Genomic DNA, 60,948 nt, shown 5'->3' with positions numbered 1-60,948 from the left:
GACTCTGACTCATCTGATTCCATGGGTAGCAATATCTTTCATTATGTTACTACCACATGCTGTAGATTATTAATATTTACACTACTCTCCCTTCTATTAGAATGGGAGCTTCTGGGGACAACAATTTCTCTTTGCATTTCACATCTTTATTGCCTTTTATATCTATATCTTTGTGTTTCTATGTCACACATAATAGGTGTTTAATAAATATGAGTTAATTGAATTAAACCATCTACTCATCATGAAGCCAGTGCATGAAGTGTTAGAAATGCTTTAAACAGCTCCCACCTTTGCTTACTCGAAGCTTAAATTTAGAGGAGCTTAGATATGCAGATGACACCACTCTTATGGCAGAAAGTGAAGAAGAACTAAAGAGCCTTTTGATGAAAGTGAAAGAGGAGAGTGAAAAAGCTGGCTTAAAGCTCAACATTCAGAAAACTAAGATCATGGCATCCAGTCCCATCACTTCATGGAAAATAGATGGGGAAACAGGGGAAACAGTTTCAGACTTTTATTTTCCTGGGCTCCAAAATCACTGCAGATGGTGATTGCAGCCATGAAATTAAAAGACATTTACTCCCCGGAAGGAAAGTTATGACCAACCTAGACAGCATATTAAAAAGCAGAGACATTACTTTGTCAACAAAGGTGTGTCTAGTCAAGGCTATGGTTTTTCCAGTGGTCATGTATGGATGCGAGAGTTGGACTATAAAGAAAGCTGAGCACTGAAGAATTGATACTTTTGAACTGTGGTGTTGGAGAAGACTCTTGAGAGTCCCGTGGACTGCAAGGAGATCCAACCAGTCCATTCTGAAGGAGATCAGTCCTGCGTGTTCATTGGAAGGACTGATGTTGAAGCTGAAACTGCAATCCTTTGGCCACCTGATGTGAAGAGCTGACTCATTTGAAAAGACCCTGATGCTGGGAAAGATTGAGGGCAGGAGGAGAAGGGGATGACCGAGGATGAGATGGTTGGATGGTATCATTGACTCAATGGACATGGGTTTGGGTGGACTCCGGGAGTTGGTGATGGACAGGGAGCCCTGGCGTGCTGTGATTCATGGGTCGCAAAGAGTCAGACATGACTGAGCAACTAAACTGAACTGAAAATGGAGATTAAAAAGCACCAAGTCCAACCAACACATTATACATGACGGTTCTGAGAGGCGGAGAGGTAAACCATGTTACCTAAGGCCACAGCTCTGACCCATAGCAGAGGCAGGACTGGCATCAGCTGTCTGATTCTCCCTTCAGTATTTTCAGTTGGTACGTAATAATACATCATTTTAGAACCAGAAAACCCTTTTTCTCAGTGTCCTTGTTTCTGTTGGTTGCCCATGGCAACTAAGATTTCAGTGGGATTTCATCTCGTTTGTGGGTATCCACGGGATGAGTGCCCTAATCTCCCCATCCCATTCCTTAAAGTCCTCCCTTTGGTGTTCCAGAAGGAAAATAAAAATTCTCCCTGAGGATCCCATTCTGATTTTCCACTTGAACTTTCACTTTCTTTTTGTCAAAATCAATTGATAACAAATTTAAGCTAATGTTGTTTTTTCCTCTTTTTTGGATAAATTTCTCTCAAAATGAGAGCCTTCTCTCCATTGCTTGAATGTATTAAAACAAAATATTTAAACATGTTTGTGATAGATCTTACAAATGAGATGTTTTGGTTGGCATTTCCTAAACTGAAAATGATTTTTATCAACCTTACAAACTGAAAGCATAAATATCATATAAACTGTTATATCAGCTGTACTATGATTTAAATCTTTATACAGAGGTGGCAGGCAAAAATGTCTATTTCTATAGAAATATTCCACAGGGTTTCAGTCTAGAAAGAATTTTTTAATAGGAAAAAAGTCTAAAACAGAAGGTATATCCTCAAAGAATACCACACATAAATTACAAACTTTAAATAGAATTGGCTTATAACAAAATAATAATAACCACCATTTATATTTTGAGCTTATCATGTGTCAGGCATGATAACTGATAACTTTACTTTTATAAACTGACTCAGAGCTTATAACCACCCTATAAAGTGGACAGTATTATGATGTCTTTTATATAATAACTATAATGTCCAGCACATTCACATCTTCTAGGCAACAGCTATATGCCAAAGCCTAATTTAAGCATGTCAGGTACTCTTATTATTTAATTCTTATATTGCCCATAAAAGATTAGCATCATCCCTAAGTGAAAACCTGAGGTTCCATAAAGCTAAGTCATTTATACAAAGCCACGTAGTTAGTGAATGGTAGAGCTGAAAGGCAAACCCATATTCATCTAGTCCAAAGTCCAAGTTCTGTTCACAGGCAGCAGTCCCCCTGAAGTCAGGCAGAGGTTTGTGATTACTTCCCAACCCTGAACCCACGGCATCTCTCCCTGCCGGCCTTCCACTATCTGTAGCCTGAGGTTCATAGGTTGACTTCATTTTGTTTAGCAATTGTATTCACAGTATTTAACAAGCAGAATTACATGGATGCCATCCCATCAGCACCACTGGACATGGTCAGTCAAGGCTTTATTATTATTATTTTACTTTCTGGGCATGCCCCATGGCATGCAAGATCTTAGTTCTCCAACCAGGGATCAAACCTGCACGCCCTGCATTGGAAGTATAGAGTCTAACCACTGGATCACCAGGGAAGTCCCTCAAGGCTTTATTCTTGTGGAGGGTGTGTGTGTGCGTGTGTGTATGTGTGTGTTTGTTGCAAGGGGGAGGCTGATATCCCAAAGGTAGGGCCAAGAAGACTGGAATAATGAAATGGTGCTCAGGAATCTCAGGACAGTGCCTGCTTACCAACTGCCATGGAAATATTTTAATATTTTCAGAAGTGACATTGGCATAAAGCAAATGAATATCCAGTAATAAATTTCACACAAAAAAGAAAAAATACTGGTGACTAATGACAGGAAGTAATGAACAGCAGTATAACGTAGAGATTGACTTGAAGCTTAGTCTCTGGAACCACACCGATTGGACTCAAATCCCTGCTTCCTAGTCATGTGATACTGACAAATTGCTCAGCCTCTGTGCCTCAGTTTTCTCATCTGTTAAACGGGAGCCATGATAATACTTAACTCAAATGCTGTAAGGAGTATTGAGAAAGGTCATCCAAGTAATGCCCTTAGAAGAATATCTAACGCATAGTGTGTATCAGCTATTTTTCTAAGACTCTCTATGTCTTCAGAGGGCATCTCTGTGCCCTCTATTTTATGTAGGGGATTTTAGAAGCCTTTCTTGTAGTAGTTTGCCACCACCAAGCTCTTTCTGCTATTGTAACGTTCACTTATTTAATACTGCCTCTCAGAAAAGTTGTTTTCCTGCATTTTTCAATCTGAAAGTCTTAGGGTTAATAAAACTCTTAATTGGCTACATTAATGAAGAACAATAAAGACATAGATAACCCAGAAAGACAGTTAATGCTGAAGATTATTCCTTCTTGGCTTTTAAAAAACACTTTCTGGAATTTGTTCCTTGAGGATTAACCTTTATGTCAATTCATCAAATATTTATAGAATGCCTATTTTGTGTCTTGTTTTGTGGTATGCAAGGGATACAAAAATTAATAATATAAAGTCCTTGACATTGGGGAAATCAGTCTAGCATGAAAACAGACCTGCAAATAATCTTTTACAATGAAGACTTTTATAAGGTGAATGGAAGCATCCTCTCTGCTTAGGAAATCATGGAAAGTTCCATGGATGGGTCAGTTCAGTTCAGTTCAGTTCAGTCACTCAGTCGTGTCCGACTCTTTGCGACCCCATGAATCACAGCACGCCAGGCCTCCCTGTCCATCACCATCTTCCGGAGTTCACTCAAACTCACGTCCATCGAGTCGATGATGCCATCCAGCCATCTCATCCTCTGTCATCCCCTTTTCCTCTTGCCCCCAATCCCTCCCAGCATCAGAGTCTTTTCCAATGAGTCAACTCTTCGCATGAGGTGGCCAAAGTATTGGAGTTTCAGCTTTAGCATCAGTCCTTCCAAAGAACACCCAGGACTGATCTCCTTTAGAATGGACTGGTTGGATCTCCTTGCAGTCCAAGGGACTCTCAAGAGTCTTCTCCAACAACAAAGGAATACATCAGGGCTGTATATTGTCACCTTGCTTATTTAACTTATATGCAGAGTACATCATGAGAAACACTGGTCTGGAAGAAGCAAAAACTGGAATCAAGACTGCCATAATGGGGAATACATGTATACCTGTGGCGGATTCATGTTGCTATATGGCAAAACCAATAAAATATTGTAAAGTTAAAAAATAAAAGAAAAAGAAAAAAAAGACTGCCAAGGATGGGTAAGTGTCCCCTTTAGGAGGCAGGAAGGAAGGGACATTCTAGCCAGGAGAACACCATGTGCGAAGGAAAAACGTGGAGACCAGAAAATGTGTGACACGTTCAGGGAACAACAAGGACCTCAAGGACTACAGAGAATGTTGTACCTGGGAGCGTGGAGGGGGAGGACCCAGACCAAGAAGGACTTCGTTTGCTCTTCTGGGAGCCTGGACCTAATCCTCTTGATGAAGGGTCTCCTTAGGAGGAGCAGAGATCACAGTGGCAGCAGGGGGCAGGTTGGTTCTGAGGGGACATCAGAAGAAAGTTAACTTTGTCTTTGTGTTCCTCTTGCACTGACTTTGGCGATGCATTGTTCCTTTGCATTGTGACACCAGATGTACCAAGTAGCAGAAGCCAGCTGGACCATAAGCCATAGAGTATGCTGTGGACATATTCTCAATGAGCTAGGCCTGTGCTTCTAGAAAGAGCCTCCCTCAAATAGGGTTTATGTGCCCCTAACTTGCACTCCCACATCATTTGTCACTACTTCTACAGTGCTCTTAGCACACTGAATTCTTCCATTACATGTCTAACTGCCACTCTGGCCACTGGCGTCCCACTTGCTCGGGCCCCAGTGAGGTTTGTAAGGCACTGGGCGTGAATAGGACCGCAGTGTGATCCCCGATATTCAGCTGCACTTTGGATAAAACCCCAACAAGGCCCTTCTTTAGTCCCATGGACAACTTGCACTCCACTAGCTCTTGCCTCCTCAAGACCTACACCACATACACACAAATATGCACACACAAGCACACATGCATATACACACACACTTGGACCTTATCTCAGACTACCCGTGGCTTTGGAGCCATGAGGGCTCAGGCAGCTGTATCCAGCCAAGCAGCCCTGTCACAGAAAGCACGGGCCACAGACACAGACAAATGCTATAGACGCTCATGTCTCTCCCCTCAAATTCCTATGTGGAAACCTAACTCCCAATATGATAGTGTTAAGGGGTCAGGCCTTTGGGAAGTGATCAGGCCACAAGGGCAGAGCCCTCAAAAATGGGATTGGTTTTGTTATAAAAGAGACCCCAGAGAACTCCCTTGCCCTTCTGTCATGTGAGGACATCCATCTGTGAACTGGGAGCTGACACTCACCAGACATCAAATCTGTAGGCACCTTGATCTGGGACTTCCCCAGCTCCAGACTATAAGAAATAAATTTCTATTGTTTATAAGCCTCCCAGTTCATTCTGGAGTGACAGCCTGAATGGATTAAGACAACAGGCTACAGTGGAAGGATGGGAGCAGCCTTGCCCCTGCAGACAAGGAGACCCCCAAGCACCTCTGTAATGTCCTCTGCATTTGGACCAGGGTCCCGGGCTGGCTCGTGAGGCTGTGAACCACTGCAATTGGGCGTTAGTGTTAATTTACTCTCATTTCTATATGTTATTAGAGAAATATAGAAAAGTTCAAAGTTCAAACATAATACTTATATTTCTACCACCTAGAATTAATAACTGTTAACGTTTTGTCATAGTTGCTCTCAGGGTTCTTTAAGAAACAAAAACTTGTAGATAAATCTAAATATCTCTTAAAGATGACTCTCTCATTCCTCATCCCCTTTCCCAGAGGTTATGATCAAAATAAATTTTGCACTACCAAATTAGTTTTCATCATTTTACATATATATAGTAATATCCATATGCTGTCATCTTATTTGTGCTCTTAATTTTATAAAAGTCAGTATATAATTTTACTTTGTTTCACATATTATTATTATTATTTTACATAGATTCTTGATGATTTTAACTGGTCTAGATCATCATATAAATATATCATAATTTATTTTCTTACCTACTGAGAGGCATTAAGGGAGTAGTTAATTTTTTGGTGATACAAAAATATGTTATAATGAACATCTCTCTGTCTCTATGCCTGCCTGCCTGCCTGTCTGTCTCTCTCTCGTCTTAATTTAAGACTTAGATGCATAGAGAAGGTTAAGTTGGGTAGCCAATTTTATGGAATAATGCCTTAAATAAGTTTTCTTTTCAGTGCAAATCAAAACCACAATGAGGCATCACCTCACATTGATCAGAATGGTTATCACCAAAACGTCTACAAATAATTTATGCTGGACAGGGCATGGAGAAAAAGGAACTCTCCTAGAGTGTTGGAAGGAATGTACATTAGTTCAAACACTATGGAAAACAGTGGTTATTTCAAAAACTAAAAATAGATATACTATATGTTCCAGAAATCCTATTCCTGGGTATATATCCAGAAAAGATGAAAGCCCTAATTTGAAAAGATACAAACACTCCAATGTTCACAGCAGCACTATTTACATTAGTCAGGACATGGGAACAACCCAAGTGCCCAGCAACAGATGATTGACTTAAGGAGATGTGGTATATGTATATACAATGGAATATTACTCAGCCATAAAAAGAATGAAATATTGCCTTTTCAGCAACATAGGTGAACCTAGAGAATATAATACTTAGTGAAATAAGTCAGACAAAGAAAAATGAATATTATAGGATATCACTTACATGTGGAATCTAAAAGATAATTAATAGAAATGTACAAAACAGAAACATACAGACATAGAAAACAAACTTATGGTTACCGAAAGGGAAAAGGAGTGGGGAAGGAATAAATTAGGAGCATGGGAATAACAGATACAATAAATAGATAGTAATACATAAAATAGATAAGCAACAGGATTTACTGCATAGCACAGGGAACTATGTTCAATATCTTATAATAACCTATCATGGATAACATCTGAAAAAGAATATATAACTGAATCACTTTGAATTACACCTGGAACTAACACAGTGTTGTAAATCAACTGTATTTCAATAAAAATATAGATTTCCTTCTCTTAGGGTGTCAATATCATAAGGTCCTTTGGCAACTAGTACTCACTCAGTTCATCTTGGTTAAGTGAATGAATGGTGGACATATGATAGGTAAATGAAAGAAGGATCAGTTAGCAAGCTACTTTTAGATTTATTTACCATAAATATCTATTGTATGTATTTATTGTATATCCATGACTAATATTACTGGGAATCCACATCTTTAACAAATAACCTATTGTTACTTTTCTTTAAACTATTATTAAATACTTTTTAATGCATCTGTTTGTAAGTAAATGGATTTTTTCAAAGAGTTGTAAAATAATTGCTTTTAATATTGCTTCTCTGGTGTCGCTGTTTGGAAAATCCTTTTTATCATGAGCAATGACACTTCAGCATACTTTTCTACATAGTCACAAATTTTTAATTAAGAAAGTATTCCTAATTTAAGTTAAGTGTTAGTCAATTAAGTGTTGAACTTAGAAGGACATAATCACAATGTATATGTGTTTTCAAAGATATCTTTATTTCTCCCTGTCCTTTTCACTTAAAATTACAAACACTATTTATGCTCATTGTAACAAACCAAGCAGTATCATTTAATCCAAAAATATTTGTTAAGGCTCACTATTTTCCAAGCAATCTGATAAAGCAGGTAGATATAATAAGATGAACAGGTAGGAAATCAGAGATTCATATCACTCTTTCAACAAATGCTGTTAGATATCAGGGACTAAATCATGTCCTAAGGATACCAAAATGGGTAAGACATCATGATTGGTTTTTAAGAGCTTACTGCCTGGTAAAAACATAAAGAATATACAAGATACTCTCTACTGGAGAAGAATAGAGCATACAGTTTTATGGCATCCCTTGGTGATCTGGGGAATTTTTTGTTGGCTGGAGCTGAGGTAAAATTAAGCCACTGTGCCATGTGGAAAGTCTGATAAAATATTAAGCCCCACAACTGAGAGATAATCAAGGCAAATGAAATAAATAGTAGTTGTAGACTAACATCAAAGGCCTGAGTCAGGTCTAGTTTCTTAGTAACTTTTATTAAGTTACTTAGAAGTTTATAACATAGTGAACGTTTCTTACTCCTTTTCATATAACTTCATTTTGAGGGACAATTTAACTAAATTGAAGAGAATATTAAAACTGTGGCTTGAGAAGTCTTTCTTTCAATTCCTTTAAGGCCAGAAGTATATAACCACATTAAAAGTAAAATTTAGCACAAAGAACACTTTCAAGCTTTTAATAGGGGAATATGTCTGTCCTTACGTTTTCTGATCCAACAATTCTAACAAACTGGAATTGATTTTTACCAAGGCTGTAAGCCTGATAACTGTTTGAATGTGTCTTGTATATTTTGTCATCTTTTATTAGAAAAGAATAACATTGATTTGTATATTCTATCCTATTATACATGTGTTGGTGTGTGTAATTTCTTAGTGATAGATAAAGAAAGAAATAAAATGATACAAGAATAAATTCCAGCTCTTATAACCTGAACTTCAAATCCTAACCTAAAGACCTTTTCTCCTCTACAAAAATAATGGAAATAAGATCAAATGTACTCTCTTAGAAACACAATTTTAAGCAGTCTTTTAAGAAGTCATTCATTTCAGAGTTTGTCCCTGGCTTCAATAAGAAAATAATTTCCTTAATCTTTTCTTTCCTTGAATCTAGTCTCCTTCTCTTTCTAATCTGTTTTGTTTTCCACAAAGTTCTTTTAAAACATGAAATACCCATATGTGTGTTTCTTTCTTCCCTTCAGCAGCTGCATTCTCCACCACATATTTACATAATCTGGTTGACCAGCTCATCAGTCCATCCCTTCATGTGGAAATCACTGGAGTCCACAGGCCTCTCAGGGGTGGCGCTGCACTAATTATCTGTATGACATTGCTAGAGGAGCCATACTTGCTCCGGACTCATTTTGAACTTATCAAGGAAGGATGTGGATGACATCAGGGAAGGATTTTACAAGACTCTGTCTAGACTGCCAAAACAATCTGTGGTGGGAGAAAATTGCGTAAATATGGGCTACCAGGAAACAGTCATTTTTCTTCTCCCCTCCTTGTGGTCTTTTTTTGGTGTGGGACAGAGTGCAGCCTGGGTTGGCAATTCTGTAAATTATACTCTTTGAATCATGTAATAATAACTCAAGGACCAGAATGATTTAATGCCATATGGTAAGTGAATGTGGGAATCATCTCAGACCAAATAAATAAATAGAAGAAGCAAGTGACTCTGAGCTAGTTTTAACTTACATGTTTCTTCCAAATTTCTTAGCTTTATCCCAAGTTTTGTGGGTATTCCAGATAGACAGACACTCTAAGGATAAATAATAGGTGGACAAGTAATGATCCAGAATTTCTCCTTTGTATGGAAGACAGTTTCAACCCAGAGCCAACCCATTGGTATGTATAAGGCAGTCTATGCCTGTACCCTAGCTACTAGGATCTGGTGGAGGGGAGTCCCTGATCAGTTTAATTGGAAAATAAAAAGATAGCCAATGCCCTCTATGTTCCAAATTGTGTTTTTTTCCAGACATACAAAGATCTACTGTCTTAATGTGATTATTTGCTTGGTCCAACTCTTTAAGAGCGTTACTGGGTGAGTTTTCTTCATTGAATCTACTTTTTAATTCTTGCACCCAAAAATCAACACAAAAAAGAAAACAGATGCACTTCTTGAAGTGTTAGGCCCGACAAACCTGTGTTATAGGCAACTTTTTTCTCTATTTTTAACAAAGCCTGACACACAGAAAGGAATCAGAGTTATATAGAACTGAATACAAAATCCTAAAAAAAGATTACTTTTCTTCCTCCATAGTTTCCTTCTCTGGATTCCTATTCCATTTTTGGCCTAAATTCTCTTTACCCTACCTACTAACCACCATTTACCATTATGCCACTTTAGATCATAAAAATCTATTCCAAACTGGCCTATTTGGGGCACAGTTTTTCAGACTAGATAAAAGTTACTGAACATTCAGACTAGGGTATAAGTGACCAACTATGCTGCATAACAAATCATCTAAAAACTTAGTAGCTTAAAATAGCTAATATTTTTGTTATATTTCATGATTCTCTGGATTGGCAAGGACCAGTTTGGTGGCTTCTTTGCCAGTCACACTTGACTTTTCTTATGAGGTTGCAAGCAGATAGCCTCTGGGCTACAGACAGGACATGGTGATTGGCTCCTTGTTGTTTCTCTACAGGCCTTTCATCTTCCAGGGCCTCATCATATGGTCATTCTCTCTATCAGAGTAACCTGGATTTCTTACATGGTAGCTTATGGCTTTAAAGGAATAAACCAAGTTTCCAAGCCTTCTTAATGGGCTTTGAGGTGTCAGCAGATTACTTTCTTCTTAGGCCCAACCTAGATTCATTGAGGAAAGACAAACTCTTGGTGGGAGGGACAGTGTGTACACACACACAGGAACAGAATTAGTTGGGGCCATTTGTAAAGATTAACTGTATACTAGGTATCTATCTATTAGGTAAGAAAGAAAGAGGGGGAGAGAGAGAGAAGGAAGGAAGGAAAAGAAAATGAATGAAAGAAATATACAAAAAGAAAACAAAACGATTTTTACAAAAGTTGATCCTTTCAGGAGTGCACTCCTATTGTTGGGCATCTTGGGCAGCATGCTGCTGCTGCTGCTGCTGCCACTTCAGTCGTGTCCGACTCTGAGTGACCCCATAGACAGCAGCCCACCAGGCTCCTCCGTCCATGGGATTTTCCAGGCAGGAGTACTGGAGTGGGGTGCCATTGCCTTCTCCGTAGGCAGCATGACTAAACTACAAAGGAGATGACTTGAAGCACACTTCCAGGTCAAATTGCACCAGGTGAAGACATTTTACATTGACTTAAGTCAATCTATCCTGGCCATACCTCCACATCTGTCCTGAGAACATAGCTCCTACCTCAACCTTAATTTATGAAGAACTGGGATGACCAGCGAACCTCATTACACAGCACAATCTTCTGCCATACAATGAGAAACCTTGGAGAATCTATGAACTGGATAAGAGGTAGAAGCCAAGTAAGCAAGGGTAAAATGAGTATATATGAAGTCTTTGAGACAGAAAATGTGGCGTGGATGGGCAACAGTGAGCAGCTGAGGTTCAAAGGGAAATTGGCATTAGAAATCCGAGGTTCTGGTCACATTTCTGTCATTTGCTAAGACTGTGACCTCTACCAGATCATTGGAGTTCTTGAACCTACAGTTTCCTCAACTGGACAATGAGGGTATAGAGCTGCCAACTTTGTAGGCTGTAGGGTTGAACCTACATGAGTACAGTAGAAAGAAATGCATGAGTACTATTCTTTTGTAAGCTTTAAAGTGTTTTGCCAATGCAAACTATCAAGAGTATAAGATGAAAGTTAGTAGGAGATTCCGCAATGGCTCAGTGGTAAAGAATCCACCTGCAATGCAGGAGATGGAGGTTCAATCCCTAGGTTGGGAAGATACCCTGGAGAAGGAAATGGCAACTCACTCCAGTATTCTTGTCTGGGAAATCCCATGGACAGAGGAGCCTGATGGGCTACAGTTCATGGAATCACAAAGAGTCGGACACAACTGAGCACTCACAGACACACTCACAGTAGGAAATAAGCTAGAAACATACTGTAGTTTATGACACATTATATGAAGAAAATAATACAAAACTTAAGTGCAGTTTAGCTGGAAGAAATTTAAATGCACATAAGCCACATGGATGGCCTGAATAATAAAGCTGTTCAATCTAAAAATACACTTTATAATGCTCTTTCATTTGAATTTATACTCATGGTTTCTCTGGAAATCATTTAAAAAGTTTTAGTTACCTAGTGTTATTTGCAATGCCTCTACATTTGTATTTAAAGCAGAGATGAACATCAACAGAAGTTATTCCATTATTTAAGTTCCATAGGTGTTTGCCTCTCAAATCCTAGGACAATTAGCAGACTTGCACTAATGCTTACATAAGACCTCATCAAGAACAATGAGTCACAGGGAAAATTGTTTTACACAAAACAGTTAACTCCTTATCCTTGACTCAGAAAAACTGACTGGCTTTTGACCAGATGTAGTAAGGAGAGGAGACAGGGAGACACAAGAGAAAGAGCTTTTTCCTCCTGCTCTTAGCACATGGTTCAAAGGGTGTGTCGACACATAAATTCTAGGAGTAGTACTGACACATGAGTTTTCACACACATGTGGAATGAGGAGTTAGTTAAGGGTGTACTTGCAGCCCTGTGTGGGTTTTCCCTTGTCTCCCTATTGAAAAATAAAGTGCCTCATTTACCTAAAGAGAATGACTCACTTATAGAGCCTCCCTTGAACCCTGAGGCTCCAGGAACCTGTGTGTAGTCTCCAGGAGGACTACAGTGGGTCAGAGCTGAGCAAGCAAGATGGGACACTTGCCAGGAACCAACTGCACGGGATTGAAGATGGCGCAACAGGTCATGATTCAGCACTCAGGAAAGTGGATTCAGGTAGTGGGATGATCTTGCCTTTTCTCTATTTCACTCAAATTGATGTTAATGCCTCTTTGAAGAAGAAGGATGTCAAGATGACTCATTTTCATATTTTATCACCTACTCTTAGAACATAGAGTATCAGTTCTTAGAATTATCTCCTTTCCATGTTTGTAAATCACGAAGATACTACGCCTGAAGAAACAAGCCTGTGAAGGAACCCAAAGAGAAAGATTCACAGGTGTGTGATAGACTGATTCTTCAAGAAAGGACATTCCTTGGCAAATTTGATTCAGGGACACAGAAGTTATGCAGACAGCAAATCCAGATTATTTCTGTGAATGGAGCCACAGATAAAATGTCCTTGAATAATATATCAACCTTAGATTTAAAGAATAGGATACATAACTTGTAAAATCATTCTTTTAAAAAAACTACTTAATTTTGCTTAAATATTTGGAACCCTGAGATGGGAATATCTTTAAATTTAATCATTTGTATAAGAATTCACTGGTACTATGTACATTGTTTGAAGTCAGTTATTGCATAAAAACAAAAGAGGGGCTACATGGTTGTTTGAGGAAATGCCTTTTGAGTTCTTTAATATAAATTATAACCAAATAAACTGAAAGACAGGAGAAAAATGATGTGATGGACAATGGAAGGAGAGGTGAAGGGCTGTTTGATCTCCGGGACCCTGACATAAACTCCATTAAGCCCACCAGGATCCTGGTGGTCTGTGGGATCGTGCTCAACAGACGTAGAGCTGTGCTTTGAAAAAGAAGCAGCGGTTCAATCAGCCACGGTAGCGATTTCCATCAGCAGAGTTCAAACTCATATCGGAAGCCAACCTCCTATCCGTGATGCCAGAGGGCCTCCATCTGAAGGTGACTCACTTGGCACTCTTCAACAGAATGGGGCATCTAATTAATCTTTTTTAAAAAAGTCCTACTGATTTCTCTTTCCTCTTGTGAGGTATCTCAGGATGTACTAAAAACAATAATTTGGTTCTTTTGTTTTCCTTAGTCATCTCAAGAAACCCACCTTAGAGGAGATAGGGAAAAACTGTGTGTATGTGTGTGCATGGGTGTGTGTGGATATATACACACACATATTTAAGAGTGTAAAGCAAAGTAATGACCAGAAAGAGGTATTTTTCTTCTGTCACAGTTTTAATTTGCTCTGTCCATTTTTCAATTTAGACTGTTGGAATAAAACCCAAAGCTCACTTATTTATGTGAATGGTTCTTGGGGATGATTCATCCATATTCTATTTCTGAGCTAGGGTTTTTTAAAGCATTAAAGAGAAATAAGAAATAAACTTTTCTGCTTTAAGACCTAATCTCTGTAGTGAAATAATTTTGAGGTGTTGCAACAGGTACTACATGGGGTAGGCAACATGCTACAGGGAAAAGAGCACCAGAGCTGGGATCAGGAGACCTTGATTCTTGCCCTGATACTAGTTTTACTTAGGTCATACTTATCAAAGTGGTTAACCACTTGGGGTCTAAACTTTCTAAGCTGTAAAATGAAAGGGTTATATTGAGTCATCTTTATGGTCTCTTCCAGCTTTCATATTCTATTATTCTTTTCATAGTATGTAAGTTGAAAATGTAGAAAAGTCACAGATATGAAAAGAGTCAATTCATTGTTTCTAATATCATGATGTGATTTCATACAGAGTTGATCCAACAGCTGGAGGTCTTATTACAAAATATTAAATGTTTGAAAAATATTCAATTGACCAGGAAGTAGATGATTTTAGGTTGAATGTCCTACTAGACTACAAAGAATATAAAAATTTAAAATAGCATAATTAGGATCAGTTTACCTAGTCCAATTTTTCTTTCTCTGATACTAGCTCCAAGGGGGTATTTTTATGATTAAACATCCATGTTGACTTGTGCTAAAGACTTCTAAAACATAGAGATAGCCATTAAATGCCCATAATGTTGCCTTAACAATTAAGTTTACATATTTCAAGTTACATGTATCCTTCTGGCAATTATTTTCAGAAAAAAAGTTTAAATAGTATATGCTTTTCTTAGTAAATTAAGAACAAGACTCCTATGTCCTCTCTAAGATCTCTTTCTAGGCAAGTCCGTCCAATCCCAGAAATATATTATTTTTGTATAAACACCTAAGAACCAAATCCATATTGTCTCTGGAAAAGCCCCCTTGGAAGCCTCTGTGACAATTTAAATCCAATTTCATTGTCTTCCTGCCAAAATCTACTCCTCCTCGTCCTGGGTTTTCCATCTTGGTTGTTGTCTCTGTCTATCAGTCATCCAAGTTAAAACCTGGCAGTCATCTCTACAAATATTTCTAACTCACACACCACATTCAAATGTTTTAAGAACCAGCAAATTAGTGGCAACTCCGTGTGTGTGTTTGTGTGTGTGTGTGTGTGTGTGTGGCTAAAACATTCTCTTATTATTTTCTGTGCAATGATACTGTAATTTCAATGTACCAAAAGACAGTACAGTTAAAGAATCTCACATGAAATTTAATTTTCTGTCAAATGCAATCCTCCCCACTTATCCAAATAACTGGATTTTACCTACATGGCTCTTAGCTTTTGGCTTCAGTGTGGAAACTTCTAATTGTTCAAGTGGTCCTAAGCCTCAAATCAATATGGCTCATTCATGATTGGGGCAAATGACAGAACTCTGTTACAAAAACCTACAAACTGAAACTCAGAAGGGAATTTCCAGGTTACTGCTCCAGCAGGAGGAAAAGGATGGGCTAATCCCTTGATTACTTTTCTCAGAATAGAGATTGAAATACTTTTCCTATTCTCCCCAATGGACTAATCCAATTAGCCTTTATACAGGTGAAAACCACAAGGCCTTAATCAAAGGGACAGGCCTTTATACATATACACCAGTGCTTCTCAAAGTGTAGCCTCTAGACCACAAATTCTTGGGTGCCACCCTAGATCTTTTGAATAAAAATCTCTGGGCACATACACAGGAGTCTATTTTAACAAGCCCTTCCAGTGATTCTGATGCACGCTAGTCTGAGACCACTACTCTCCTAAAGTAAAAACTGCAAGCATTGAATTTAAATATATCTTCATGTCTACTTCAGTTTAGACATGCAGATATTTACTGGAAAGGATATCATGAACTTAGACCTCGCTTGTTAAAAACTAAGTCAACTTTTATAATAGACAACATTATGAATAATCTCTAATCCTCACAAAAAGGAAAAAAAGTTCTTGATGGGGTAGCTCTAAATCTCACAAGTTTTGGTCTCCAAAGAAAGCAGCTTTAATTTGTTTTGAAAATTCTACTGTAGAACCCTTTTTATATCCATTTCCTCAAATCTATTCTTACTATTATGACCTGAATTTATGACCTGACCATAATTATTCACAAAGACTATTTAGTAGTTTCCTAAAAGTTTGGTGGTTTGATTGCTAAGTCATGTCTGACTCTTGCGACTCCATGGACTGTAGCCTGCTGGGCTCCTCTGTCCATGGAATTCTACAGTCAAATCATGTTATTCCATTGCCTCAACATTGCTGTGTAAAAGTGCTTTTCCTATGTTTTAGTTAGATCACAAATTACTCCTCTGTGCTGTGGTTTCAAACCTTCTTTCTATAGTCTCTAGTTTGGTTACATCGGACCATTCACCAAGGCTCAAACATATATTTGCTTCAACAATTGGGCCTTTACTCATTGTCCTGCAAATGAAAAGATCTTACCACATCTTCTATTAAAGTTCTATATCTTCCTGAGATACTTTCTCCAATTCTCACTGGAATTAATTTCATCCTTCCCTAATCCTAGGAAGAATGAAAGGGATGTTCAGTTCAGTTCAGTTCAGTCGCTCAGTCGTGTCCAACTCTATACCTTCTAATTTTGTTGTGTGTTACTATCTGATTTAATCTTTATAACCATATAAAGTAATTCTAATGATTCCAATTTTACAGATGAGAAAGTTGAGGTTTGAAGAGACCAAGAGATTTGGCCAGAATCACACTGATAATAACTGGTAGACAAACAATGCAAATCCAGACCTATTTGTGGCTTAGGGCTGATGACCTCTTGATTTATTATGATGTGTCTCCATCTAACCTTTATTTCAATATTAAAGCACATATATGACTATCTTCCATAAACTGAAGGAAGGTATCATTTGCCTCAGATGCCTGTTGCTGTTACAATATGCTGCATATATAAATGCTTAATAAAAGTTTGTTGTAATAAAATTGAATTGAATCCATTCCGAGTCACTTTTAACTGAGATATTTTTCAAATGCAGTAATGCCGAGGACCAGCCCCAGCTGATCCAGGGTATTCGAAGGAGAGACGGTGTAGGTGAGGGTCAGGAAACAACTGCTTAATTAAACGTTAATTAAGGATATAAAGAGTAATAGAATGAGGATAGCTCAGTAGGAAATTCAGTGGAGAAAAGAGGCTGAGTAGCTTGGTTTACGCGGGAGACCAATAAAACTTCAAGACAAGAAGTTTGCACCACTTACGTAGGCCGCAGGCGTCCTTCTGTTCTCCCAAAGGAGAGGAGACACTGAGGCCTCCCCGGTTGGATCTTAGAAGCCCAGGCATAATTAGCAAGCATGGCGGGTTCCATGCTCCAGATGGAGACTCAGCCAGAATTTGGGAGAGAGAGTGACATGGGGAGACCAAGTTTCAGTGAACAAGGCCCGCACTTTATTTTCCAAAGTAGCTTTTATACCTTAAGTTGTGCATAGAGGATAATGGGGGAAGGGGTGGAGTCATGCAAGGACAGCAGTTCCTGGTCCTAATCGAAGCCAGGCTTTCAAACTTATCATATGCAAAAGTTCAGGTGAATTACATCATCTTCTGGCCCGGAGGCCTGTTAACATTTTAAGAAACTTATTTTTCTCTAAAGGTGATTATTCCAAAGTCAGGCACCAGCCTCCAAAAAAGCATTGGCCAAAGCTGCATTTTACATTTCTATACACCCATTATATCAATCAATACACTGCCAAGGACACAGTAGGTAAGGAGTATGGAGACTTAGCAGCAAACATTGGCTCAATAAGTGAAAAACCCTTCACCAATACAATTTCTAATCAATCTTTTAACTACTCAAAAGAATCTGTGTTTAGACAGTTTAGAACATCTCCTGCCTCTCACAGTTGGGAGGCTCTGAACAATCACATGTGGCCAGAAAAACCTATTCAGGCAGGCTAGAGGACTTCCAAAGGAGTTTGTAGGTTAAACACTGTCACACCCAGGAATTATTAACTGGAGCTGTAAGCTAACTCTTTTTTCAGAGAGAGGTAGTGGGGGACAGCCCCCTGTAAAGTCAGAGGTGTAGGTGAAAGCACAAAGCAGAAAGTAGGCAGACTGGTTTTGGGGGTAGATGCTCGAGAATTTCCAGGGGGACTCCTGAGGCTCGATCCCGCCTTTGTCTATGCCGAGCCTCCTTCCTCATGACCTTTGTCATGGGCGGAGTTCCTCACACTGGCTCCCGGCAGTGATAGAATTCCAGTTGAGCTATTCCAGATCCTGAAAGATGATGCTGTGGAAAGTGCTGCACTCAATATGCAATATGCACTCAATATGCAATATGCCGGCTCCCGGCACAGTAATCTCTCTTTTTAACTCTGATTCTTCGTTAGGGAAATACTCTTCATTAATCTAGTCACTGTGTGAGGGGTGAGTGAATCAGTGCTGACACTGTTAAAATTTTTACTTTTTTACTTTTGCAATGCTGACATTGGTGCTGGTGTGTGACAAACATCTTGGCTCAGCTCAGATTTAATAAGCTAAATTGTTTGTACACACTAATGTAATAGATTCCCCCCATTCTTCTTGCAGAAATTGCAGCTTGATTATTAATTAGGGCTTGATTATGAATTAGGATTATTATTAGGGCTATGTGCATTCTGCAAGCTATAAGCTCTTCCCTGTCTAAGCTTTTTTTTAATTTTCAGAATGAAAAATAAAGGAACCATATTTGCATCAAGAAATTAAATGCAGTAGCAAATCAAGCAATGGTCTTGAGAGTTTAATTACTGTGTTCAATCTGCTTAAAAGTGATTGAAGCCAAATAATTGTCTCAAATGTTTGTTTCACATATTCTTTCTTTTTTTTTTTTGTAATATTCTGACACATAGATATAAAATAGGTTGACCCATCCAGACCAACAAGTTTAGGCCTTAATAGTGGAGCAGCCACTGGCTTGGCTCTAGGCCTGTATAATTCACACCTGGCTTGATCTCCTTCAAGGAACTATGAACATCAGCACATTTCTCCAACTCCCAGCTCCCCAGTTAGCATCTCCCTTTGCCCTGTCTACACAGACTTATCAGATGACTGGAGTCCTGATCGGCTACATCCTGACAAAGCCCTTTTCTCTGGATACCACTTTGCCTTCCTTTTTATTGGTTTTTCTGTCTTTGAACTTACCTGCTCTTTTAAAGAACTCAGCAGCAGGTTGCTTGGCTTCGAAGCAGTTGCAAGGGCTGAAAAGACTCAGCTAATTTATACTCTAAAAGCTAAAGAGACAGAAGGAAGGAAGGAAGAATGAAGACAGTTCTAAGAGGGGCCACTATGGAGTGAACTATTGATCTTTCTGTAGAGATCAAGCACCATCTGTGGCATGGGGGTGGTTCGGGGGAGGTGTAAGGAGAACAAAATTAAGTTGAGTCATTTATCTGTCTTAAGAGGTCCAAACCAAGCAATCAAAGCAAAGAGTTTTACAGAATTTCTTGAACCCCCATTGGTTGCTGTACAGAGAAAAATTCATCTGAAGTCATTAAGACAACCCCTATTCATCTAATTCAACTGAATTGTCACATGTTCATCTACTTTTTGAGCATAGGGGAGGAAATATAAGAATGAGTAACATCCTAGTTGTTTTTACAGCCTTAATTGCTGTTTTACATTTCCAAATGTGATGCATTCCAGAAAGTCATACTCAGATGCATTTCCTGCTTTTCATCTATTTTTTCACCAGTTTCTCTTCCTGACCTTATTCTTCCACTCACCTTTTCCTCTCAACATCTTTTTAAATTTCAAAGAGGCAAACACTGGGGCATAGCCAGGTTTGGGCAACAGGCTTAGGGCAGGAAGGTGTGGTTAGGGTGGAGGTGGTAAGAAGGCATTCTAGTTCTTTTATTTTCTCATTTCGGGTCTGGTTAAAAATGCAGCCTTTGTATGTGTGGGTGTTTTTCTATGATGCACAGGTATGCACAACTCTATTCTCTCAAATGACTAACTATGAGTATGCCTATGTTGGAACAGTCTATGAATTTATATTAGCCACAGGGGAAAGTCTATACTCAGAGGCAAATTTGCATGAGTGCCCAATTTTTCAAATAATGTGTGTGTGTGTGTGTGTGTGCGCGCGCACGCATGTGTTCTTAGTCGCTCAGTCATGTCCAACTTTTCGCAACCCCATGGATTGTAGCTGGCCAGGCTCATCTGTATGTGGGATTTCTCAGGCAAGTATAGTGGAGTGGGTTGCCATTTTCTTCTCCAGGGGATCGTCCTGACTCAGGGATTGAACCTGCGTCTCCTGCATCTCCTGCATTGGCAGGCAGATTCTTCACCACTGAGACACCTGAGACGCCCTTTCGAATGATGCAAACAATCAAATTAGTTCACAAAAAAATAGGGGGATTGATGTTTTTCATTTGGTTTTAATTTTGAGTGGGAATAACCATTTATTAATTAAGGCACATCTTTGAAAGATATCACTCTGAATAGATAAATACCTTCATAGGCATAAGCCGGATTTAATTCACCATTGCTTTGATAACATCAACACTTTGTTGGGAAATTATTAGTAATTTCCCAACAAAGAGGGGATAATTTAATGATTCACAGTGAATTTCTGAGACTATGTGTCCAGAAATATTTACAGAAAGATGTTTTGTGGATGATTGATGATTTGGGGGTTGGATGGTTAGTAATGGATCTCTACAATCAAAGAATATTGAGATGAGAAAAGACCGTGGAGATCACCTGGTACAACCTCTCATTCCATAGAGATTCTGTAGCTCCCAGATGTGTGACTCCAGGTCATCCATTCATTAAAGGCAGAGGTGGGTTTGGCCCGTCTTCACTTTCTTTTAAGCTACACTTGTTTTCATTCTATGGTGCTATGACTGTGAGCAAACTCTATCAGGCTCATACATGTTGAAAGACATAAAACATTCTTGAGTTTTTAATATTTTTAACATAGTGGGGATGACATAAGTGTTGGTTACAACCTTAAATTTGATCAAGTAGAGGTATGTTCTTATATTAATGCCCACATTTTTTTTGTTTCCTACCAAAATAACTATTTAATGGTTATGGCCATCTAAGAAAATCACAGTGTAGTGTAAATAGCTCTGTGTAATATGTGGGTGGCTTCCCTGCTCGCTCAATGGTAAAGAAGCCACCTGCAATGCAGGAGACATGGGTTCAATCCCTGGGTTGGGAAGATATCCTGGAGAAGGAAATGGCAACCCACTCCAGTATTCCTGCCTGGGAAATCCCATGGATAGAAGAGCCTGGTGGGCTATAGTCCACAGGGTCGCAAAAGAGTCAGACACAACTTAGCGACTAAACAACAATATGCAGGGAGCACTATGATTCCCAAATCCATTCTAAATTACACACAAATAATAATAAAAAAAATCCACTTAATTTCAGTTTGTCATTTTTTTCTTATTTAGGAAAGTTCAGTCAATTTTCATTCCAAATAGAAAAGTCAATATTAAAGTTTCTGTGGAAATAGATTTTTAATGGAAGAAGGAAATAGGTGCATCAAGTTGACTCTGAACAAAATTTACAAGGTTGAGTGGAAAAGTTTTTGACTGACTCCTTGGAGAGGATCAATTCCATCTGTATCTTAGTGAATGAAATGAAGTTATCCTAAATAGTCTGAAATTTCAACATTGAAAATGTAACTTTCTTCTGATTTCTTAAAATATTAAATCTACTGTTAGTTGTTTGACCCAGTATCATTTAAGGGGAACAGGAAAGCAAATATGAAGTACATTCAGGGTATTTCCCCAGTCATAATTCTGTCAATTTGTGTGTGTAGATCTACTTAAGTTACATACTCTTTGTAATTTTCTGATGTAATATTAAAAACATTTAATCTTCATTTTGAAATATCTATTTTCTACATTATATCTCATTCTATTTTCATTTTTCCTACTTTTCCCAATGACATCAGAGAAAAAAGAAAAACAGTGAGCAGAGAAAAGGAATATAGACAAAGGTTTTCTGTTTTTGTTTCTGACCAAGGTTAACACCAACAAAGTCAAACTGGTAGCATATCAGTTCAGTTCAGTCGCTCAGTTGTGTCCAACTCTTTGTGACCCCATGAACTGCAGCATGCCAGGCCTCCCTATCCATCATCAACTCCCGGAGTTTACCCAAACTCATGTCCATTGAGTCCGTGATGCCATCCAACCATCTCATCCTCTGTCATCCCCTTCTCCTCCTGTCCTCAATCTTTCCCAGTATCAGGGTCTTTTCCAAGGAGGCAGCTCTTTGCATCAGGTGGCCAAAGTATTGGAGTTTAAGCTTCAAGATCAGTCATTCCAATGAACACCCAGGACTGATCTCCTTTAGGATGGACTGGTTGGACCTCTTTGCAGTCCAAAGGACTCTCAAGAGTCTTCTCCAACACCACAGTTCAAAAGCATCAATTCTTCGGCACTCAGATTTCTTTATAGTCCAACTCTCACATCCATACATGACTACTGGAAAAACCATAGCCTTGACTAGACAGACCTTTGTTGGCAAAGTAATGTCTCTGCTTTTCAATATGCTATCTAGGTTGGTCATAACTTTCCTTCCAAGGAGTAAGAGTCTTTTAATTTCATGGCTGCAATCACCATCTGCAGTGATTTTGGAGCCCCTAACAATAAAGTCAGTCACTGTTTCCACTGTTTCCCCCTCTATTTGCATGAATGATGAGACTGGATGCCTTAATCTTAGTTTTCTGAATGTTGAGTTTTAAGCCTACTTTTTCACTCTCCTCTTTCACTTTCATTAAGAGGCTTTTTAGTTCTTCTTCACTTTCTGCCATAAGGGTGGTGTCATCTGCATATCTGAGGTTATTGATATTTCTCCCAGCAATCTTGATTCCAGCATGTGCTTCTTCCAGCCCAGCGTTTCTCATGATGTACTCTGCATAGAAGTTAAATAGCTGGGTGACAATATACAGCCTTGACGAACTCCTTTTCCTATTTGGAACCAGTCTGTTGTTCCATGTCCAGTTCTAACTATTGCTTCCTGACCTAAATACAGATTTCTCAAGAGGCAAGTCAGGTGATCTGATATTCCCATCTCTTTCAGAATTTTGCCAAATTCAGACTTAAATTGAAGACTGTGGGGAAAACCACTAGACCATTCAGGTATGATCTAAATTAAATTCCTTGTGATTATACAGTTGAAGTGAGAAATAGATATAAGGGACTAGATCTGATAGACAGAGTGCCTGATGAACTATGGATGGAGGTTCATGACATTGTACAGGAGGTAGGGATCAAGACCATCCCCAAGAAAAAGAAATGCAAAAAACCAAAATGGCTGTCTGAGGAGGCCTTACAGATAGCTGTGAAAAGAAGAGAAGTGACAAGCAAAGGAGAAAAGGAAAGATATACCCATTTGAATGCAGAGTTCCAAAGAATAGCAAGGAGAGATAAGAAAGCCTTTCTCAGCAAAGAAGTAGAGGAAAACAATAGAATAGGAAAGAGAAGAGATCTCTTCAAAAAAATTAGAGATACCAAGGGAACATTTCATGAAAAAATGGGCTCAATAAAGGACAGAAATGTTATGGCCCTAACAGAAGCAGAAGATATTAAGAAGGTGGCAAGAATATACAGAAGAACTGTACAAAAAAGATCTTCACGACCCAAATAATCATGATGGTGTGATCACTCACCTAGAGCCAGACATCCTGGAATGCAAAGTCAAGTGGGCATTAGGAAGCATCACTACAAACAAAGCTAGTGGAGGTGATAGAATTCCAGTTGAGCTATTTCAAATCCTAAAAGATGATGCTGTCAAAGTACTGCACTCATATGCCAACAAATTTGGAAAACTCAGCAGTGGCCACAGGACTGGAAAATGTTTTCACTCCAATCCCAAAGAAAGGCAATGCCAAAGAATGCTCAAACTACCACACTACTGCACTCATCTCACTCACAAGTAAAGTTATGCTCAAAATTCTCCAAGCCAGGCTTCAGCAATACGTGAACCGTGAACTTCCAGATGTTCAAGCTGGTTATAGAAAAGGCAGAAGAACCAGAGATCAAATTGCCAACATCTGCTGGATCATTGAAAAAGCAAGAGAGTTCCAGGAAGACACCTATTTCTGCTTTATTGACTATGCCAAAGCCTTTGTGTGGATCACAATAAACTGGTAGCATATACCCTTGATATTGTGTGATTAGAATGGCAATTTACCTCTGTGGTCTTCCCCCCCAAAACAGAAAACCCCAGTTTAATCATAAGAAAACATCAGTCAAATCCCATTTGAAGGGGATTCTACAAAATGTTGACCCATACTCAAAAGTCTGAGAAACTATTAAACTAAGGCTTGGCTAAGGAGACTTGATTGTTAAATGTAATGCAGTATCCTGGATGGAATCCTGAAACAGAGACAAGGATATTAGGGGGGAAATGAGGATACTGAGATAAAATATGGACTTTAGCTAATAATGTATCAACACTGGTTCATCGATTGTAACAAATGTACCCTACAAAGGTAAAATGTTAATAATCAAGGAAATTGAGTATGGGATATATGGAAACTCTTCTATGCTATCTATGCAATAATTCTATATATCTAGAACTGTTCTAAAAAATAAAGTTTTCTGAAGCATATTGGAGTCTCCACAACAGATAAGGGAAGAGGATTGGGGAGGATATTTTAGCAGAAGGTCCATGTGTGCAAAGGCATAGACACCATAACCCACTCTCCTCTTTCTCCTCCAGTTTATTAATACTGCTGAGTGAACCAAGAATTATAAGCCTCAGTATTTTACCTATATAAGATTACTGAATGAACAATAAAGTTGGAGATAGAAATCTGGACATTGTTTTTTCTCCCACTTCCTAGCCATATGACCATGGACCAAGCGCTTAATTTTAAAGCTTATTTTTCTTATTTGTAATGTGGAATTAACAATGCCTATTAATTAATTGTTTTTCAGTTGCTAATTCATGTCTGACTTTTTGCAATCCCATGAATTGCAGCACTCCAGGCTTCCCTGTCCTTCACTATCTCCCTGAGTTTGCTCAAACTCATGTCCATTGAGTCGGTGATGCCATCCAACCATCTCATCCTCTGTCACCCCCTTCTCCTTTTGCCCTCAATCTTTCCCAGCATTAGGGTCTTTTCCAGCGAATTGCTCTTCACATCAGGTGGCCAAAGTATTGGAGCCTCAGCATTGATTCCTGCTAGTGAATATTCAGGCTTGATTTCCTTTAGGATTGGCTGGTTTGATCTACTTGCTGTCCAGTGGACTCTCAAGAGTCTTCTCCAGCACCCCAATTTGAAAGCATCAGTTCTTTGGCACTCAGCCTTCTTTATGGTCCAACTCTCACGTCTGTACTTGACTACTGGAGAAACCATAGCTTTGACTATATGGACTTTGTCGGAAAGTGATGTCTATGCTTTTTAATACGCGGTCTAAATTTGTCACAGCTTTTCTTCCAAGGAGCAAGCGTCTTTTAATTTCATGTCTTCAGTCACCATCCGCAGTGATTTTGTAGCCCAAGAAAATGGAATCTGACACTGTTCCACTTTTTCCCATCTATTTGCCATGAAGTGATGGGAATGGATGCTGTGATCTTTATTTTTTGAATGTTGAGTTTTAAGCCAGCTTTTCCACTCTCCTCTTTCACCTTCATCAAGAGGCTCTTTAGTTCCTTTTCACTTTCTGCCATTAAAGTGGTATCATGTGCATATCTAAGGTTGTCGACATTTCTCTGGGCAATCTTGATTCCAGCTTGTGTGTCATCCAGCCCAGCATTTTGTATGATGTACTCTGCATATAAGTTAAATGAACAGACCAACAACATACAGCCTTAACATACTCCTTTCCCAATTTTGAACCAGTCCATTGTTCCAAGTTTGAATCCAATTTTGAACCAGTCCAAGTTCTAACTGTTCCTTCTTGTCCTGCACAATTTCTCATTAGTAAGACAGTTATAAAGATGAAACAGAAAAAAGAGATGTGAAATAACAAGGAAATATTGGGATTACTTTTTTCTTTGAACATCCTGACTGCTCTGTCCATTCTTCTCAGGCCCTCATGCTAGGTGGCTGGCTCTGTTTCTTCCCTGATCAGACTTTCTGTGGTGCAGCAATAGGTAAAGTAGTAACACTATCAAGTGAAGAACAAGGAGTTTGGTTCTAGACCTCGCTTAACCTGGGAGATGGCTATACTGGAGTGTTTTAATGTAAGCAGAGTGTATGTTGACAGAAAGCCAGGGTTCAAAGTACACATTCTCCACTCTCTGCTGCATCAGTTAATGTCTCTATTACATATTATGGATTATAAATTCCTTCATATTATTAAGCAGTTCTTATTTACAGTTATGCATTCAGTATTTGGTGTGCATGCTCAGTCACTCAGTTGCATTCAACCCTTTGCGACCCCAAGGAATGTAGCCTGCCAGGTTTCTCTGTCCATGGAATTTTTCAGGCAAGAATACTGGAGTGGGATGCCATTTCCTACACTCCAAGTATTTGGTATATGCAAAGAGTCGGACATGACTGAGTGACTGAACTGAACTGAATTGATACGCTAAACAAATGAGCAATAATTGAGGCTGAAATTTCTATGTGCCAGTTTCACAGTTCAGTTCAGTTCAGTTGCTCAGTCATGTCTGACTCTTTGTGACCCCATGGACTGCAGCACACCAGATTCCATGTCCATCACTAACTCCTGGAGCCTGCTCAAACTCATGTCCATCGAGTTGGTGATGCCATCCAACCATCTCATCCTCTGTGGTCCCCTTCTCCTCCTGCCTTCAATCTTCCCCAGCATCAGGGTCTTTTCCAGTGAGTCAGTTCTTCACATCAGGTGGCCAAAGTATCAGAGCTTCAGCTTCAGCATCAGTCCTTCCAATGAATATTCAGGACAGATTACCTTTAGGATTGACTGGTTTGATCTCCTTGCAGTCCAAGGGACTCTGAGAAGTCTTCTCCAATGTCACACTTCAAAAGCATCAATTCTTCAGCACTCAGCTTTCTTTATAGTCCAACTCTCACATCCATACATGACTACTGGAAAAACCATAGTCTGACTAGACAGACTTTTGTCAGTAAAGTAATATCTCTGCTTTTTAATATGCTGTCTAGTTTGGTCATAGCTTTTCTTCCAAGGAGCAAGCGTCTTTTAATTTCATGGCTGCAGTCACCATCTGCAGTGATTTTGGAGCCCAGGAAAATAAAGTCAGCCACTGTTTCCATTGTTTTTCCCATCTATTTGCCATGAAGTGATGGGACTGGATGCCATGATCTTAGTTTTTTGAATGTTAAGTTTTAAGCCAGCTTTTTCACTCTACTCTTTCACTTTCATCAAGAGGCTCTTTAGTTCTTCTTCGCTTTCTGCCATAAGGGTGGTGTCTTCTGCATGTCGGAGATTATTGTTATTTCTCCCGGCAATCTTGATTCCAGCTTGTGCTTCATCCAGCCCAGCGTTTCTCATGATGTACTCTGCATATAAGTTAAATAAGCAGGGTGACAATATACAGCCTTGACATACTCCTTTCCCAATTTGGAACCAGTCTGTTGTTCCATGTCCAGTTCTAACTGTTGCTTCTTAACCTGAATACACATTTATCAGGAGGCAGGTCAGGTAATATGGTACTCTCATCTCTTGAATTATTTTCCACAGTTTGTTGTGATCCACACAGTCAAAGGCTCTGGCATAGTCAATAAAGCAGAAGTAGATGTTTTTCTGGAACTCTCTTGCTTTTTTGATGATCCAATGGATGTTGGCAATTTGATCTCTGTTCTTCTGTCTTTTCCAAATCCAGCTTGAACATCTGGAAGTTCACAGTTCACGTACTGTTAAAGCCTGGCTTGCAGAATTTTTAGCATTACTTTGCTAGCATGTGAGATGAGTGCAGTTGTGTGGTAGTTTGAGTATTCTTTGGCATTGCCTTTCTTTGGGATTGGAATGAAAACATTTTCCAGTCCTGTGGCCACTGCAACTTTTCCAAATTGGTTGGCATATGAGTGCAGCACTTTCACAGCACCATGTTTTAGGATTTGAAATAGCTCAGTTGGAATTCCATCACTTCCACTAGTTTTGTTCATAGCGATGCTTCCTAAGGCCCACTTGACTTCACATTCCAAGATGTCTGGCTCCAGGTGAGTGATCACACCATCATGATTATCTGGGTCGTGAAGATGTTTTTTGTACAGTTCTTCTGTATATTCTTGCCACCTTCTTAATATCTTCTGCTTCTGTTAGGGCCATTCCATTTCTGTCCTTTATTGAGCCTATTTTTGCATGAAATGTTCCTTTGGTATCTTTAATTTTCTTGAAGAGATCTCTAGTCTTTCCCGTTCTATTGTTTTCCTCTATTTCTTTGCATTGATCACTGAGGCAGGCTTTCTTATCTCTCCTTGCTAGTCTTTGGAACTCTGCATTCAAATGCATATATCTTTCCTTTTCTCTCTTCTTTTAACAGCTATCTGTAAGGCCTCCTCAGACAGCCATTTTGTTTTTTTGCATTTCTTTTTCTTGGGGATGGTCTTGATCCCTGCCTCCTGTACAATATCACAGACCTCCATCCATAGTTCATCAGGCACTCTGTCTATCAGATCTAATCCCTTGAATATATTCACTTTTATGACTAAATCCATTGTATCATTAAAACTTTGAAATTGTTATAATAGGAGGAAATTAATATGTTCATTTTACAACTTAGATTCTGAGATGTGACCAAGGATATACTCCCAGGTCCAGGCCTTGGCTTGTGCAAATCTGAATACCTCTGGAAAACTCTTCTTCCTGATGCCATCACATTTACTCTCTTACCTCTTATATGCTTTTTTTTTTTTTTTAAACACAAATACCACTTTCTCCTTGAGGGTTTCTCTAACCATCTTATATAAAATTTCAAGTCTTATTCCTGTCTCTCAACCTTCTCTCCCACAGCCTGATTTATTTTTCCCTATAGCAATAATCACAATTTAATTTCCTAAAGAACCTACTTTTACATTTTATTTATCATTTGCCTTTCTCTTTCCCTTACACACACAGACCATGTTTTTGTCTATTTTGTTTACAGCAGTATTTCCAGAGCCTTAAGGAGTGCCTGGTATACTGAATGAAAGACTGAATAAATGAATGAATGAGGCTTGGTCCTATTTATCTTAGCAGAATGACCTCAGGCAAGATCATATGTCCTTTCTCTGAGTTCTTTTTTTTCTTCACTGGGAGTTGGGGTCTGGTATCCACAGGTTGAATTCAGTTCTACCATTTTTATTATCTACAGTGAATAAGATTTTCAAATAAAGTGATTTTTTTAAATCTTTGTGGAGTTTGTTGATATTGCTGTTATTTTATTTGTTTCAATGTCACTCAGATTCCTTCATTAGAGATTAGGAGTACTGATTGGAATTCAAGAAGGTCTTGGATGTTCCGAATGAAATTTCAGCAGCCCAAGCTATGTAAGAGAGAAAGAATTAATATAAAACCTGGGAAGTTTCTTTACTGTGTCTTTAAAGACTCGCTTGCTTACAATGTTCATTTGTGCTAAGAAAAAAGAACACAGGATGAGAATGGTGGGGGTGGAATAACTTGAAAGTTCAAAACATTAAGTTAATGACAGTAGAGGGTGGTACCTCGAGGCTTGAAGGACAGTTAGAAAAGGAATTATATTCGACGGGATGTTTTTCTTCTTTTGACCCACGTTGGCTTAAGAATTTCAATTTATATAAAAAATGCTTTGGGTTTTCTGTGGTGTGATAGGAATTAATTTTCTTTTAAATTCTAACTTTGTTTGTATGAGTCTTTCTGTATGTGTAAATTGAGAAGGATTTAAAAGAAGTTTAGCACCTAGATCAGTTGTTTTCATATGAAGAATCACATAGGAATCTTGTAAAAACACAGATTTCTGGGTCCTTCTGAAGCCCTGTGAGCCTGTAAACGCCACAAGACTAGGAATTTGTCACTGTTGTTCATCACAGTGTCCTCAGCATCTAGTTTCTGACACATAGTGGGTGCTCAACATATAATGTTGAATGAATGAATGGGAATCTAGGGTGGCAAGTCCTGAGAACCTGCATATTTGAAAGTTCCCTTGCCATTTCTGTGTAGGAAACCCCCCTCCCCAAATCCAACCACAACTGAGAAAGTTTAATCTATACTTTCCAATTATTCACCACTGCACAGCAGTGATGTCATCAAACATTTTTATTGTTAAATATTACACAAATTGAGGAAACGTAAGTGTCAGTTTAATAAACTATTATAAAATAAAGAGCCATGTGACCACTACCCAGGTCAAGAAATAAAAAATCATCACTCTCTAGAAGCTTCCCTTGGATCTCTTCCCAATCATGACATCCTCTTTCTCCCATGAAGAGACTCATAACCCTGATTTTTCTTGAACTCAAAGTCCTTGCTTTTCTTTACTATTTCCCATCAACACGTGCATCCCTAAACACAATAACTTAGTTTAGTTTATAAATAAATAGAACCATACCATATGTTTGTGTCTGACTTCTTTTATTCAGTCTTTGTTTGGGCAATTCACACACACTGCTGGGAAAGTCTGTTCATTTTCTTTCTGTTTGCTCCTCCATGTACAAAAAGGTTCATCTGCAAGACCTTACTGTTATAAGTGGAAGTCAGGCTGTTTCCTGACCTTTTGATCAGCAAGAGAAAATACAGATATAGATACAACAGATGTAGATACAGGTATGCTGATACCCTATGAGTGTCTTATATGTCACATTGTGCTTTAAAAGAGCACACCCAGCAACAAGTAGTATTGATTTTTATCAAGTAACAATTTAATGGATTTGTGTTAACTGAAGTATATAAAACTGCTGCTTCTCAGAGCCTCTGCCTCTTACACTGGAATTTATAGAGCCCAGGGAGAGTGTAGCCAAATGTTGACAAGTAAGGGCTTTGGAGTCAGGCTACTTTGGTTTCATAGCTGCCTCTTCCATTTACTATCTGTGTGGTCTTGGGCTACTTACTTACCCCCCAAACCTCAGTTTTCTTGTCTATAAAGTGGGGGTTTTATAATAATACCTCATATGATCATGGCTGTGATTAAAAACAATAATGTCTGAGAAGCACCTGATTAATATAGGGCACTTACCATGAGCTAGGTATCTGCTAAAGGCCTCTAAAGGCGTGATGGGTAACTAGTTCTTTTAACCTCCTTTGACCTAGAAATCTACCAAGGAACTGTGGGAAATGCAAAGGTATGAAAGGCAAGAGCAACTTGAGATTCGGGTTTCTAGGGACAAATGAACTCTAGTCCAACTCTCCTGCACATTTTAAAATAGCATAGAGTAACCACTAAAAGTGAACCTGGGAAGTTATCTAGAGACATACTTGTGAGGGATGCAATTTTTCAATGCCTTTTCTTTAATGAACTGTGACTCATTTTATAAATAAAATGGCCTCTTTCAGCTGTTTCCTTTGAATAAGGAAGGCTTAGGCTGGCAGAGTTACACTAGATTAAGAGCTTCATTATCTTATTCTGGAAAGTCATACAATATAGGTCTAGAGGAATATATTAATAAAGAAGTAGGTCTCTAGTAAGACATGATAATACAACAAGAGGCTTTAGTTATAATAAGTATTAACATATATTAGTTGCTCATCTTTGTATCATAACACTAGGCACTAAAGTAAGTACATGTCATACATAAGACGGTGTTTTTCTCTGGATGCTTCCCTTTCCTTTCACCTCATTTAATTAAAGTTAAAGCCAAAGGAGAAATGTAGGATGGGGGAGTGGAGTAGGGTAGCTCAGCAATAAACAGTGTGATCCCAAGTATATCCTTCTTCCATCCCCCTCAATCAACTTGCTATTGCATGGTGATCCAGAATTGTGTGTTCGATATGTTAGCATTGTGCCACAAATGCAAAGCAAGCACTTGCAATGTGACCAGTCTGAATTGAAATGCTCTGCAAATGTAAAATACACACCAGGTTTCAATGACAGTATGAAACAGTTAATGTAAAATATCTCATTAATCCATGTTGAAATAATATCTTGGAAATATGGAGTGAAACAGAATGTGTTATTAAAATTAAACTATTGTACTTCTTCTAACTTTTAAAAATATAGCTTCAAGAAATTCTTAAATTACATGTACAACTTGCATTGTATTTCTATTAACAGCTTTGGTCTAGAACCTAGAACAATTCAGTGTAAAGGGTCAATATGTAAAGGTGAACTTTTAAAACAGCCAACAGGTGTAAGAAGTGTTAAACTGAGTTATTAAATTAAAGTTCTATTTCTTACATGCTTGAGTTTTTCTATTGATATTCAAAACTGATGCCTGATCTCATTTAATCCTCACAACAACCCTAAGAAGATATTATCCCTATTTTAAAGCCGAAGAAACTGCAACTGAGAAATGTTAGTGGACTAAGTCCAAACCCCACATCCAGGTTTCTGGATCAAAGGCAAGAAGTCTTCCTCCAGAGCTCCTTTTAAATACTAGACAGACAGCCCTGCCTCTCTAGAACACAAGGGCTGCAGTACAATGACTACTAAAAGCAGTACATTTGACATATCTGATGCACCCTTTCTTCTTCCAAGAACAAATAAAATCTAACCTATCAGCCAGGCTGAATTCCCCAAGATGGTCCAATGCATGTCCCTGCATCTAAAAGACAGAATGAGATTCAAATTCTGAACCAAAAGAGCTGCCTAGATGCTTTCAGGTTCCATTCTTGTGGTATAAAAAAGACCAACATACAGGATAAGCCTTACTTTATGTTTGTGTAGTTTTCCACAGTTTACTAAATAGACACTTTCTCATAAATAATTTATTTAATGACAACTGGGAACCGGGAAGGAGTAAGTGACCTGTACAGGGTCTAACAACTCACAAGGCTGATGCATCCTGGATGAACTCTCTTGCCACTGCATTGTGTTATAATCCACAACGCTCCTTGTAGAAAATAAGCAAAAAAAAAAAAAAAAAAAAAAATCATTTATTTATCCATTTATTCATTTGTTAAATGAGAGTCTACTGCTCACTATTAGGGATCCAGTGATGAACAAAATTTGATATCTTCCCTAAAGAAGAAGTTCTAGTGGCGAGGGAAAGGGAAGTCGCTCAGTCGTGTCCGACTCTTTGTGACCCCATGGACTGCAGCCTACCAGGCTCCTCCATCCGTGGGATTTTCCAAGCAAGAGTACTGGAGTGGGGTGCCATCACCTTCTCCGAGTGGAGAGGAGGGATTTACATATAAATAATGATCATTGGTTATATTTTCTCCAATACAGATGCTGGAGAAAAGGGATGGGAAAAAGACAATGATGACTCCCAGGTTTACAGTTTGGCATTTAAAAGTGTTGGGGAGGTTAGTCATTGATCGATATCAGTACTGCAAAAGGAAAAAAAAAATCACTTTCCACTTTTCAGATGATGATAGTCATTTTCCATCCCCCGCCGCTTTTAGCAAGGAAAAACTCATCATAGCTAGTTATTACAAACTCACATATATATATATTTAGCTCTCTTTCAGCAAGCGGGTTTGATGTCTGCTATATAATTTTCCTCACTATTTGAGCTAATAGAAATAAACAACTGAAAAGGACTTAAGTTCTGGTATAGATAGCCTATTAACTGTACCAAACATTTTCAAGGAAAAAAAAAAACAAACACTATAAAATCCTGGGATGATTGATATCATTAAGTATAGAGAGTATAGAGAGGTTGGGCAGAGAACTTTATGAGATTTTATCACTTCCTAATTATGCTGAGAAGACTCTTGAGAGTCCCTTGGACTGCAAGGAGATCCAACTAGTCCAACCTAAAGGAAATCAGTCCTGAATATTCATTGGAAGGACTGATGCTGAAGCAGAAACTCCAATACTTTGGCCACCTTATGTGAAGAACTGACTCATTGGAAAAGACCCTGATACTGGGAAAGATTGAAGGCAGGAGGAGAAGGGGACAACAGAGGATGAGATGGTTGGATGGCATCACTGACTCAATGGACATAAGTTTGAGTAATCTCTGGGAGTTGGCGATGGACAGGGAGGCCTGGCATGCTACAGGCCATGGGGCTGCGAAGAGTTGAACATGACTGAGTGACTGAACTGAACTGAATTATGCTGAAATTACAGTGGACTCACAGATGTACTGTGGGAGACAAGATGACCAGGGCTTTTGTTTAACCCAATATGTCCAAATCCCATTTTTAAATTGTGCATTTGACTCCTTTTAAAAGATCAAATGCAGAAGTCTTGGAAAACAAGCAAAAAAAAAAAAAATTCTATAGGCTCATCACAGAGAAGTAGCTACTTATGCTTCTGAAAGGAGCTGGGTCAGCACTTCACTTTCTAGAAGGTGAGGTTGTTTGCAGATGTCTCTTTTCTACCTTTCTTTCCTGCTAATGGTTTCTTTTAATGTTATCTTCCCTTTGATGATTTCTCTGTTTGATAGAGACTCCAAAGAAGGTCAATGAGAAAAATGAGATAGTCAAATCCTTCTCAGCTGACTTTAAAAAGATTTGTAGGGCAGCAAAATGTCTATTGCAGCCATGCAACAGTTTAATCATTCTATAGATCCAGGAATATTTTTATTACATGAACTAACTAGCTTTTTCTGTCTTAATACTGTCTGGTAGGATGGGGTTTGTGCAAGTGAGCACATGCAGCCTGAATAAACACAGATCCAGTTAAGGAATTTCTTCAATTTCTTTACAGTATGCCTTCATTTCTGTTAGGAGATAGGTCTCAGATAATCTATAGATGGCATATGAGATGAAAAAGAGTTTGCAACCCATTAGTACTCACGGAACTGGTTTCGAACAGCACCTTATACTGAAGTCTAAAAGTAGAATGGAACCCTAGGTATTCTTGCTTGGGGAATCCTAGGGACAGAGGAGCCTGGCAGGCTACAGTCCATGGAGTCACAAGAGTTGGACATGACTTGGCGACTAAACCACCACAAGAAACCTAAGACAAGTAGAAAGCTGAAATAATCCCCTTATTTATGCCCTTTTGTCTTTTGTAAGTAGTAGGACTCTTAAGACTCCATAGAGGAAGTATGAGAACTACTCAATCAATATGTGGAGTTTATCATGTAAATCATAAATTCACTCATGGAAAATAATGATTGGATTTTGAAGCACTTTTATTCTGAGTATGGTCCTAATTCAAATATTTGGGATTTTTAAAATAATTGGTTCTTAATGTGCATGTTTGATAGACTTACCTTCTGTTCAGTTGGTAAATAATATCTATTAAAATTATTGCTCAAGATACGTGGTCAGGAGTCTGATGGTTTAGCATTTCATAATAAAGTTACTTGGATCCATTCATTTCTGATAATATGATGGATGAGAGATCCTGAAATCTTTCAGATAGAAACCATCTAGCGATAGGAGGAATGGGAATACACACACACACACACACACACACACACCCAAGCACATGAACACTTTTAAATCAGTGGAGGACAATGGAAGAAGATAAGAATCATCCTAGGTGCAGAAGAAACCAATTTACAAAGGAAAATAAGCACTGAAACTTCCCCAAGTGCATGAATAAAGCTCTGTGACTAAGACTTTCCACACAAGGCAGTTCCTATGAAGAAGGGGACTATGATCTAAGCCACAGCATAGTGCAGAGTAGATAGCTTTAGAAAACTCAGCAGTGGCCACAGGACTGGAAAAGATCAGTTTTCATTCCAATCCCAAAGAAAGGCAATGCCAAAGAATGCTCAAACTACTGCACAATTGCACTCATCTCACATGCTAGCAAAGTAATGCTAAAAATTCTCCAAGTCAGGCTTCAACAGTATGTGAACTGTGAACTTCCAGATGTTCAAGCTGGATTTAGAAAAGGCAGAGGAACCAAAGATCAAATTGCCAACATGTGTTGGATCATCAAAAAAGCAAGAGAGTTCCAGAAAAACATCTACTTCTGCTTTATTGACTATGCCAAATCCTTTGACTGTGTGGATCACAACAAACTGTGGAAAATTCTTCAAGAGATGGGAATACCAGACCTCCTGACCTGCCTCCTGATAAATGTGTATTCAGGTTAAGAAGCAACAGTTAGAACTGGACATGGAAAAACAGATTGGTTCCAAATCAGGAAAGGAGTATGTCAAGGCTGTATATATTGTCACCCTGCTTATTTAACTTATATGTACGGCACATCATGAGAAATGCTGGGCTGGATGAAGCACAAGTTGGAATCAAGATTGCCAGGAGAAATATCAGTAACTTCAGATACACAGATGACACCACCCTTATGGCAGAAAGCAAAGAAGAACTAAAAAGCCTCTTGATGAAAGTGAAAGAGTAGAGTGAAAAAGCTGGCTTAAAACTCAACATTCAGAAAAGGAAGATCTTGGTATCTGGTTCCGTTACTTCATGGCAAATAGATGAGGAAACAATGGAAACAGTGGCTGACTTTATTTTGGGGGGCTCCAAAATCATTGCAGATGGTGACTGTAGCCATGAAATTAAAAGATGCTTGCTCCTTGGAAGGAAAGTTATGACCAGCCTAGACAGCATATTAAAAAGCAGAGACATTACTTTGCCAACAAAGGTCCATCTAGTCAAACCTATGGTTTTTCTGGTAGTCATGTATGGATGTGAGAGTTGGACTATAAAGAAAGCTGAGTGCCAACGAATTGATGTTTTTGAACTGTGGTATTGGAGAAGACTCTTGAGAGTCCTTCAGACTGCAAGAAGATCCAACCAGTCAATCCTAAAGGAAATCAGTCCTGAATATTCACTGAAAGGACTGATGCTGAAGCTGAAACTCCAATACTTGGGCCATCTGATGCAAAGAACTGACTCATTGGAAAAGACCCTGATGCTCAGAAAGATTGAAGGCGGGAGGAGAAGGGGACGACAGAGGATGAGATGGTTGGATGGCATCACCAACTCAATGGATGTGAGTTTAAGTAACTATGGGAGTTGATGATGGACAGGGAGGCCTGGCGTTCTGCAGTCCATAGAGTCGAAAAGAGTCAGACATGATTGAGTGACTGAATTGAACTGAGCTGGACAACCCACACAAAACAGAGCATGTGAAGGTTTGCACTGTACTTGATTGCAAGGTCAGTTGTTTCAGGAATTTTGAAAGTTGGTTAACTTCATATTGATGACTTGAAATAAAGCTATGGTGAGAATATTTACACCACAGAAATCCATATAGACTATAAATCAGGGCCTCTTTTTTCTTTCCAGACAGTTATTTGTTTGACATTTACCAGTACATCACTGGTCACTTTACAATAAAAATGCCTGACTGACGCTAAATGAAAATCTCCCCAGAGAGGCAAATAGCAAAGGAAAATATCTGTTTTAGTCTAAGCTCTTCATAGCAGTGGGAAAAAAAAACAATAAAACTTCCTCTGAGATTTCAAGGTCAACTAGAGCTCTCAAAACATTTAGTCCTGAATGCATATAATTATGTGGTTAAAGAAAAAGATTTCTATGGCAAAATTTTTATGATAAAATTTAGGGTTAAATTTTAGGCTACAATCTAGAATTGGTTCAGGGGTTGTATACGATAAGGCTAAAATATCTTATGCCAGAAAGCAAGGAAGTGATCTAAGAATGATAAGGACTCATCAAAATAACATAGGAGCAGTTTGACAGAGCTCCTAGTCAAATCCAGGACAATCTGTATCATATTAACATTATGGCATATTACTTAGCAATAGAAAGAAATAAACTACTGATACAACAGTATGGGCAAATTCTCAAATGCATCACGTTTAATGAGAGAAGGAGACGCTAAGATTACATACCATATAATTCCACTTCCATAAAACATTAGAAAAAGAAAAACTGTAGTGACAGAAGCACATCAGTTGTTGCCAGGGATCGGTATTGAAGGACAGTGGATTAACTCCAAATGGACACATAGGAACTGTTTAGATTATGAAATTGTTATCTATTATGAACGTGGTGGTGACTTCCTCAATGAACCTGATGAAAAGGAAAAAAAAAGAGAGAAAGCTTTTGTCACTATGTTAACATCAAACAAAATAGACTTTAAGGCAGGAAACACTCTATGGGACAAAAAAGGACATTTCATTATGATGAAGGGCTCAGTCTGCCAGGGAAATGGTAGAATTCTAAAGTTGTATGCCTCAAATAATATAGTCTCACTACATGTATAAAGCAAAAATTCTAAAAACTAGAAGGAGCAACAGATAATTCCACAATCACACTGAGAGCCATTAACATCTTTTCCAATGACTTTTAGAACAAGTACACCTTCCACACAAAAATGAGTATATTAACAAACGATTGGTAACAAATTTGACCTTATTGACACCCAGCCTCTGCAGAGTACACATTTTTTCATGTGCATATGGAATATTAATAAAAAATCAACCATTTCTTAACAAATGTTAGATAATTGAACGCATTCACAGTATATTTTCTGAACACAGTGGAAATAAGCTAGGAAAAATGTTAAGAAAAGATAACTATAAAATCCCCAAGTACTTCTGTGACATAATAATATATCTGATCTCTTTCATTGGTTCCTGGTTCGTGGCACAGGGAGCTTCAAAACCCTTGGATTTTCCCTATAGGATTGTCTCTTGCTTTTTATAATGAGTCACTTTGACTATACCTGAGTTTATGCTATGAGGTCACTCACGGTAAGCTCTTAGATAGTGTCTAGGGAGAAGCTGACCACATCAGAAAAAACTAAGCACCTGATTAGAGGCTCAGAACTTTCAGCCCAATTCCTCCACTTCCATGGAGGGGAAGAGGCTAGGGATTGCGTTCAATCATGCGGCCAATGATTTAATCCATCATGCTGTATAATGAAGCCTTGATTAAATTCTGAACACTTCCTGACTGGTGAATATATTCATGTATAGAAAGAAGACGGCTGCACCTTGACTCCAGGGGATAGAAGCTCCCATGTTTGGACAAGGGAGGCAACTTCCAGCCTTGCCCTATGTACTTGCATGCAGCTGTTCATTTGATTCCTCTATAATAAAAAAGTAAATGTAAGTACAGTGCTTTCATGAGTTCTGTGAGTCATTCTTGTGAATTATTGAACTGAGGGTGTATGAGAAGTCCTGAATTTGTAGCTAGCCAGGCAGAAGTATAGTTGCATTGTGAACATCAAGGACTAACAGGTAGCATTTGAAATGGGGCAGTCTTGTGGGCCCTTAACTTCTGGGGTCTGTGCTACCTCTAGGAAGCTAACATTAGAATTGAACTGAGTTGTTGAACACCTAGATGGTATTGGAGAATAGATGTCGAAAAGCAATGTGGAGGTTAAAAAATACATCTCTTAATAATTTATGGATTGAAAAGAAATACTGCTGTATTTCAAAACGTTGGGAGATACAATTGACCCTTGAACAACACAGGTTTGAACTGTACGGGTCCACTTATATGCAGATTTTTTTCAACAAATACATTAGAAAAAAAATTTGGAGACTTGCAACAGCTTGAAAAAACTCACAGGTGAACTGTGTAGCCTAGAAATATTTTTAAAAATTCAGAAAAAGTTAGGTATGTCATGAATGTATAAAATACAGGTAGATAGTATTCTATCATTTTATAGGCATAAGTGGGTGATATTTAACATGAAGTTAATACCCTTAGTTTACTTACCATTTTATAATTGTGCTTTCAAAGAATACTGTACAGTGTGCCTCTCACTCTCTCTCATAATTGGAGAAACTGCCTATCAGCCTATCATCACAGGTAAGCATTTTTTAAATGTAACAATGTTTTCAATACTGTATTATGAATATGTCTGTAACACTGTATGCTATAAAAATTGTATAATGATTCATTTCTTGGTGTATAGGCCAGTCTGACACAGTACACTAGGCTACCATAAAGCAATCATATTGATTCTTTGTTATCAGTGCATGAATGGCTATACCTATAAATAATTAGGAATTTATTTTTCACATTATCTTTTCCTTTTTGATGTCTAATATTAGTAATATATATAACATCTACAGTGTTTTGTATCACATAAGACAGTAGTGATATACACAGACAACTCATCTTATAAACAGATGATATAAGATTACTGTATTGATAACTATAGAAAAGTACTGTAAATGTATTTTCTCTTCTTTATGACTTTCTTAATAACATTTTCTTTTCTTAACTTTATTGTAAGAATGTAGTATATAATATATGTAACTTAAAAGACATGTAAATCAACTGTTTATGTTATCAGCAAGACTTCTGGTCAACAGTAGGCTATTAGTTAAGTTTTGGGGAATCAAAAGTTATATGCAAATATTCAACTGTGTGAGGGTTTGGTACTCCTAACCCTTGTGTTGTTCAAGGAGTCAACTGTATTTTGAAGTAAATTACAACGTTATGAACACAGCATATCAAAACTTGTAGGATACAGCTGAGCAGTGTTTTAAGGTAAATTAATAGAAACACATGTCAGAATAGAAGAATAAAGGCAAAAAACATCTAAATTTTCACTTCAGGAAGCTAGAAAGGAATAGCAAATCAAAACAGAATATGTAGGGGGAAATAAATAACAAAGACAATAAGAAAAAAAATCAAAGAAATAGAAAAAATCATATTATTGAATAAAATTAAAGCCAAAAGCTGATTCTTTGAAACAATTAATAAAATTGAAAAATTTACCAGGACTAATTAAGGAAAAAGACAGAAAATATAAATTACCAAGAGAAAGAATAAACAGATGATGTCACTGCAACTCCTATAGAAATAAAGAAAAAACACACAAAAATGAACATTATATACATGACACTAAGAAATTTGACAATTTAGATGAAATGAGTAAAGGGAAAAATACAACTTAACAAAAACAGAAAATCTGAATAATCCAGTATCTATTAAAGAAACTGCATACACAATTTTAAACTTTCTCACAAAGAGAACTCAGGCCCAAATCACTTCACCATTCAATTCTTCCCAATATTTAAAATAAAAATAATATACCAATCTCAGAAAAATTCTTTCAGAAACACTTTAAAAAGGAGCTCTTCCTAACTAACTTTATGAAGATGATGATTAAAAAAATGTGAGATCCTGAGTGGGACCCTAAAGCAGAAAAGACATTAGGCAAAAACAGAAGAAATCTGAAAAAACTATAGATTTTAGTTAATGTTGGTTCATTAATTACAGCTAATGTATCATACAAGTGTAAGATGTTAATAAGGGGAACTGAAGAGTATGTGGCAACTCTCTGTACTCTCTTCTCAATTTTTCTGTAAATCTAAAACTCTTCTAAAAAGCTGTCTATTAAAAACCTTAAGAGATAAGAATGTTGTGAAAATTTAAGAAAGATAAGCATACTCTAATAAAATAACTGCTTTTATATTGAGATGATTACCAAAAACAAACATATAAAAATAGATTTTAAAAATAATTTTTGCACCCCCATGTTCCTATTAGCACTATTTACAATAGCCAAGACATAGAAGCAATCTATGAATGGATAAAGAAGATGTGGTGTATATATACCATACGCACACACATATTCTATATATGTATATATTTATTTATACATATACATACATGGACTGCTACCCATAAAAAAAGAATGAAATAATGTTATTTGCAGCAACATGGGTGGATCTAGAGATTATCATATGAAGAGAAGTAAATCAGACAAAGAGAGACAAATATAATCACTTATATGTGGAATTTAAAATATGACACAAATAAACTTATTTATAACATAGAAACAGACTTATTGACATACAAACAAACTTATGATTAAAATGGAAAGTGGGGGAGGGATAAATTAGGAGCTTAGGATTAGCATATACAAACTACTATATACAAAATAGGTAAAAAATAAAGTCCAATTGTTTAGCACAGGGAACTATATTCAAAATCTTGTAATAAACCTTAATGGAAAAATATGAAAAAAAATCTATGTGTGTGTGTGTGTGTGTGTTTTTATTATTTGTTTATTTATTTTTAACATTGTAAATCAGCTATACAGCAATAAAAATAAGTAAATAATAAAAAAGATTTTAAGGCTGAAGAGCATTCATAGGGTTAAAGAATGTCAGTATATAATGATAAAAGCTTCAAATCACCAGAGGAGTATAGTATATCTGAGTCTGTATGCACCTAAAATATAGATTTAAATATTTAAAGCAAAATTTGACCAACCTATCAAAAAAATGTATAAACTTGCCATTATAAAAAGAGATATTAATACACTTCTCTCACAAGTAGACAAAAAGCAATATAATATAAAATATATGTACAATATAACTAATAAATATGATCTCATGGATATACATGGAGCCCTGCATCCAGTAATTGAAGAATACACATTCTTTTCAAGCAAACATGGAACCAAAAAACTGATCACATATTGAACCACAGAGTGGATCAAAATGAATTTAAAAAATCAGTTTCATAAAAGTTACTTTTCTGGGACCAGGAGAATTAAGTAAAAAACCAGTAACCAAAAATAACTTAAAGCTTCTAGACCAGAAATTTTCAAAAGACCTTTAAATTACCATTGAGTCAAAGGAGTCATAAAATCGCTATATATATCAAGTGTGTGTGATGCAGTAAAAGCAGTACTTAAAGAAAAATGTATAGCTCTAAGTATGTTTATTAGAAAAAAAGAAAGGTTGAATAATCATGAACTAATTACACAACTGATGAAGTTAAAACAACAGAATAAAATAAAAGAAAGTAGAAGACATAAATAATTTTAAAATATGGACAGATATTAAGAAAATAAGAAATAAAGCTATAACAGAATCTACAAAGCCAAGACCTTATTTGAAAATTAATAGCATTAACAAAATGTTATCAATACTGATCAAAATAATAAATAGAGCCAAAACGCCGAGTAAAAATATTAAAAGTGTAAAAGAACTAAAATATAGAAGATTAATGAGATAATCAATAAATTAACAGGAACAAGTTTATGCAATAAATTTGATAATTTATTTAAAAATCTAATTCAAGAAGTAAAAGAAAAATACAAATTATTCTATAACCACAAAGATTGAATTCATATTTTAAAATTCTATGAAGAAAATTCCAGGGCTGGATGGCTTTAGATGGTTAGTTTTACCTAACGTTCAAAAATCCAATACTTACAATCTTATAGAAATTTTTCTAAAGAATTGAAAAAGAGGGAATGCTCCCCAACTCTTTCTGACCCCTGATTGAAAGGATAGTATAAAAAAGGAAAATCAAAAGGTCAATCTCATTCCTGAACAGATTTTTTTTAAACTATCAAATTAAACTCAACATTATATGAAGAAGACAATATTTCATGGACAAGAGTGGTTTATCCTAGGAAGGCAATGTTAGTTTAAATTAGACAGTGTGACAGTGGAGTGGGAGTAGGTAAAGTCCCAGTTAAACTTCCTCTCCCATGCTCAGAGTGAAAACTGAAAATGGATCTCCTCTTCCACAGCGATAAGCTCTGTGATACCATTAAACATCCTGAGGAACCAGTTTTTTCAGACATTATATCTTTGCATCTATTCGTTTGGAAATAAAACTGGGTTTCAGCTAGTTTTCTTGAGCAAAGGGATAATTTACTGACAATCGAAGATTATAGGAAATGCTGTCTCTATATTATAGGCATTGATAATACATCATCTGGTTATTAACAAGTTTTCTGTTTTGATAGACCCAAACTATGGGGGTGATCCCTTCATTCTTCTAACCTGAGACCTCAGTGAAGGCACTTAGAACAAGCATTCTAAAATGGGAACTGTGAGTCCTAAACACCTGTGTGTGTGTGTGTGTGTGTGTGTGTGTGTGTGTAGCCCTACCTACATGTATTGGTAGGGCTGGGGGGAGGCAGTAGAAGAGAGCATTGTCTTGACTGGTTCTCTACAATAATGGTTGCCGTGTGCTACAGACATGATGCTAAGTGCTTTCAACATATTTTCTCATTTAATCAACACAATTTTGTAAGAAAAGTCCTAGGGAACATCAGACCACTTGTCCATGCATCTGCTATAAAGATGTTAGTAAAGAGAACAAAGTTTTATGACCATATAACAAAGGTATTTTCCCCTTATGTAGTGACTGGAAGATTCTGATTATAATGAAATAATTTAAAGAGTCAGCAGACTACAAACCTACATGTAGTTAACTGATGTGGGAAAAGGAGCAGAGTTCAGTCCCCAGTTGACACTTTTCTCATTTTAAAATGATGAGAAGTTTTTTTGGATGCTAGTCTGGGAAAAGGAGTAAAGATGATTCATTTACTACTTTGCTGAACGGCAGCTATTCGAGCTGTGCCTTGGTCACTGATGTTGTAAGAAATATATTCTTGCATACTGTTATTTTTTTAAAATCTCATAAATGTATCATGAATTTAAAAATCCCCAATATTTCTTCATGATACTAACAATAAGCCCTATTTTCTCTCATCAGAAGTATCCAGGGTCATTGTCAACCCCTCAGTCTCTCTCAGCTTTAGTTTATACTTAACGTGCAGAGATAGCGCGAGCATTAGAAATATCGTGTGCAAGGCACCTCATATACTGCCTGTCCCACAGTAAGTGCTCAGTTAAAGGTGTTCATCCCATCGCTTCTGCTTTACTTTCTATATAAGCAGATTGCTATGATTTTTTGCACAAGAAGGCATATGTTCTTTCATTATAACATCTTTCAAACTATTTAGTTCCTTTATCATATTAAGTGAGGAAACTTACAAATGTCTAATGGAAAAAGCTTAAGACAGTATCTTCAGGTAAGATGCTGTTACTTACAAGACTTTTGTGATGCAATCCCTATATAAAACTTTTTTCAGCCTTCTTACCAGTCCCTATCTGCAACCTTATATGGCAGCTAAACTTAGTTATTTGTATCTCTTTTACACATGATATTCCCTTCAGTTCAGTTCAGTCGCTCAGTTGTGTCCGACTCTTTGTGACCCCATGAATCGCAGCACACCAGGCCTCCCTGTCCATCACCAACTCCCGGAGTTCACTCAGACTCACGTCCATCTAGTCAGTGATGCCATCCAGCTATCTCATCCTCTGTTGTCCCCTTCTCCTCCTGCCCCCAATCCCTCCCAGCATCAGAGTCTTTTCCAATGAGTCAACTCTTCACATGAGGTGGCCAAAGTACTGGAGTTTCAGCTTTAGCATCATTCCTTCCAAAGAAATCCCAGGGCTGATCTCCTTCACAATGGACTGGTTGGATCTCCTTGCAGTCCAAGGGACTCTCAAGAGTCTTCTCCAACACCACAGCTCAAAAGCATCAATTCTTCGGTGCTCAGCCTTCTTCACAGTCCAACTCTCACATCCATACACGTCCAAAGGAAAAACCATAGCCTTGACTAGACGGACCTTTGTTGGCAAAGTAATGTCTCTGCTTTTGAATATGCTATCTAGGTTGTCATAACTTTTCTTCCAAGGAGTAAGTGTCTTAATTTCATGGCTGCAATCACCATCTGCAGTGATTTTGGAGCCCAAAAAAACAAAGTCTGACACTGTTTCCACTGTTTCCCCATCCATTTCCCATGAAGTGATGGGACCAGATGCCATGATCTTCGTTCCATACTGAAAAGACATTTTCGGGTTTTTTAAAATTATTTATTTTAATTGGAGGACAATTACTCTACTAATTAATATTGTGGTAACTTCCGCCACACTTCAACGTGAATCAGCCACAGGTGCACACGTGTCCCCCGATCCCAAACCCCCCTCCCACCCCCCTCCCCACCCCATCCCTCTGGTTGTCCCAGAGCACCAGCTTTGAGTGCCTCGCTTGATGCATTGAACTTGCACTGGTCTTCTATTTTACATATGGTAATATACATATTTCAATGCTATTCTCTTATATCTATCCCACCCTCACCTTTTACCACATAGTCCAAAAGTCTGTTCTTTATATTTATGTCTCTTTTGGTGCCTTGCATATAGGATCATCATTATCATCTTTCTAAATTCCATATAAATGTGTTAATATACTGTATTGGTGTTTCTCTTTCTGATTTATTTCACCCTGTATAATAGGCTCCAGTTTCATCAACCTCATTAGAACTGACTCAAATGCATTCTTTTTAATGGCTGAGTAATATTCCATTGTGTATATGTACCACAACTTCCTTATCCATTCATCTGCTGATGGGCATCTAGGTTGCTTCCATGTCCTGGCTATTGTAAACAGTGCTGCAGTGAACATTGGGGTACATGTGTCTCTTTCAATTCCAGTTTCCTTGGTGTGTACGCCCAGCAGTGGGATTGCTGGGTCATATGGCAGTTCTATTTCCAGTTTTTAGAGGAATCTCCACACTGTACTCTGTAGTGGCTGCATCAGTTTGCATTCCCACCAATGGTGTAAGAAAATTCCCATTTTCTCCACACCTTCTCCAGCATGAAATGATATTTTCTTATTTTTCTGCCTGGCTGATTCCTCTGCAAAGCACTATATCCTCCAGAGTCTTCTATTCTCCATTCTCATTCCACTCCCCTGGCTGAATTTGGTACTTTTCCCTTAGGTTTTCACAGCATTCCATGCTTACTCTGGCATTCGTCTGTAAACTGAATTATTAAAGATGATTTTCTTAATTGTTTCTCGCACTAGACAAGAAATCTTTAATATTGGGGTATGTGTTTCTAAATATTCTCAGAGTCTGCTACAGTGCCTGGCTCATGGTTGGTGCTCCACGAATGCTAGTTATTTGTTGAATAAGTATGCAGTAGGGTAACAAATATCAGTGATTTCCTCTCCAGGGACCAATGCTATCAATGTGATACCCACAGAGAGTACCTTAAGAATTTAAGGATAAAAAAACATAGCCTTTGCCAGTAAGGTCTTTTGGTTCTGACACTGACATCATGATAAACATTTTGGAACAAATAAAAGTCCTTCATGTTAGTAACTCTTTAATTATCTCTATTAATTGATAAAGAATGATAGTTATTAAGGGATTTATCTAACAATTTCCCAAAACCATATATTCAACAAGTATCTATTCTTTACGCTAACAAAAAAATCAAATATAATAGTATTCAGTTTGGCAATCCCAAACCATCTTCATTCAAACTTTAACAGATTATGTCCTAGGTTTAAAGGAGGATAATATTAGTTCATAGCTACCCTATTTCTTTACTTTTCTGATTCGTTAAACTTTAATCTTAGCTCCCTGGCTGAAATCATTCTGGCCTAGGTAAATTTTTATCTTTTTTTCCCTTTGAAATCTGAAGGATTTTCAACATTTTGATTGTAATCATGTATAATAGACCCAAAATAAAGTCTTTAACAGTTCATAGGCCAAGAAAGGCATTTTGAGAATTTGAATTATGATAAAATGCAAGCTGAAAATATTCAAAGTTATAAACATAGTATGAATGTATAGTTAAGAAAATCCACTTGGTGATCCCAGGCTTGTAAATAACTCAGAATTATTTTCACTTGGTTAAAGGCCAGTTTGTTAAATTCTATGACTATTTTTGGGAAAGTATGTATTTTAAAGACCATGAAAAAAATCTAATGTTTTTCTTCTCTCTTTACTGAGGTCTTTCCCCCTTTATAAAGCCTGTCCTGGTTCATCCACAATAGACTGTTGTACAATGATTTTCTGAAAGGAGAAATTTTCTTCCTGCATGTCAAAGAACATACTCTTACTATGATGATACCATGGTATGTCATGACAAAAGTAAAAACTTTCTCATTTTAATCTATCTTTTACCATCCCTGTGTATGACTCCTTTTCAGTGTATCTACATATTTTGCTTACTGGTTCCCTCTTTCTGGCTACAGCAGGTTCTAGTTGAGATTATTTAGATGTAGATGGTGTTGGAATCACCAAGGATAAGCTGTAATGCTTTTTGCATGACTTTGTCCTCCTTTCCACACTGACTCTAGACACAGAAATAAGTGTCTCATGGTGAAAAGAATACTAGTCCAAGAATCAAAAACTGCATGTTTCTGGCACTTCCTAGTTGTGCTTACCTTGCAGGTCTTGTGAGGCTTCTACTCATTGTAGCACCATTATAAGGTAGAGACTCCTTTTGTCAGAAGGATTTTAAAAGAATTACAGTGGTCATGGTAGTTGACTCCCTTGCAACATTTCATCTTCAGATGATTAATCTAAGACAGTGGTTTTCAATTGGCTGTACATTAGAGTCACCTGGGAAATTTTTTAAACTCTGGGTGCCCTGGCTACACCCCAGACAAATTAAATCACAAGCTCTAGAGTTTGGGTCCAGAATTTTTTTTTTTTTTTTTACATTTTCCCCGTGATTCCAGTGTACAATCAAGGCTGAGAACCTTTGATCTTGGGAATGCCATGACTTTTGCTTGTAACCAGTTTATGAATAAGCATGAGATCCAATTTTGGCCAAAAAAACGCAAAGCAGAGACTGCAGGAAAGCTTTGGGAAAACATTTCCTTTTCCCCAAACAGATACAAGAAGTAAAGAGACTTATTAAAAAGCCTAAGGTTGAGAACATCCCTAAGAGATGGACAGAGCTGCCAAATCAGACAAAAGTGGGACCAAACCTTGGGCATGGAATATGCCCAACCTCTAAGCTTCCAGTTATTCAAGATTAGAAATTTTCTCACTGTATAAATAAAAAATCAGTGTTCCTCTTATTAGAAATTGAAACATTCTAGGTGACTTGCTCCAGATGGGAAATATTGATTTTACTCATGGCTGCTGGCACTCGAGGTCTGTGGTTCTTGAGTCTGGCTACATGTTAGGATGGGTATCATTTTCAAAAATATGTGAAATCTTGAGCCCCACCCCAGACCTACTGAAGCAGAATCTTTGGGACAAAACCTAAGACTATATGTTTACAAAGCTCACCAAAAGATTTAAACATGGTCAGGGGTGTTTGAAAATAATTACTTTTATAATAAAGAGAGGACATTTTTAAAAATACAGTTATTACATCATGCAAATTTGGATGGAAAGAATTTAAAACATTATCTAATATGACTTTATCACTGCACAGATGCAAAATTTGAGGTCCAGGGAGGTGAAATTATTTTCTCAAAGAAAAACATTAGTTTCTTAATACATGTACAAAAGTTATGTCTAGATCTGTAATTTGGTCTTTCTGTAACTGAGTATTTCTCTTATTCTCAATCACTGGATTGGGATGTGGGTTTATAGATTGTGGACATTCTTCTTTAAACAAATCAGCTCAAAGACTACCTGAACTACATACTAAAAGATATATTAATATATTGTTCAGCTAACATGTAACTTCTACCAGAGATTTGTTTCATGCCTTCTTGTGCTCAGAAATAGTATGAGTTAATTCCACTGGAATTTCCTTGCCCTTTGCTCTGCTGAGGTTGAATGTGGTTGGAAGCCAGAGGTCTAGGGGGAAAATTGCCAATAGTTGAAACAATATCTCCTGTCAAATTTGTTTGATCTCTTTGTGTTTTTTACCCTCTGGATTTGTCCTTGGATACTTTCCCCCTGCATTAGGATTCTTTAGCTTTCTACAGAGACCATTTTAAATAATTGACACCAAATGAAAATTGGTATTTAGGTTGGGGATTTCTTATCTCACATACCGACTTTTGTAGAATATCTTGTACACTGTATTTCCAGTGAATAAAATTTGCCTCTACCTAGCCCTATACTAATAATTATTATTTTATGATTATGAATATAGTATCCCATTTGGAATAGAGATGGAAATGGATGTCTTCATCAATTAGGTTCACATTTATAGGTAAATAGTATGTGGCTACTAAATTGCAGTAATAGTTATGACAAACCTAGATGGTGTATTAAAAAGCAGAGACATCACTTTGCCGACACAGGTCCCTACAGTCAAAGCTGTGGTTTTTCTGGTAGTCAGGTATGGATGTGAGAGTTGGACCATAAAGAAGGCTGAGCGCCAAAAAATTGAGGCTTTCGAACTGTGGTGTTGGAGAAGATTCTGGAGAGTCCTTTGGAGACCTAGGAGATCAAACCAGTTAATCCTAGGGGAAATCAACCCTGAATATTCATTGGAAGGACTGATGTTGAAGCTCCAATATTTTGGCCACCTGATGTGAAGAGCTGACTCATTGGAAAAGACTCTGATGCTGGGAAAAATTGAGAGCAAGAGGTGAAGCGTCTGACAGAGAATGAGATGGTTGGATGGCATCACTGACTCAATGGACATGAGTTTGAGCAAACTCAGGGAGACGGTGATGGACAGAGAAGCCTGGCATGCTGCCGTTCATAGGGTCACAAAGAGTCGGACATGACTGAGAGACTGAACAACAGCAACTAAATGGCAACCCACTCCTGTATCCTTACCTGGAAAATCCCATGGGCAGAGGAGCCTGGTAGGCTATAGTCCATGGGGTCTCAATGAATGAGACACGACTGAGAGACTGAGCATGCATAACTGGCAAAGTTCAGCATGTTGTTTCTGAAAAGTAGTAGTATATGCCTTTTCCACAGTCAGTGTGAACTTTGATGTTATCAGGGTGAAACTGTGGCTCTTTGGACAGCCCTGCTATTTATGGATTCCTTACCAGCTCAGAATCTGAAGTGTGAATATGAAGGGGTTCTATGCTCTTCATATTTGGGTTACCTTAGAGCACAATGCATAGTGGTTTGGGGCTATGGGCATGGAGGATTTATGCTCCTATACATCTAATATAGATAGTAAAATAATTTTAAACTATATATGTATATAAATTTAAAGTATTAGTACTTTGTTTCTGTTCTCCTGTTTCTAAGATTTTGTCTTTTTTCCCCCTGAGAGCTAATCTCTAGGAGATTTGAGGTACTAAAGCTCAACATACTGGTCATAAAGTGGGAAAACTGATAGAAGCCCGAAAAGGAAGCCCATTCTGTTTTATCCCTTTAAGTACCTTGGAAACTTTATGTGAGTAAAAGTAATAGGATAAGGTGAGAAAATTTGGAAAATACTCAAAAGAGTAAAAATTTAAGGTATTTTAAAAATTGGTACAGCAATACTTTTGCATGAAAAACAATATAACCTCTGTGATAGCAAGAGTTAAGTCTAAATTAATGTTTCCCAAAGTACAGTCTGCAGAACAATAATTATGCAGGCTACAAAATGAAGTTACATGAAAAAATTTAAGTGAGTAGCTTGGGGAAAATGAGTTAAATGGGATTTTTCCAAGTCTTCAATACTTTACTACAGAGTGTGAACATCCAAAAACGAAGTTCTAATCTGCCACGTTTTCCAAACATATTTGAGGGTGTGATTTTTTTTAATAAAGCATTTTGCAGGAGTGAAGTTGATCTGTATCCATGTGGTATCTCCAGGACCACAATAAAGACTTCTCTGAGGTGTTGGAGTGGATTTCTGAAAATGGGAGAGAAGAACCAGAGGCTAAAGGCTGGAATGCACAGTGCAAATATTCCTGCAGATAATGAGCATCAGAATAGCCCACAACACAGCCTTGACACACGTGTATATCAGTAACACAGGGCTGCTGTTCCACCATCCTGAAGATTCACTGGTTCCACTCAGTTACAAAAAAAAGTTGTCTACACTTTCTTTTTGGAACTTGACTTAATGTTTCATTAACAGGCCTACTTTTATTTAAATACACAACACCCTCCTCCCCACAAACACACTACTTAAGGCCTTCCCAACAGTAGTCATGTTTCCAATCAGGATCCAACAATTGAACTCATTTTGTTACTGTTGCTGATGTCATGAATTTTTCAGCCAACTTTCCTATGAAGAGCTGGCTTTCAACCATATTAACTAGAAGCCGCATAAGAGGATCAAAATGAGGTGCCTCTTTCTGACTTTGGCTTTTTCTTCCAGCATTAAAATGATAACCATCATTTATTGAGCTTTGTACTATTAAGGACCTCTGTACTGCCTCTTCTCTTTAAAACAAGCTGTGGAAATAGCCGTTATTATCTTCATTTTACAAGTGAAGAAGCTGAATCTTGGAGGGTTTAAGCAACTTGCCAAGATAATCAGTTGTCTCCCAATAAGCCTGTACTTCAATAGAAGTTGAAGAAAGCATACTGATGATTCAGAAGGTCAATAACAAGAAACAAATTAATTGGTAAACATCTAATAAGTCAAAAGTGGCAGCTACTTCTCTTTCTTTCTCTTTAATTTGGTAAAAACTTAAATACTTTGTTCTTTTAAATGACCAATTACAGCAAACTACAAAACTGATCAAATCCTGTGTGTGTGTGTGTGTGTGTATTAGGATGGATAAATGACCAAATATCTGAATGATTTTTGTAATCAAAGCCTTGTACTTATAAGCTGGGAAGCCAACCATGGGAGAAAAGTCCAAATATAAAATTAATGCAATAATGGTGTTTATGTTTTTATTACCCCATAATTATATCATTCCTGTGATTGTTTTTCTTTTCATGCTGGCCTATAAAATGTTGCTGCCTCAACCTGTTTTAAACATCTACATCTGTAGGATTAGGACCAGTGATGTTTTGCCAGTTTCCATGAAAGAGAAGCCAGATGTACTGAACCCACTTTCTTTGATAGTTACAGTCCTTCATTAATATGACACCTGGCACTCTCAGCTTATTCTTTTTAGTGGACTTGTCATGGTCTTTAAATAACAATATGTTTTCTGTCATGAGAAATATGTCATAAAATTGATTATTCTACTGGTCTTTATACTTTGCTGTCATAATTTACATTAGTTATCCTCTTACTGTAAATAGTGATTTATTGTAAAGTTAAGATTGCTTATTTTAGAAAGTGAAAGTGTTAGTCACTCAATTGTGTCCGATTCTTTGCAACCCCATGGACTATAGCCCACCAGGCTCTTCTGTCCATGGGATTCTCCAGGCAAGATACTGGAGTGGGTAGTCATTCCCTTCTCCAGGGAATCTTCCTCACCCAGAGATTGAATCCAGATCTCCTGTATTGCAGGCAGATTCTTTACCGTCTGAGCCACCAGGGAAGCCCTTGCTTATTTTTAGGTTTACTTATTCAGATAAAATTTTTCCATATGATCTTTTTCATTGCTATCAAATCATTTATTCCAAAGACATTTTTTATTTGTCCTTATTCACTTTGCACTATTTCAAATTCTGCTGAAATTCATGTTAAAGTATAGAGATATAATTAACTCTAGGTTTGCCAATTAGTGGGTGGTTATTTTTTTTTCATTCTCACAAAAGGATTATCAAATTCCTATAATGCCAAGTTTTCAATATGATCACATTTCTAGAAGTCCACTTGCTAGCAAGTTTTTAGGACTCAATTTCTTACATTAAGTGAAATATGTATGCCTGCATAAGTAAAAAGTGTCCTACCTAATATATTGTTAACTTTAAAAATGCATTCCAATATACATTAGGTAAAATTCTGTTTGATTTCACTTATATGAGATAACTAGAATAGTAAAATTCCTAGAGTCAGAAAGTATACTGGTAGATGCCAGAGGCCGGGGGTGGGAAGGTGAGGGAGAGAGGATGGGGAGTTAATGTTTAATGGGGACAGAGTTTCAGTTTAGAAAAATTTGGGAGATGGATGATGGTGAGATTTGCACAACAGTGTGAATGTCCTTAGTGCCAGTGAACTGTCCAGCTAAAATGGTTAAAATTCGTTTCGATATATGGCAGAACCAATACAATGTTGTAAAGTTTAAAAATAAAATAAAATTTAAAAAATAGTACATTTTATGTGACTTTTATCACAATTTAAAAAAGTATCCTACCTAAAAATTTTAGGTTTGTACCTAAAAACAAAAAATCGCGACTAAAAACTGTACTAATTTGAACCATCCGTATCTACTATCAATTAAAAAACACGTTGGAATAAATAAGTATTTAACAGTATATCTGTATTTCTTTCTGGCATGACCCCAATACTACCGATTATTTTAAATTTAAATAATCTGTTAAAATACATTTAGCCTTTGCCTCAGAATTATTTTCACTATTTTAAAAACACAAAATACTAAAATTGTTATTAGATAGAGCCTGTTAAAGTTGGCCTCTGGGTTTGTCTATTCTGCTTGGAAATGTTCCAGACCACTCTGACTTTGACCTTGTAATCCAGTATTTGCCAGTCAAAGCAGCACTGTGTGAACCATCCTGTGGCTCTTCCTTGACCTACATCTCAGCAGCTTGACTACTCCCCCATCAGCCCTCCCCTCCCCACAGCAGTGAAGGGCAATGAGTACAGTTCCGTGACTTCTCCTTTGATTTTATAATCAAATGATCCTGGGGGAACAGGGGCCCTGGACCAAATGTAGAGATGACCATGGTCTAGATCTATGCTGCTCATTTACAGTCTACCTCAGTGTGTAGTCCATGGACAACTTATAGCTGAATACACATCTGATGATTGTTCAAAATGTAGATCCCTGGGTCCCACTCCAGATGTACTGGACTCAGGGAAAATCTCTGGAGTCTGTAGATTTAACAGGCTCCCCAGCTGTTTCTCATGCACACTGAAGTTCAAGCATGGTGTTCAAGTCTGACCATTCTAGATGGTCAGACTCACTTTACTGCATGTGCTGTAGAAAAACAAAAACAAAAACAAAAACACATATATTGGAGACATCTATGAAGATGGCAAAAGAAGGAGACCTTTCAGTCTCTTCTAAAGAAATTTCCCTGAAATAGTTATGAAACTGTTAAAACCAAAAAATGTCCTAGGCAAGAATAATAAATGCCAAATATAAGTACATACTAAGATATGACATTTTATAAGTATTTAAACCTCAAAAAGCATTTTTAACTCTAAAATGGAATTATGATTCCCACATCATAAAGTGTGGGTTAATCACTCAGTCGTGTCTGACTCTTCGCAACCCCATGGACTGTACAGTTTGCCAGGCTCCTCTGCCAATGGAATTCTCCAGTCAAGAATACTGGAGTGAGTAGCCATTCCCTTCTCCAGTGAATCTTCCTGACCCAGTGACTGAACCCAGGTCTCCCGCATTGCAGGCCTATTCTTTACCATCTAAGTCACCAGGGAAGCCCTTTTCACAAAGGGATTGTGAGGATTAAACAGTAAGGCAAATAGAGAAGTTATCATGGCACTGGCTATATAGACAGCACTTAAAAATTGTCCACACTTGTTCACTTTCCCCACTAAGATTTTTGTCAATTTCTGCCCATCCCAAGCTAGGTGTACAAGCTGAACATTTGCAGACACTACACTACTGAGGTCTGAGCCACCTCCTTAAGAGTCAGTAGGGTTTGATATTATTCTGAGATCCTAAACCCCAAATTTTTAGGGCATTAGTTTCAGAGAACTTACACTTCTGTACTGATTGCTGGTGTTTACACAAATCTACCCTGCCTTCCACCTGTTTTTTTATATCCATCCAGAACCCTCCCAGGAACAACTATTCAGGTACTTTTCAGATACCAACTATTACTAAGGCCTAGAAGCCCCTGCTGAGACCTCTTGATCCCTTACATGTCAACAACACTAGTCTAAGACTCACACTCATTGCCCCACTGAGGCTCCATCCTGCTGACTCCAGTCTATAGAGGAATTCTCCTGTGGGTCCCAGTTCCCAGTCATTTCCTTGCTGGCCACAAGTACTCTCCCTCTCCTCCCAGAATGTGTCATATCTTGGAATGTTGTTGTTCAGTCACTAAGTCACGTCCAATTCTTTGTGACCCCATGGCCTGTAGCACACCAGGTCTCCTTGTTCTTCACCATCTCCCAGAGTTTGCTCACACTATGTCTGCTGAACCAACAATGCCATCCAACCATCTCATCCTCTGTCACCCCCTTCTCCTCTTGCCCTTAATCTTTCCCAGCTTCAGGGTCTTTTCCAATGAGTCAGTTCTTCACATGAGGTGGCCAAAGTATTGGAGCTTCAGCTTCAGCATCAGTCCTTTCGATGAATATTCAGGACTGATTTCCTTTAGGATGGTTTGGTTTGGTTTCCTTGCTGTCCAAGGGACTCTCCAGAGTCTTCAGACCACAATTTGAAAGCATCAATTCTTCAGTGCCCAGCCTTCTTTACGGTCCAGCTTTCACATTTGTGCATGACTACTGGAAAAACCACAGCTTTGACTATATAGACTTTTGTCAGCAAACTGATGTCTCTGCTTTTTAAAATGCTGTCTAGATTTATCATAACTTTTCTTCAAGGAGCAAGCGTCTTCATTTCCTGGCTATAGTCACCGTCTACAGTGATTTTGAATCCCAAGAAAATAAAATCTGTCACTGATTCTACTTTTTTCCCCCATCTATTTGCCATGATGATGGGACTGGTTGCCATGATCTTAGTTTTTTGAATGTTCAGTTTTAAACCAGTTTTTTTCACTCTCATCTTTCACCCTCATCAAGAAGCTCTTTAGTTCCTCTTTGCTTTCTACTATTAGGGTGGTATCATCTGCATATCTGAGGTTATTGATATTTCTCCTGGCAATCTTCATTCCAGCTTGGGATTCATACAGCCTGGCATTTCGCATTATGTACTCTGCATTTAAGTTAAATAAGCAGAGTGACAATATACAGCCTTGATGTACTCCTTTCCCAATTTTGAAAAAGGCCATTGTTCCATGTTTGGTTCTAATTGTTGCTTCTTGACCTGCATACAGGTTTCTCAGGAGGCAGGTAAGGTGGTCTGGCATTCCCATCTCTTTAAGAATTTTCCGCAGTTTGTTATGATCCACAAAGTCAAAGGCTTTCGTGTAGTCAATGACACAGATGTTTTTCTGGAATTCCTTTGCTTTCTCTATGGCCCAACAGATATTGGCAATTTGATCTCTGGTTCCTCTGCCTTTTCTAAATTCAGCTTAAACATCTGAAAGTTCTTGGTCATGTACTGCTGAAGCTTGAAGGACTTTGAACACTACCTTGTTAGTCTGTAAAACAAGCCCAATTGTACGGCAATTTGAAAAATCTTTGGCATTGCCTTTTTTGGAATTGGGAGAAAAGCTGACCTTTTCCAGTCTTGTGGCCACTGTTGAGTTTTCCAAATTTGTTGTCATATTGAGTGCAGCACTTTAACAGCATCACCTTTTAGGATTTTAAATAGTTCAGCTGTAATTCTATCACCTCCACTAGCTTCATTCATAGTAATGCTTCCTACAGGAAAAGACCCTGATGCTGGGAAAGACTGAAGGCAAAAGGAGAAAAGGGTGGCAGAGGATGAGATGGTTAGATTGTTCAGATTCATGTCCTATGAGTTGGTGGTGCTAAGTCTGGAAGATAGTGAAGGACAGGGAAGCCTGGTATGCTGCGTCCATGTGGCTGTGAAGAGTAGGACATGACTTAGAGAATGAACAACAACAACAACGCTTCCTAAGGCCCACTCGACTTCACACTCCAGTATGTGTGGCTCTAGGTGAGTGACCACACCACTGTGGTAATCAGGTCCTTAAGACCATTTTTTGTATAGGTCTTCTGTGTATTCCTGCCACCTCTTCTTAATCTCTTCTGCTTCTGTTAGGTCCTTGCCTAACTAAGCTTGGAATGTAGCCATCACTTTCTGCAGCCTCCACATGAAATGGGAGACACTGAACATACACCATCTCTTGCCCTTCAGCCCCTTTCCCCCTTGGTCCTCTACTTACACACGGTCTTTCCTCTAGCTTTGATTCAGGTTCGTTTTGTATTTATTTGCATCATAGACTAATCAAATGAAAATTAATACCAAAAAAATGCCAGCACAGACTATGATAAAAGTCTAAACTGTGTGAAATCTACAAGCATCTAAACAAGGGGAAAAATGCCTGTTACAACTTACTATGGAAAGAGCCAAAATCAGGTTATTTTCAGATTTCTTTTGTGTAAGCACCAACTCTGAAAGAGTTGTCACAGAGTGGTAAGTATATCTCTCTCAAGGAAAAAATAAAAGACCCAGGAGTTTTATAACAAAACAAGCTGGGTATAAAGGAAAATAGGATACTATCTGATTCGGAACATTTCAGAAATATATCACTTGAGTGTTTTATTTTATGAAAAAGGGAAGCATAAAATGAATCTGAATACTGAATAATATTTTCCTATTTCTAATATATTTTCAGGGCTATGTTTCCATAGACAGCTAGAAGGGAGAAACAATAGCCACTTGAGAAGAAGTTTCTGCTTTTTGTTAGTCTTGGTGTCTTTTATTCCCATATGTATGTTTCGGAAAAAGATGATAAGTATGTCCTCTAGTCATATTTTGAATAAATTTTCAACTGATAACAGGGTTAAATGCTATTTCAGAGTTTCATTGACTCCATGGAAGATGAATATATAAATCCAGTTTATAGCCAGAAATAGTTTTATTGCCAGTTCCCTCAGAATTCAGTCTAGAAGAGTCAGCTAAGAAATTTTCAGCTAGGAATTCCATTTTATAAATTAAGAAACTGAGCTTAGAGAAGTTTTTATCTTTTTAAATAAATTTTTATTAGAATATAGTTGACTTAAAATGTTTTATTAGTTTAGAAAAGTGCATCAATTATACATAAACATAGTCACTCTTTTTTAGATTCTTTTCCCATATAGGTCATTACAGAGTATTGAGAATAGTTCCCTATGCTATATAGTAGGTCCTTATTAGTTATCTATTTTATATATGGTAGTGTGTATATGTCAGTCCCAATATCCCAATTTACCCCTTTCCCCATTTCCTCTCTCATAATCATGTTTGTTTGCTACATCTGTGACTCTATTTCTGATTTGTAAATAAGTTCATCTGTACCCATTTTTTAGATTCCACATGTAAGTGATATATGATATTTATCTTTCTCTATTTGACTTATTTCACTCAGTATGATAATCTCTAGGTCCACCCATGTTGCTGCAAATGACATTATTTCATTCCTTCTTATGGCCAAGTAATATTCCATTGGATATATATTCCACGTGGATAACTTATTAGTGTTAAATCACAACAATAGTGAATGGAAGAAACAGGTTCAAACTTTGCCTTTATGACACCAGCGTTGGTAGCTTTGACTCCTTTGTTGTCACTCCCATACTGAACAGGAAACACAAACATGCCCTATGTCTTATGCCCAAAATGAGATTAATTTACATGCAGAATCGTCTCATGGAACTCCTTTGCTACCCAAAGTGATCTTAATTAATGTTTGTTCTGATTATGCAGTAAATTCAGGGGTGCAATGTCATCTGAGCTGCTAAAGAGCATGAGATGCAAAGCCCTTTACACACTGTATTGAAAGTATATGCTTATAAATTACAGACCTTCCCTGTTAGCCTATGACCATTTTGAAGGCATGATATTTCCATATCTCTTTGTTAATGGAATCTATTACTATATATAACCAAAAATTGCCAATTTTGTAATGAACCTTTAAGATAAGAGAGGCAAACCTGCCCATAGTATTTGTGAAGTTCTGGGACAAATGAAAACTTGCAGTTCATAGTCTTCCCCCGTCTTTTCCCTCATCCTCTGCCCACTTCTATACTAAGTTTCAAGGGCCCTTGAAACTTGTTGGGGACACTCCAATCTGTAATGTTAAAGGTCTGTCTATAATTCATGAAAATAGACCTCATTTGGCTACTTATCAGGCCTGGGATGTGTCCAGTGACATCACAGTGTCCCTTCAGAAGGACCAGGGAGTATGCTCATGCAGCCCTAGAGTAGGGCTTGGGTTCACTTGGGACAGAGAACTCTGAAGACCTGTGTATCAATACCATGTCTAGCAGAGGGATGCATAGTGTCTGGTTAGGCCTAGCTTTCCTGATCCTGTTAACTCTTAGGACTAGGGGAGGGACATACCATAGGAAGGTTTTAAAATGTAGGATATAAATATGGTACTGAATCTTGCTATGACCTACTTTACAGAATGAGGAAATGAAAACTCGGCGTCTTTATGTGCCTCATTCAGACTCAAACTAGTGAGAAGATCTGAACCAATGACTTCTAATGTCAAATCCAAGACATTTTCCACTATACCAGCTGTACTGTTGTGTTTCTATAGGGAATAGTAACAAATTATCCAGAATATTTAAGAGCAACATATTCTCTCTTAACTTTTCTTTGCAGGCAAGGCTGGATTCTCCCTCTGGACATCATCAAAAGGTTCTTGACAACTTTATAACCTTTGGGCCTCTGACCTCTAAAGCAGAGAATAGGGCTGATCAAGTGATAGTAAATTTGTAAGGGCTTCTGTCTCTTGTGGAGCAGAACTGTCAAAAGTGATGCTTGTTGTGTTGAAAGAAAACTGAAGTTTTGTAAGAGCTGTAACTAGAGATTTCTTCTTATCGTAATATGTCACTCATCCCAGTTGGTTTCCAGGCTGGACGGGATTGTGGGAAATGAACATTTTCTTTCTTAGCAATTACAAAGACCAAATTGAGGATCAAGGAGTTCTTAAGACTAGCATTTCTGTGTTCTAACTAATTTTCCATTAAATTAACTTTATTTAGTTAGGTTATATTGTAAACATAGAGGATAATATGGTAAAATGTCAGGAAAGACTAATACTTAAACAAGCTTTCATGTTTTATTTTAATTCACTCTGTGACAGAAGCCTTCTCTAAATTGAAGATAATTAATTACTAGTCTTTTATTATTATTATCATTTATATGGTAAAGAATCTGCCTTCCATGCAGGAGGCCTGGGTTCAATCCCTGGTCAGGGAGATCCTCTGGAGAAGGAAGTGGTAACCCACTCCAGTATTCTTGCCTGGAGAATCCCATGGACAGAGGAGTCCTGTGGACTGCAGTCCATGGGGTAGAGAAGAGTCAGACACAACTGAGTGACTTTCACACACACACATTATTATCATTATTACAATTTATTGAGTATGTACTGGAAATCAGTGTCAAGTACTTTACATCACTTTTCTCCAAACACAATTGAGAATTTTTTTTAAGTAAAGAAAATGGGGCTCAAAATTCTCAAGTACATTCATCTAAGGCCCCTACTACTAAGCTAAGAGTGGTAAAGTGGGAATTCTAAGCCAGGCCTGTTTCCCTTCCCTAGTTGTTTGCCTTTTATTTTTAAAAATCTACCTAATGGAGATCAAATTTGTGGTTTAACTTTATTCACCAATCTATTTGAGATCCTAGTTGATAGTTTGATTGCAAGGAAGAATGGATAATATTTACATTATTAACCCTAGGAGAAGATGGTATTTCTCATGCAATTTTACACCCCTACATGTATATTCACAATATTAATACTTTGGGGAGAAGATTTTCTTTGACATCTGCCTCGATTATCTAAAAGAGAATGAGGATCCTGAAAGAATAAAGACAGAGTACTAGGCCTATGTTTGGGAAATAGGGGTTGAGATTTGTGAGCCTAATATATATTGTGTTGGCCAGATAGTTCTTTCAA

The 60,948-nt window shown here is 37.7% G+C and overlaps 1 long non-coding RNA gene across 1 annotated transcript; it reads right to left on the bottom strand.

Annotated features, from left to right (window-relative positions):
* Positions 1 to 4,111: 4,111 nt before the first annotated feature.
* Positions 4,112 to 17,171, bottom strand: LOC123332404. The gene is made up of 3 exons (XR_006549196.2): positions 17,115 to 17,171; positions 4,455 to 4,590; positions 4,112 to 4,161 (listed from the first exon to the last, which is right to left on the bottom strand). It is a non-coding gene; the product is annotated as an uncharacterized LOC123332404 (long non-coding RNA).
* Between the last annotated feature and the right edge of the window lie 43,777 nt (positions 17,172 to 60,948).

Source organism: Bubalus bubalis, chromosome 3, assembly GCF_019923935.1.
Source record: "Bubalus bubalis isolate 160015118507 breed Murrah chromosome 3, NDDB_SH_1, whole genome shotgun sequence".
In the NCBI taxonomy this organism is placed as follows: domain Eukaryota; kingdom Metazoa; phylum Chordata; class Mammalia; order Artiodactyla; family Bovidae; genus Bubalus; species Bubalus bubalis.
Note: the sequence above shows the minus strand (reverse complement) of the source record. Positions and strands in the feature narration are given on the sequence as shown.